Source organism: Macrosteles quadrilineatus, unplaced genomic scaffold (genome assembly GCF_028750875.1).
Source record: "Macrosteles quadrilineatus isolate MER2022 unplaced genomic scaffold, UCM_ALF_1.0 Scaffold_2__2_contigs__length_208266976, whole genome shotgun sequence".
In the NCBI taxonomy this organism is placed as follows: domain Eukaryota; kingdom Metazoa; phylum Arthropoda; class Insecta; order Hemiptera; family Cicadellidae; genus Macrosteles; species Macrosteles quadrilineatus.
In genome coordinates, this window is record NW_026542595.1 from 23,912,552 (window position 1) to 23,984,640 (window position 72,089).

A 72,089-nucleotide genomic window follows, 5' to 3' on the forward strand; every position below is an offset into this window, starting at 1 on the left:
AAAAATTCTTGAAATCATTGGCAACTCCTAGACATTGGGCTAGGAATATCCTCTGGTCTGCAGGAACAAAATTGGCAATTGGAAAGAAATCTTTTTACAGTTTCCGCCAGATATTTAAATAATTATGCCCCAAAACATTTTAGGATTGTTACCGGTTAAGTGTAGTTTATATCTAAAATAATTTATTTTAGTCAGCCACAAGGAAATACTTGAACTATTTTAATCTCTCGATATCGAATAGGCTAGTAAGTTCATTATTAAAGGGATAATCTCTGACTTGTTTACTTAATTTATCTCTTACTCTTATTTGATGTACTGTATTAGGTCTGACGTTATCCACGGTTTTAACATTTTGAAACAAGAATTCTTGTTAACGTGTTCGCTACAGAGCGTCGCATATATGCGACACCGCGATCATTGCCACGGACCAAGGTATACAATTAATTTAATCTTACACATAGACTGGCTGTCACTTGGTTAACAATACATGTAGACCACAGGCGAAAACCTGTTAAACAGTGATCATTTACTTTAAACTGCAATCGTGTTTGTAAATAATATACTCTTGTTTTTTTATATATTTGATAACCTTTTGTAATGTCGCATATTTGCGATGCCCAGTCTGTAGCGAAGACAATACTGAAAATAATTATATTTTTCTTGAAATAGCCCAAAACGCCGCATATATGAGACAGTTCATTTTTGCTTATGTTTTGAGGTGAAAGTAAGTAAAAAAAAAAACAGATCATTAAAGAACATTTTATAATTGAACAAATATAAAAGCAAAATAGGATAATGCAGCATACATACTGCATACATACATACAGTGATGCAGCAAAGTAAAGAACAGTTTTTCCAACTGTCTTGTTGTCACCAGTCATCATATTAAGCTACGCGCGCACTACGGCGGCACGGCACGGATGGTATTTTTAAGAGGGGGTGCGCGCACTAGGGCGGCACGGCACGGATGGACGGGACAGGACATCCGCAATTTAGGACAGTCGACAGTCTGCAAGCTAAAACTTGTCAGTAATGATGGATGTAGATTAAGTGGTGATAGTAGGTTTAGTTTTAGCAGAGGAAGAGGAGACAAGAAGGCGGAAGCAAAGATTTTGGATGCACCACATAAACAGGAAAAGACTAAGTTTTGGAGAGTTCCACACCTTGTTTCCTGGTCTTGTAGAGGGTGATGTGTAAAACTTACCTGATTGTTTCATAATAGATCCTATTTTTGCCCGTATATTTTCACGCCGGACGTTATTAAAATATTTCGGATGTCGCATGTTGTACAGTTTCAGATATTTCTCAACGAGAACAATCAAATAACTAACATCTATGTTTGTTTAGGAAACATAGTATACAACACACGAAAACATTGCAACTTTGACAGAGACCATTTGAGAATGGCGGAAGTTAAATGAAGCTGCCGAACGTCCGTTGCCGGCCGTCCCGCCGTAGTAGGTGCACTCATATTACATTCAATGTTATTAACTTTTAAAAATTGCCGTGCCGGCCGCCCGTCCGTGCCGTGCCGCCGTAGTGCGCGCGCAGCTTTATGCGACGCAGTTGTGCGTCAGTTTATGGGATCCCAGTTGGAATGTGTGAAGAAGTGAGTGAGTGTGTAGTCCATGCATGGTTATGTACAACTGTATTATTTCCACATTTATTAATTGTTTGAATACACAAACTTTTTTACCAAGTCAAAAACTGGTGGAAGGATTTGTTTTGAGGTATAGCAACTGTTATGACCCATTAACTATGTCAGCAACAAAAATTGGGAAGAAAAGAAGTTTAGACACTGTCTCATCTGTTACTAGCTCTTTTAACTATGTCCTTTATTAACAAAAGAATGGCAACAGCTAGTCAATTTAGATGAGATGTTTACTTCAGTATCCAATAGTGTATAGATGACAATGGCACTTGTACGCAGACGCACTGAATGTAAGGAATTATGTATTAAATGTTATGTAATGAACTTGGTTTGATGCAGTGCAAGAACAAATAGAAATCATAGATGACGCGTCAGATTACTCAGTGGAAAGAGATGAATTTGAAACTCAGTAAAACAACACCTACAACAGAAAATATTTAACTTGAGACTTGTAATATAAACTTGATTGTGATATGTAACAAATGAATGCAATTGAAATACTAAAAATGACAACCGACGCGGTGCCTTACTGACCTGTGCCACTCGCACCCCCGAAGCCCAAGGGTGGGGACAAAACTTGTCGTTTTGGGGCCAACATCCCGCTCCCCTTGAAAAGACCCCTTTCAAGAACGTTACATGAACTAACAAATTGTTATACTAAACTACGAAAACAAACATATTTATACAACGCTATTTAATTTGTTTTTAACTAATACAATATATCCTAACCTTATAAGGAAAAGGATGGGAGCAATATCAAAACTATCAATGTTTAACTCTTTTAATAGCTTACAAATATAACAGTAATAACAACAGATGAATAGTAATATTAAAGATGAAATCCACCTACGTAAAATTTAATGGCAGCAAAATAAATCTATGACATAAAGTCACTATGGAATGATCAACAAGCCACTGTCAACCAAATTTTAAAGATAACATAGTCCAATGTAGTACAAACAATTACTAAAAGACATAAAATCATTAGATTTTTCCCACATCTTGTTTTTGAGTTTAATTTGTCTGGCTACTTGGCTGGTATGCTGTGGCATAGATGGTTTCTGCCTTTGTTTTGGCCAGATGAGTTGCTTTCTTGGCTGCATCCATAAGTTTCTCTTTCCCTGTGACTGAGATTGATGGGTTTGATTGCTCCTGTGACAAAGCCAAATATGTTTTTGGAAACATATTTTGGAGCACATAATTAAATCCGTTTACTGCTTTCCGAGTATTTTTCCGGAAGCGATCAATTCCAAATGCTTCTATAGCTCTACTAAATCCATACAGGCTAGATTCAACCCATGCAGATCTCTCGGCAACAGTTAAGTTGGCATCTTCGTCATTCACCTTGTATACAACTTTCTCTATAACATTCTGAAATAGAAAAATAAATGGACGTAAATTTAACATAAAAAAAACTAATTAATGTAACAACTACACAAAACATTATTTATTCATTAAGGTATTTAATAACACAGAAACTTGAGAAAATTCCAAACATATACAGCTTACTCTAGCAAATCAGGCACTTAATATGAATTAGTAATAATGTTTCCTAAAATTACCTAGTTACTGAACACTTCAGGGTCATAATTCCTATTAGGTACCGGTACTATGGGTATATTTGCTAACACTTTAAAGGTGCGGTTTCCTCCAACTTCAGTAATCCCGCTGCGTGCTACGCAGAGTGCTTTTAGTATTCTTGAGTACAATGAGAGTACTTTTAGAATTCTTGAGTACAATGAGTGATTTTACTATTCTTATTGATAGGCACCTGACAGACATTAAAGTAGAATTTAATGAATACAGGATAACTTAACCCTTAAGCGTGCACGCTCGTTTTTTTAGCTGGAGCGTGCACGGGGGTCTTGTGGACCCCCAAATAAAGATGGGTATAAAAAACGTTTTTGATATTCAACTCTTTAAACTTTAGACGTAATATCTTTATTTATTTTCTGATATTGTTACATAAATTTTTTGATCCTACCATGTCCTTTTATTAATTTCAAAATAATAGTTTAAACCTTTAATTTTTTTCATGATGAAATGTAATATTGGTGTTAAAGAGGGGGAAATCGTAGTTAAACATGTTTTTCTTGCAAACAAGTATTATTTTTAACTAGCCACAGAGCCCGTTGTGGTTGAATACAACGATATCTGGGAAAATAACAGTTATGAAATCCATGCATCACTTTACTCACTAACAAGCTGCTATACCCGTGCTTTGCAACGGGAAGAAAATGTGACCTAGAGAGCTATTAAAGTGGTGCTGATGTACGTTTTAAAATACAGCAACTCTATGATTTAGTTTGAAAATATAAACTTATTTAAAAGAGTAAACCTACTTACTTTCAAACCCCTACTTTTGATGTTAATAGATCCATAAGAATATGACAACATACATTAGTGTAGCAATAGCAATAATAGCATCAATAGCATCAATTGCTTCATATTGATGATTCATGATTGACATGTTTTACAATAATTCTTCAATAGTCAAGCCTCTTCACATGGAGCTTACTATATAAATTAAAAAATAAAACTTTGAGCAATACTTTACAAAACGTATACAACCTCACTTAAAACTAGGGTTGCTTTCAGAGAGGTGAAAGCCAGTTGAGCGGAACAAACGTGATTTGATATTTGTATAAGTAGGCAACTAAATGTAAAAAAGTCAATAGATGTACTAATGCTTGTTTTATTGATTAAAATTATAATAATTCAAATTTGTTTTTACTACATCTTGTTATTCAGATACCTCTTCCAGAAGTGCATTATGGTAGTTTTGACCAGGAAAATATTACAGTACCGTAGTTGGAATCTGATATTAACATCCAAAAAGGGCATTAAAGTATAAAAAAGAGAAAGGAAATTTAACATTCAAATTCAACCTACAACAAAGACATTGGACTTCATTTTTCACCCTTACAATCGGTTAAAGTATTTAAGTATAAAAAAAAACAGTAAGTATTTAAAAAACGAGAATTAAATTAAAGTATAACATTAGGAGGGGAAATTTGACATTTAAATTCAACTGTGCAACAATAAACATTGGTCTTAATTTCAACCCTTGCAATCGGTTAAACTCATCTTTCTTTGCTGGAAATAATTTATGATTGTTAATATTCTTGATGGAGGATATGATTGTAATGTAACTGGAATGTAGGTCTTCTACCATTATTGGGACAATTTAGAGACGGAATTTTAATACTGGCCTTAATAAAACCATTGACCATTGCATACAGAAGATTTTGATGAAAAAGCTGGCTACAAATTTAACATGGGGATGGAATGTCTAGTTGTATTGATAGTCAAAGATCAAACATAGGCCTACAAAAAATGTAGGGCTATTTTAATGCAAGACTCAAATGTACACCTTTTAAAGACTAAAATGAACTGAATTATCAATAAGGCATTTCAATGTGTAAAAACTTAAAAACCATCAGTTTGTCTTGGTAAAAACCATCGTGTAATCGGCAGAAAACAGTAATTTAGATCAGCGCAATCTGTAGGTGGCAATGCTACAACTTTAACATGGGGATGGAATGTCAAAGCTATAACCTACACTTTTAGTACAGGTAAAATCCTACCAAAAGACTAGTAGAAAATATAAAAATTAGTCCGTTCATGAAACTTGCAGGGAACATAGTACTTACCATTAGTTTTTGAAATCTGATGAGTTCCTAGTTATGGGGGGGGGGGGTGGAAGTACCATTTTAGGGGTTAAAAATTGGGGGTAGTGATTTTTGGGAAAATGTTTATTTATGGGATCCAATCAAGTAGGGTGTCATTTTCTATGCTTCTTAGGATGTAGAATTGAAAAAAGCATAATAAAGTCAATACAGTACAACCAACATTTTATGAGAAATACAAATAACACTAGACACAACAAACCTGGCCGCAGCAAACCTGCCGACTAAGCGAATTTCCATATATCTGAATTGATTTTTAATTAAATCTATTAGGTTTAATGAGTAGGTACCTAGGTTTGCTGCTACAAGGAAACTAATAAAATGTATTTTTTGGTAAAATATTATAGCTTAGTATATTATAAATTTGCCAAGTTTGATCAAAATATATCCATAAACAAACAAACTACATCATTTAACATTATACTCCATAAGAATGACATGGGAATTTTACATTTACAGTTTTTTGAATTTGCTCCATTACCAATAACTCTACAAAGACAGAATGCAGGATAACCTTGTTTTTTAGGATGCAGAATCGAAAAAAGACATAATAAAATCATTACAACTTAATAAGACAGTTTATCGGATAAAGACAAATTTATTCATGAAAAACTAAATATTACAAATCAATTAAGGTAAAACAATCCAGTTAATATTAATTACTCGCCTTTGGCTCGCTGGGGGCTCCACCTCCACGCCCCCTAGCTGTTAGTCAACTAAAAATTTAGGAAGGGGTGATAGGCTGTCACCAAGAAGCCTGGGAAATGTCTAGTCTGTAGCACACCTAGAAGTGGTTTAGATAGCACTCACAGCATTTCTTAAGTTTCTGTCAGATTTGAAGCAGTTAACACAAGCAACAATGGCGGGTTTCTATATATCTGTGAGGGGGAGTTGACATTTAAGGATAATGTTAATTAATTATTGGGGGGTGGGTTTGAATCGTAAGTATCCATTGTTTATAACCAAAGGCTAATAACTGTGAAAGATTGTTCAAGTCCTTAGCACAACGAAAGTGATTTAAGAATTTTTTGTGAGGGGGTGTTCAATTATTTGTTGAGGAGGGGTCAATATTTGATAATGCAAATTTCTTAAATATTTAGGGTGTTGGTGTTAGTATAAGATGTCAAGTACCTAGCAAGTTTATGAATTATTGACAGTAGACCATTGCACAAGTAGTGCCCATTAAAAATATTTTGCAAATCCACCATTTCAAATATTTTGAAGTGAAGAGGTGAAAATTTTAAAATATCGCCTTTGTGAGTATTCCTTTAGAGTTAGAGTATTAAACATGCATACGGTATAACTTATATGTCCGAAAAAATAAAAATAGTTTACAACATGTCCCAAATACAAGCAATTTGAAAAAAAGTAAGAACTATGTAGTGTTTTGAGGGGTGAAGGGGGCAATTTTCGGTGGCGCCCAAGAGGGTTTTGTATAACATTTATTTGATGACTGTGAAAATTCCCTAAAATCTTCACTAATTCTTACCACTTTTAGATATCGCCGTTTAAAGAAAAATATGTTTTCTCAAAAATTAATATTTTTAGGTGTTAAAATTTGAAAATGTAACGTTTTTGATTTTGCTGGGTTGTTCAGGAATATTTTTTACTATTGTTCCAGGGAATTTTTCTAGCCTCTTGTTAAATGATGATTGTTCTGATGCCCAATTCCAAAGTCCCAAACTTTCAATGCTATTTCCCCAAAGAATAACATGGTGGGGGGAGATATTGTTAAATCGGATTATTTTTGGGTAATTTTTGGATAATGTTACTTTAGGAAATGGTCTAGGTTGTTTGGGACCAAGGCTAGCAATCCTACCAAATTTCACATATCCAGCTAATCTTAAAGTGGGTAATGTGATTTAGACCGATGCACCTGTGGGAATAACATTGGGAAAGTTGATATTTAACATTGGCGGGGGTCGATATTTGGCTGGGGGGGGGGGGGGGGGTGTTGTTCATTAAAGTTATGAAAACATGTAATGGGTGAAATTCAAAACACAGGAGAATACAAAGCAATAATATTTACCAAAAAAAAATCACTTATGTATGAAAAAATAGTAAAACCCGTAAAAAGTTTGAAAGAAATTGACCAAATTTTAAAAGTGGGTCGTTTTTTGAAAGTTGAAGGAGTGGGATTTTTGAAAATCACTCAAAAATATTTTGTAGAAAATTTAATTCCTATCCATGAAAATTCTTTCAAAACTTTTCTAGCTCTTGCCGTTTTCAAGCTTTAAGCGTTTGAAAAAAGTGTTTTGTGGTTTTTAGGTTTCCGCGCATTTTGGATTTTTGGGGGTTGAAATTTGAAAATGTGTCTTTTTGAATGTTTTACAATGGTGCTAAATTTCAGGTCTCTAGCACGTTTGTAGATGGTCATACCAAAGTCGGTAACATTAAATGTTAATCACCATATGAATAACATTGGGGGGGGGGGAGATTTGAAATTCAGAGGGGGTTAAAATTTGAAAATGTGACCTTTTGGAATTCCCCGGGGGCTTTGGGCCCAAGACCAAAAAGTGGGACAAATTTCAACTCCCTACCCCATATAGAGTGTGTGAAGTGTAAAACATACAAAAGTGCCTAAACATTTGTATACCTGATCAGTGAGTGAAATAATAATTGATATTAACTGAATTATTTTACCTTAATTATTTGTCATATTTATTTTTTCATTAATAAATTTGTCTTTTTCTCTTTAACTGTCGATTGTATTGATTTTGTTGTGCTTGTTTTCGATTCTGCATCCTAAGAAACATAGAAAATGACACCCCTTTTGTTTGGATCCTATAAATAAAAATGTTTTCAAAATCACTACCCCCATAAACTTTAACCCCTGTAAAATGGTACTTCCACCCCCACAATCACTAGGGACTCTTCAGATTTCAAAACCTAATGGTAAGTACTACGTTTCCTGAACGGACTAATTTTTATGTTTTCTTGGGAGAGTTTTACCTGTACTATTTACCTTCCTAATCTAACCTTACTTCAAAACACTTAATGTGGTCACGAATACTCATAAACCCCGACCTACCTACCTTCCCACATGCCTAAATTAGATCAGTGTTCAATCTGCGTTTTCAATCGATTTCGTTGCGGTTCGATATATCGCTTATTAAATCCTGATTTCTAACATTGGCTGTTTCTAATCAGCTGACAACACAAATAGGTGCCCAAGAGTAATTAGTCACTGCGATATGCTCCGCGCATTGAGAAAGTAGTTCCGTATATTTTCGCAATTTGCAGTAAATTCCGCGCCTTAAAAAAATGTTTTAACGGTATTTTCTTGTTTATTAAGATCATAGGAAGGGTTTAAAAAGTTTTAAAGAAAAGTCTAGAAAGTTCAGAAATACCTTATGATTCTCTTGTTTACATTTTTCTTGTAAACAAAAAAACTGTCATGGCTACTTTAGTCCCATAAGCCTAATGTTAAAAATTGAAAACTTTAAGTTTGTTTTAAATTGCATTATCATTATCTAATTGAAATTTGTTTGTTTAAAAACCATTTCACTATTAGTCTAAGTAATTTTGTTAACCCTTCAAAGACCAAGTTTTTTTTAAATTTTATTTTTTTGTTTTTCTTATAAAAAAGTTTTAGTTGGTTGCTTTTATGATGTTTACAACCAAAATAATGTATTTTTCTAAGTTAGAACACCATAATATGAAAAAACCAATGTTATCATATGGTTACGCTGGGCTCATGTGGTACCAATTGAGAATACAGTATATGGGATATAGTCTAGGCATATTAGGAAAGTTAGTGGAAAGTTTAGGTACAATCCTAATCATCACTTTTCTTTATATTTTTTGGGTCGCTGAACACGAATATGAGGTTTGCTGACAGATATTTTGCCCAGAACATTGTTTATTTTGTGAAAAACCTAAAAATTTGGGCACTTATTTAGGTTTTTGGGGTAAATCTCGGTTATTATGGGTTTTTGAGAAGACCCTGATTTGTAAAATTAAAGAAGACAAAATCTACTACAAGTTTCCTATATAACATTTGTTTCTACGACGAACTGTTACGCCACTAGAGCACGCTAAAAATGACCAGAAGTACCAAAAATGAAAAATAACCATAACCGTTTTACAAAGGTTTTACATTAGGTTTCCATGGAAACAACCCATGTTACGATAATTTGAACTATTTACTCATGATAATGAACTGAAACACGCTTGATAAATCTATGCCAAGATGTATGACTGACTGCTGGAACATTTCCCATTCCCACAAAACCCCCATTTATTTTCTCAGCACAGGGATGTTGCTGGCCACAAGGTTGACTGCTATAGTGATTGAGAAAAAAGGATGAAAGACATTAAAAGAGTTGTAGATAACTTTAACTTTGGTAACGTCAAATTCAGACGAGCAGACCGTGTCCAGCCACTTGTCATAATAAATAACAAAATAACGCGATGAAAGCAGAGAATTCTTACCCGTAAACCCCAACACATTGTTTCAACGTATCAGCATCGCTAAGAATTCTGATGAAAAACTAAAACCCTTCTTGTCCTACGAACTGGGTCCATACTCTTTCTTGTTGTTTGATAATAATGGTTTGCACAAGGAACCAAATCAAATCTTTATAGGCCTAAAGCCCCTGTCCCCATTGAAAACAAGCACTTCCATGGTCAAGTGCAGTATGTTATTGATCGTGGGTTCTCTGACCTAATACACAATAGTTATGGCCAGAGCATCAACCTTTCAACCATAAAAAACCAAGCATCAACCAAGAAAAACTTAATCGACAACATACTCACCACTCCTTGCCTTGCTATAAAGAAGAAAACTGTAGGTCGCTGAGATTATTCAAAGATAAACTTGGTCCTCAGTTTCTTACCCTTGAGGAAGCCTTAGAATCAACTGAGGATGTGGAAGAAGATGTTTTTTCTCTCCTCTTGGGCCCACCAAAAAAAAAAAAGGATGGATGGAATGCCAAACTTCAACCTGAAGAGAGTGAATTACATGATCTTACCAACCAACCTATTGCTATTCATGAGGTTATTAACATAAAAAAAAGATTGTCACCATTTTCCCCAATTTAATCTTAAAAGACGGGTATTTCTTTCAGGTGGAGGCTTGTGGTCAGAGGACACCCTAGTTTGTTTATTTTTAAGTGTGTTTCAGTTTATTATCATGGAAGAATAGTTAAAATTATCGTAACATGGGTTGTTTCCATGGAAACCTAATGTAAAACGGCAGCACTTGGCAATGTTTTTAATTTTGTGTACTTCTGGCCTTTTTTAGTGTGCTCTAATGGCGAAACGGTTCGTCGTAGAAACAAACATTATGTAGGAAACTTGTAGTAAATTTTGTCATCTTTAATTTTACAAAGTAGGGTTTTCTCAAAAACCCATACTTACCGAGATTTCCCCGAAAAACCTAAAAAAGTGCCCAAATTTTAAGGTTTTTCACAAAATAAACAATGTTCTGGGCAAAATATCTGTCAGCAAACCTCATATTCGTGTTCAACAACCCAAAAAACATAAAGAAAAGTGATGGTTAGGACTGTACCTAAACTTTCCGCTAACTGTCACTTATATTCCTAATATGCCTAGCCTAATATGGGAGTAATGTTACACATTTTTCTTTTACAATTTACTTGTATTTGTACATTATACATGTTGATACATGAACTAATGTTCAAAAACAGTTCTACGAACTGTTACAATCGATGGTGGTAAGGTACAAAACAAGGAATGCACAGTCCTACATTACACTTCTTACAGCCTGTGCGAACGTGGCTGTTGCAAGTAGATCCTGCTTATCTTCTTTTATTATTACCTTCATTCTGGACAACAAAATGGTCGAGCTTATCATAACGCAGGTCTTCAAAGGCTGGCACAGATTGAGGTCGTAAAGATGACCTTCCACCAACTTGAGGCTGCGTTCCATGTGTTTTGAGGTAGTTTACTGCAACTGCCCTTTTGAACTCCAGCTGTGACATTATTGGCTGGTGTGACATGTTGTACGGGTGCCATGCATTCTAGTAGCAGACATCAAGGGTCCAAGAAAAAATAGACCACCACCATTTTTTGCTTCTTACAGATACCCTTGATATTTTCATCCATAAGGTCAGTTCCTCCCATAAACTTGTTATATTCACCAACAAGTGCAGGCCGTTTTACAGACACAGTTTTCTTTTCAGACTTTGAGTATCTGTTGACACTTGATAGAGGATTTACAGCATGTATGGTTGAAGCCACAGTTACAGGGGCGTTATCTTGCCAGCGAGCAATCAATACGTTGTCATCACTAACTTTGTACTCAAAATATCCCCTTTCCTTAGACCTTATTTCTTTGGCAGATATGATATCACATTCATTAGGGATCCTATTAGCCCTAATTGTGCCAGTTCCATGGTAGTTCTGTTGCCTGAGATAAACCAGAAGGTTTATTCCTGTAAATAAGTTGTCGAAGTAGATATGGTAAGGTACTAGTTTTTTGTGGCCTAGTTCCCCTAGCATGCGTACCATTGGAGCAGCAGCTTTTCCAAAAGCTTTGTCGTTGGCATCTATATTTTTGGTTGACTTACCTTGATATACTTCAAAGTCTACAAGATACCCACTAAATGTGTTTAGGCACCATACCTTGTAGCCGAATCGTATTAGTTTACATAATATACATAATATACATAATATACATAATAAACTGTTTACAAGAGTGACGACCGTAGTAGGTAATCATGGATTCATCATAATCCAGTTGCTGAACTGGTACAAAATGTTCCCTAAAGTTTGATCTAAGCTTCTCAATGAGTGGGCGAAGTTTCCAAAGTTTATCCTTGCGGTCAATGTTATTGTTATCGGCAAAATGCAACAGACTCAATATTTGTATAAATCTGTTTCGCCTCATACTATTGTAAATAAGTTCATTTGTCACGTCATCACCTGTTTGCCAATAGAAACGAGCTCCTGGAAGTTTATTGTAACCTGAAACAGTGATAACTCCTAAGAAGCACTTTAGGTCACCAACTGACACATTGGGGTCTTGAATATTTTTGAAAGCTGCATAGTTTCAAATTTCTTGCACCATAACCAGAAAAAGTTCAGGGTCGAAAAAGAGTTCAAAAAGTTCAACTGGTGAAAAATCAGCATGTCTTGAAAAATCACTTTCTGGAAACACTTGTGGAACTGGAGCAGAGAGATCAGCATTTTTCCAAGAACGTTAAGCAGGAGCTTCCTTTGTCTGACTATTTTTTTTAGAACTTGGGTTATTATTTATAGGCTTTGAAAAGTTAGGTTGGGTTGTAACATTATGGTTTTTGGTAGCGGGACTTTTATTTTTTCGTTTTGAATTGTTAGCTTGTTGCTTATTACTTACATCAGATTTCTTAGTGACACTTTCGTTTGTTTTTGGTTTAGGTTTCGCTCTTGGCTTTTTACACAAATCAGGTATGTTTGTAACTCTTCCGTTTACCTTTTGTTTATGTTTGTTACGTTGTAGGTTTAGAAGAGAGTTTGATGGTGTACGGGAAGTATCAGGCTTTACTGTAATAGAGGGATTTACCGCTAGGCTTGATTGGTAAAATGTCGATTGGCTAATAGGTCGACCAGGCTGGAGTAATTGAGATGTAGGCTGATTATCAGAGACATTGCTTGAAGGTAATATCACATTATTGTCCCCCGTTGCATTGATTTTCTCTTCTCCAACATCTAGACACACATTATCACTAGCAGTATATCAAAAGCTAGGTCAGGTGCAGGCTGATTTTCAAAGGTTTTGTCTGAAACCAACACAACATTTTTGTCGCCCATAGGATTATTGTTTAGTTCTTCTCCAAGACCTACAGAACAATTGTCACTCGCAGTTGATGGAAGCATCTCTTAAGGTAAAACATCAAAAGGTAAGTCCATGTCCATATCAAATCCTATGCGATGTTCATTGTTGAAAATAACCACAGCATTGGCAGCTAGTTGTCTGCTACTAAGGTTGTCGATTGCCCCTCCTTCATCTTCATTTGCCGAGTCTTCATCAGAAAGGGCATTTGGATCTGGAGGCTCTATAAAAATGTCACGTACTTCTAAACCTTCTGATTCTTCTACTTGAAGTTCTTCAAGTATTTCTGCTAGATTCATGGACCTGAAACAAGTTCAATATATTTTGTAGCAAATAATAAAAGGACTAGCCTAAATGCTTGTGCTAAAAAAAATAGAATAGGCCTATATTGTGATTGTAAAAAATAAATAACTGTTCAAATTATGGTAGGTATACTTGTTTTCTGCTACAAAATATAAAATAGACCTAAATACTTGAATTGTAAACAAATACAACAACATTTTACAACCTGGGCATAACTACTTATAACGCCTTTATAGGCCTAATAGTAGCAAGAAACTACTTTACAAACTAAGAAACTAGTTTTAAAATGCAAATTGTTTACCCTAAAATACTATAAAAACAATCTAAAATAACTTGAAGCTTATATAAATTGCTGTGAAAAAAATACACATTTTCTGGATATATCATACTCCATTCATTTGATACTGAAAGTGCCCCGCGTTACCGCATGGTAACGCTTTACTTTGAGAGCTAACCTGTCCTGTGCAAATTGAGTAAATTGGAAATATATGTGATTAATATGTTTATAGTTACATATAAAAGTAAATTATTATAAACTATCAAAACAAATAAGCAATATACATACGGTATAAGCCAACTTACCGAAAGTGGTGAGCCATAACCTCAAAGTCAATATTTGGAGCACAGCAGGACTACCAACACAGCAAGAAGTGGCTGACTGATGGTTGCGGTGTTTCTTTTACTTCTTCCTCAATCCCCACCAATAGTTCTAGTGTTGCCACAACTCATAACTAGTGAGGAAAAAAATTCCCAACAAACCAATGTTTTGTGTTACCATATCCCTAGTGAAAAAAATTTTCTGGTCCAGGTTCTGGCCAGTACTGTCACAGAACTGACCAGTTCTGCCACAGTACTGACAATTACTGGCCAGGTTCTGGGCGATACTGGCCAGGTTCTGGATGATACTGGCCAGGTTCTGGGCGATACTGGCCAGGTACTGGACTGATACTGGCCAGGTACTGGACTGATACTGGCCAGGTTCTGGGCGATACTGGCCAGGTACTGGACTGATACTGGCCAGGTTCTGGGCGATACTGGTCAGGTTCTGGAGGGTACTGGCCAGGTTCTGGCGAGTACTGGGCTGATATTGAAGTTTGTATCTTTATTTTAATGGGTCTGGTTTTACTTGATAGTTTTAGTGACTTTAGCCCAGTACGTCTTTGTATTATTAATGGCAATAAAACTATATTCTGATTCTGATACTGGCCAGGTTCTGGGCTGATATCTGGCAGTGTTCTTGGCTGATTATGGCCTCTGGTCCATGTGTTTGTTGTTATTTACAAGTTATTAACATTGGTAAATTGGAGATTACTGATAACGATTAATTTATACATTTTGAAGGTATTTCCAGGACATAAAACATAATGTGTGGATCTGTACAGAGCTACAGACTGAAAGTGTTGTACGATTGTGATGAAATTCAGCAAGTAGGTAGGCTACCAAACCACGGGTTTTCAAAGTGTTTTTATTTTTTTTTTTATTTTTTTTTTAATGGCGATTTTTCCATAAAATAATAGCAAAATCTTATTTTCCAAAAAAAATAGCTCAATTTTTTTTAAAAAATAACTAGTAGGTATGTTATAGCCCTTTAAATTCTGAACAAAACGTTACAACTCCTTTTACTGTAAAATTACGGCTTAAAAGTTACTGTAACTTGTATGTTATTTTTTCCATAATATATTATAGAGGAAAACTGTTTTTTTTTATATATTTATCAAAATTGGTATATTTGGGTCCTTATAATTCAAATTAAAATGGTGCAACCTCTCAGTGTTGTGAAAATTAGGGTTTATATTTATTGCAACTTTTGTGATTTTTTCCTGTAAAATATTAAAGTTACTACTACCACATTTAAATAGTCAATGCACATACCCATACAAAGGACAAGTATGTGTCATTGGATACAGTTTATTTTTAAATAATTATCTCTAAAACCAAAATAAAAGATTGATTAAAATAACTAACTATTGTTTAGAAAAATTTAGCAAGATTTCAATTTAAAAAAAAAAAAGAATTTTTGCGCCAGAATGAGGTAATGACAGGCTCTATGCGCGTGTTGGCTGTGGAGGGGACTGGTTTTTCTGTTCCAACTGTCCAACTGTCAAACAAAAGATCGGCGTCGCCATCTTTGCTTGGCTGTTGTGTTGTGCCTAACCTCTCGACTTTGCAAAAGTATAACTTAGTCCTTTAAAATTAAAATGTATTAGTGTATAATCGTATCAATATTATATTAGTAGCCTAAGATTTATGTTGTTAGGTAGTTTACCTTCATTTTTTAGTTTTCTTTCACCAAAGAATATCGTTATTGAAGAGGCTGTCTCCCAAACCAAGGTAAGGAATTCAAAACAACATTGGGCCTAGGCCTACTTTAGATCATAAGTTTCATGTGAGTTACACATCAAAAATTAGGTTCAATACAAATTCTGCAACATCTAATCTTACTTTAAACTGATTAAAGTTAGGTTAAGTTATAAACCGGTAGTTAATAAGTAGGTATGGTAAAGTTAACTTACTTATAGAAAACTAACCTAAAATGAGTTAGTCAGGCTTTGGCTTACATTTATAAGTTTGTACACTAGGTACCTAACAAAGTTGCATTGGATTTAATCTTAGTGCATTTGTTAGTAGGCCTATAGCCTTGATGGGGCTTTCTTTGAAAGTTCGGTTTTTACTTGAACGGAGTCCTAACGTTTTACTGCATGTCCTAATGCGATATAACTTTTTAACCTTACTTAGGTGAATCATTGGCCACAGTTTCAAATCTGCAAATTTTAATAACCTAGGCTTTATAGGAATATACCTAACTTAAGTTACTACAATCATTTTCTTAAACCTATGCAGTCAGCCTTGGTCAAAGCCTAGATTAAAAGTTAGGTTACAAGTTAACTAATCTTAAATAGTCTACCGTAACTCAATTGTTAGGCCCTACCTAAATAATTCTTATGCCATTAAAGGATAGTTGATTTCATAAAATAAATTCCTTAGGCATAAGTTGGGCTACTGCTAGGTAGGATGAAAATAAAATCCAGCCAAGCGCAGTAAATCAAACTTAGGCTAGGGAGCATTAGCTTACCAAAAATAACTTCCAACAAACCGAAAATGTACTCCTATCTAACGTATTTGTTTGACCAATTCCTATCTAGGCTAGAATAACTTAATTTGTTACCGTATTTATTGTCACGCTATGGACGAGGCCTATTACATATTTTATACAAGTTATTGGTTACATTTTTCTCGACTGATAGGCCTAACTTACCAATAATTTATTCATTACGGTATGTTAAGTATACGGTAAGTTAATGTTAAGTTCTAGCTAACCAATTTGCGTCAAAATCCGTTACGTTTCTCCAGCGGTATGGATTTTTCTAGGCCTGTTTACTTCTTAACTGAAAGTACTTAGGCTAGAACAAATTTTATGTTGTTAATAAATTTATGTAGGCCCTACATAGCTTGGTTATTGTATTTATACTTTTGAAATTTGTGATAATTAAATGGGAATCGGAGGCAGACCCGCTGCGGCACATTTTATGTGCGTGGGTTATGCTTGTCGAAGCGCCTTATTGTACCATGCCGAGTTTTGTGTACTGTACGCTATTTAAGCATTGAGTAGATCTGGGAAAGCTTTATTATGGTTGATTTTTAGACCCTTTTACAGCATTGAGAAATATATTAAGCTGATTTTGATTCAATCAAATTTATTTATTCCCAACGTCAAATTGTCGTTACATGAGATTGCAAAAAGTTAAAGTTAAAAAAAATTTGCATGAAGTTCTTGTCAAAGGTTTAATTTCTTTTTGTCTGTCTTCCCCCATTTAAAGTTTTGAATCTAGAAACTTGCTGATAGAACCTTTTTTCAAGCTGAAACCTTTTTCAAAGTTTTGGTGGTTTTGAGATTAGATTTTGACACATTACTAGTGCTACATAGCCTACTTAATAATAGCAAACTTCTTGTTATTTCTTACAGAAGCTGTTTTTCAACCAGTTTCCAGAGGCCAAAGAAAAAGACATCGAGACGGTGATAAAAGATTGGCTAAGACCGTCAAGAAATCAAATTGTTAGCAAGTAGGAAGCAAGGTAATTTGATACCAAATGATTGATTAATAGATGATGTCAGTGACCATCAAACCAAAATGTAAAAACTTAGCCTAAATGTTTCATTTTGCCTTACAGAGTTGATGCCTGATTTATTTGCACATAGCCAATCCCTCTAAGATATCAAAACTAATATAGACAAACAAATTAAAACCAACACTTTTTTTGTTTTGGAAACTGCAACATTTTCTCAACCAAAGCAAAATGATATGTTTAAAGGAGTTAATGGCAAAAAAAGGCTCAGTAAATTGAAAGAAGCCAGGTGATTGTGCTTTAGAATAAGACATCTGTTTATGAGTGATCTCTTAAAAATTTACATCCAATACCAGTTGAATATATTCAATGTTAATAATATAATGTTACTTTTTTTCAGGAGAGAAACGACTGAGGAGGACGAAGACTGCATCCCATAAATGGCTCATGGACTCAATCTTTAGATAATCTTTATGTATTTAAAATTCATTATCATTTATAAGTGCAAAGATCTAATGTAATATTTTTAAATACATACATGTTGGAGTGTAATGCTGATTATTGATTAAGGCCTACACATTTGCTAGTGAGATAACTTTTCAAATATAGAAAAACATTAACAAAATTAAAGATTTCGTAATGGATGATCAATTTAACAGCAGTATTACCTTGCTGACTAAAATAGAAGAAAATTCACAAATAATAATTAATTCTTTTACCAACAAAGGAGCTAGCAGACCTAATAATCCTATGTTAAATCGTGCATTGTCTTTTGAATTGTCACTAAGGTAGGCCTAAAATGTATAGGCCTATATAAAAATCCCTAAAATGCTGGCCTAAAGCCATCTTTACCAACAGTTTCAATAGAAAATTGTTAATTTAACAATCAATATTGTTATATTTTAAAAAGTTAGTTAACCTTAATTACAAATTGTGTAACAATCCGTAAAATTGTCTGATAATAGGTATGATTGAGATTCTTGTTAATATTAAGACTAATATATATTTGGTTATTTTAATTTCGTTTGACGGTTTGAATAGCACGGAAATAACAAATAAGTTTTTTTTTATTATAACAGTGTCTATTGTAATTGAGTACCTAATCTTACATAAAATGCAGAATTATGGGGTCCTCAACCATTTCAGTAAGAAGTAAACATGCTCATATCAATAACCATGGTTTAGGCCTATATAAAGTTAATGAGTCTTACCATTGACTTCAGTAAGTAAAAAAGAGTGGAAATTGTGATAAGATAATGGCAGTATTTGTCTGATTGGAAAGTGTAAGGCAAGAGTGACCCTTTACAATCATTTTCTACAAAAGAGTTATATAAATGGAAATAACATAAACAACCGTCATGTACCCATAACGTAAAAATATCAGCATACAGATTTTATTTTTTGGAAAACCCATCGATAAATTCCTTTCCCTCATGTAAAAAGGTAAATTTATTTAAAGACTTATTCACGTAAAATACAAAAAACTATGGATACAAAAACGTTACTGTATTTTAATTTGAGAAAATGTGAAAGACGTGATAAAATACTAACACAATTATGTTTTTTTCACATCATTCTCATGTAAAAGTGTGTTGTCTTCGCAAGCTCAAACAACCAATACATTCTGGAACAGTACTAACCAGGCTCTAGATTGGTACTGGACCAGTACTGGCCAGGTTCTGGACCAGTACTGGCCAGGTTCTGGAACAGTACTGGCCAGGTTCTGGAACAGTACTGGCCAGGTTCTGGAACAGTACTGGCCAGGTTCTGGACCAGTACTAGCCAGGTTCTGGACCAGTACTGGCCAGGTTCTGGAACAGTACTGGCCAGGTTCTGGAACAGTACTAACCAGGCTCTAGATTGATACTGGTCAGGTTCTGGAACAGTACTGGCCAGGTTCTGGACTAGTACTGGCCAGGTTCTGGACCAGTACTGGCCAGGTTCTGGAACAGTACTGGCCAGGTTCTGAAACAGTACTGGCCAGGTTCTGGAACAGTACTGGCCAGGTTCTGGAACAGTACTGGCCAGGTTCTGGAACAGTACTGGCCAGGTTCTGGAACAGTACTGGCCAGGTTCTGGAACAGTACTGACCAGGTTCTGGAACAGTACTGGCCAGGTTCTGGTTCTGGCCCAGGTTCCTGCCAATTCTGGAACCTGGGCCAGAACCTGGCCAGTAACTGGATTTTTTTCACTAGGGATGGTAACGCGGGGTGTTGAAGGGGTTTGGCTGAAATGCGTTCAGCCATTATTGAGTGATGTTTCTTTATTTGTTGCATTGAAGTTGATCCCAAAGAGCTTCGCTCGCTCCCCTCAACCAAATATAACCCTTCTCAATCTACATAAAGCATCACAAACATCTTTTTCGAGTAAATAAACAAACACCAGTTCATTGTACTGACCAGCTGTTTCATTAACTAAATTAAATTAAATCATTTAAACATTGGAAGCATGCCAGGCGTAGCCTTTTGGAAATCAACCTGTGGGTTCGCCCATATCAATACTTATTCACGTAGATTATTGTGGGCTTCACTCACCTTTATTTTTGTCTGTGATGTCCGGGACTCGTCAAAACACACATAAACACACATATATAAAACACAAAATCGTACACGCATCATTTTGTGTTTTATATATGTGTGTTTATGTGTGTTTTGACGAGTCCCGGACATCAGACAAAAATAAAGGTGAGTGAAGCTTACAATAATCTACGTGATAATAATGTCGTTCAGAAACATATCAATACTTTTCCGCAAATCTACACTCTAAGCTTCATTTTGATGTGCCATGCCTATATTTTTATTTGGTAAATGACCTTATCCGTTTACACAAAATTTGATTGTATCACTTTAATAATATAATAGATATTAATGGTACAGATTAAGCACATAACCTTAAAAACACACACATTCATTACATATAGAACACACTTTAATAGTCCAGTAAATAGCAACAAAAATGGGGGGGGGGGGTTAACTTACAAACGGTCCGGAAGTTCTTAATTTTTATAATAATACTATACAAGCTCGTGCCGAATTGTACATTATCTACTAGGACAATACTTTGGACCACAAAGGCGACAATCGGGTATTTTAACCTGTTATTTATTTGTCAATCAGTTGGTCCGGAAACGCCACAACATAATATGAAATGTAGCAACACCTTATTTCACTGGGTTTACTCATACTTTTTAAGCATGAGAAATCTTAGTTGTAAGAAAACAGGTTTTTATTTTTTTTTATTGATGTAATACATAGTTTTGTATAATTAACTATAGAATTTAGGCCTTTTATCTCGGCAAATTGAAGCAATGTATTGTAAAATCTGATATGACAAATATTAGGAAATTATCAGATGAAATGTCTTTCAACTGTTAAATCATTTAAACATGATAATATAAACATATAATTTAAAACATACAAAATGAAATGTGGAAACTTAAATAAATTTACCTATATTAATTATACAATAAAAATTGTTGGACAAACCTAACAGTATTTGTCGGAACCATTTTTATTTTGCAATTATTTGGCTGAAATAAAAGTGTTCAAAAGTAATAATAAAAATAAAACAGTAACGTTATAAAATTCATTTTCAATTTAAATTTATATAAATAGGCCTATGTTAAGCTATTAATTATAAATACCTACATTGTAAGTAGTGGTGACCTGGTGGAAACGCGCGTAACAGCTGTCGGGCAGATGTTAGCAGATGTTACAAAGTTAATTAGTTTAAAGGGTATTCGGAGGAAATTACGTAAGAGCAGGTGGTTTTGATCGTACGTCACTTGTGACGTATGTGGGTACTGTTTTAATTGTTTAATGAGTAAAACACAGTTTATACAATTAAATGATGGATTTAGTTAAATTCATAGTCAACAGTACTGTGTAGTATTCTAGTAAGGTCAGCGGGGCGCGGCGCGGTGTGGCATGGGTGACTCACTGGTCGCCGCGGAATTGGGTTAGTTGGACGGAGGAAAGTTTGGTCAGGGTCGCGGCCATGTCCGACCTTGTTACTCAACCTTCGCGGAGCTGTACCCAGATTTGGATAGTATCCACACAGTTCGCGTTTGGACATAGCGGCGGAGTGTTGTACGGTCCTGGGTCTATCGTTTTGCAGTGATGCCATCGTAATACTACACCTCGATTGACTCAACAACACAAGGTATTGTAAAAACCAATTTTAATTTATATCTTATGTTAGATAGTCGCAGGTTAGCTGTTTGTGGTTAAAAAATGTTTATACAGAAATATGTTCCTAATAGTAGATATATTTTCCCCCTGTTAGAAAATATTTGTTGGTCTTAAAAAAACACATCAGTAGTGTTGTATTAGGGGTACTGGAGACCGTGACGTAAAAAATAAAGTAAAATTAAACATCGTTTATATTTTGTTAAATAGTTTGACAGATTAGACTTTGTGGTTCAAATATGTTTATATAATGGAGTCTTTAGAAAGACTGATTTTTTTAAGTGAATTATACCCAATTCCATGTGTCCTGACTTGTGTGAATCAAATAAATTAGTTTGCCATCTTCAACGTCAGGAGGCTTTGGCACATTTAATCGTGTCGGAAAGCAAACCTCTAAAAACTTGTTGTCATAAAAGAAAATAAATGTTTTACCATTTTCATTTTGTCTTTGTTCTACTAATTGATAATGTTTGTTTTGTAACAGATATTTAAATGTTACTTTTTCTGTTTCTATTGGACTTACTAGTTGAGGAAGCTTCATTTCTTGACATATGGCTTCAGGTGATAATTGATTAGAATAATTTGATCCTGATGCATTCCAATGTAGTGGTAATTTAATTTGCTTCTGAAACTTTAGACGTAGTGACATTGACTTGCGAAAATTGCTAGTTTTAGTAGTAGTAGATTTCTTTAAATCTTCTTTTATTCTCTTTAGTTTATCTTGTGTGATTGTACTTGGCTTATCCATAGTTAACATCAGAACAGAGCTAGCATATGTGAACAGTCTCCGTTGAAGGTTCAACACTGAATGATGTGATGTTGGAGACTTCCTTACTTAGTAGGTAGAATTACCCGACAGTAGGGAAATTTACCCGCGAAGCAGGGTAAACCTCCCAACCGACCCCCTCCCAACTGGCTCGCGGATAAAAGTAGCGGCAGCGAACGGACTGTAGTCAGTCTCACCCAACTGGCACAGCTGACTGGTTGAGTGTAGACTGACTGACTTTTGATTAAAACCTTTCGTTAGATTTGGCCAATCTAACTTAATGTTTTAGTCAATAGCATGTGCTGCATGTTGTTTTTTTAGCTTGTATCTTAGATGGTTTTACTTTATGGAGTGCATCGTGTCTTTAGTACTTGAATTGCGCAGAGTGTTGTATTTTTCTAATCATGTGATATTTCGGCTAACAAAGGATAAAGAAGTCCCCCATTAAAATGAACAATCTTTTGTGACTGTAAATATTCTATATTTAAAATTTAAGTTGACCATTTTGTAATTAGTTGAGAGGTCCAACGGCCTGCATACTATTCTGCATTTGGTTAAATTAAATTTTAAACTTTTGTTGTCATTGGTAGTTTACTTATGTCAGCTAACAATGAACACTTTCTTGTGACTGTAAATATTCTATATTTTAAAATTTAAGTTGACCATATTGTAATTAGTTGAGAGGTCCAACGGCCTGCATACTATTCTGCATTTGGTTAAATTAAATTTTAAACTTTTCGTTGTCATTGGTAGTTTACTTATGTCAGCTAACAATGAACACTTTCTTGTGACTGTAAATATTCTATATTTTAAAATTTAAGTTGACCATTTTGTAATTAGTTGAGAGGTCCAACGGCCTGCATACTATTCTGCATTTGGTTAAATTAAATTTTAAACTTTTCGTTGTCATTGGTAGTTTACTTATGTCAGCTAACAATGAACACTTTCTTGTGACTGTAAATATTCTATATTTTAAAATTTAAGTTGACCATTTTGTAATTAGTTGAGAGGTCCAACGGCCTGCATACTATTCTGCATTTGGTTAAATTAAATTTTAAACCTTTGTTGTCATTGGTAGTTTACTTATGTCAGCTAACAATGGACACTTTCTTGTGACTGTAAATATTCTATATTTTAAAATTTAAGTTGACCATTTTGTAATTAGTTGAGAGGTCCAACGGCCTGCATACTATTCTGCATTTGGTTAAATTAAATTTTAAACTTTTCGTTGTCATTGGTAGTTTACTTATGTCAGCTAACAATGAACACTTTCTTGTGACTGTAAATATTCTATATTTTAAAATTTATGTTGACCATTTTGTAATTAGTTGAGAGGTCCAACGGCCTGCATACTATTCTGCATTTGGTTAAATTAAATTTTAAACTTTTCGTTGTCATTGGTAGTTTACTTATGTCAGCTAACAATGAAAACTTTCTTGTGACAGTAAATATTCTATATTTAAAATTTAAGTTGACCACTTTGTAATTAGTTGAGAGGTCCAACGGCCTGCATACTATTCTGCATTTGGTTAAATTAAATTTTAAACTTTTCGTTGTCATTGGTAGTTTACTTATGTCAGCTAACAATGAAAACTTTCTTGTGACAGTAAATATTCTATATTTAAAATTTAAGTTGACCACTTTGTAATTAGTTGAGAGGTCCAACGGCCTGTATACTATTCTGCATTTGGTTAAATTAAATTTTAAACTTTTCGTTGTCATTGGTAGTTAACTTATGTCAGCTAACAATGAACACTTTCTTGTGACTGTAAATATTCTATATTTTAAAATTTAAGTTGACCATTTTGTAATTAGTTGAGAGGTCCAATGGCCTGCATACTATTCTGCATTTGGTTAAATTAAATTTTAAGCTTTTGTTGTTATACCTAAACACAGACTCTTTCCTCACTACAACAGAAGGAGAGATAGAGCATGTTTGCTCCATCTCTTCTTTTGGTATTATTTTAAATGACCTTGACCTACTTACAGGACTTTGAAAATATCTTGGAAAAAATATAAAAACGGTAGTAATGGATCTTTGAATGAAGCCTTGTATATGTTTGAATCCGACCGGGCACATATTCTAGCTAGGGACCTACTATCGCTAGTTAATTTACATAAGCAGGTGCAGCGTTGTTCTTCCCCCACCACTCAACCCGAGCGTATAAAAGGGCTGCGAGCAGACGGATGATTGTCAGTCTTGCACAACCGGTGAAGCTGACCGGATGGGCAAACTGGCTAAAGACGAGACCCTTAGTTTAGAGTTGGTACCACTCTAACCTAAGGTTCTTGTCACTTAGTAGTTATATTAGAAGCATGTTGATTGTAGTATTTGTTGGCTTGTAGTTAGAGGGTGTTTTGCGTATTTGTATCTTTGGTAAGGGTGTTGTATTTCTTAATTATGTGTTGTTCTATTTCAGGTATCAAAATAATAAAGTCCCTATTAGTAATTTTATTTTCAATTTGAGTTGATCATTGTATGTTACAAAGTTCTAAGTGACATTAGTAAGTTGAAAACGTTCACACAAAACAAAAACATGAAACCAATAGTAAATTCATGACATAGAGTTCTCTTTGACATACACACATTTTTATGGGGACAGTTCGTTGACTGCGCTGCTCCGGCTATTGCTAATGAGTCTTTGATCAATACCATGAGGACAGTCCTTTGGCTGCGCTGCCTCTGATCAAAAAGACTGATACATTGGTCTTTAGCCAATTCAGACTTACACACAAACATGAAAATAAAACAAACACTAAGTTCCCCCACTACAACAAAATGAGATAGATGACATTCACACATTTTTATGGGGACAGTTCGTTGACTGCGCTGCTCCGGCTATTGCTAATGAGTCTTTGATCAATACCATGAGGACAGTCCTTTGGCTGCGCTGCCTCTGATCAAAAAGACTGATACATTGGTCTTTAGCCAATTCAGACTTACACACAAACACGAAAATAAAACAAACACTAAGTTCCCCCACTACAACAAAAGGAGAGATGGAGCTTATTTTTGCTCCATCTCTCCTTTTGGCATTATTTTGAAATGACCTTGACCTACTTACAGGACTTAGAAAGCTTCCCTTAAAATACATAACAAACACTAAGTTCCCCTATTACAACAAAAGGAGAGATGGAGCCAATTTTTGCTCCATCTCTCCTTTTGGCAATATTTTTAAATGACCTTGACCTACTTACAGGACTTAGAAAGCTTCCTTACAGTACATTATTGGGAACCGAGAACAGTTCTTTTAAGTTAACACCAACGGACACAACATTTCCCCTCCAACCACAAGCTTCCCCCCTCCACCCACAAGCTTCCCCCCTCCACTTGAGTTTTGCTATAAAAGGAGGTTTGCTTCGCAGGCAATCATCATTCAATGGTCTGAAGTAGTCCTAGCTAGCTGAGTCAGCTCCAGTTACTATTCACTGTTTCATTTGCTATCATGGCTTACCTTAGAATTCCCACTAGACCCTCGAAAGTAGTTTCTTCATCTTCAAAGTCTCTTCCTCGATCTATTTTAATTTCATCACATGCGTCAGATCCAAAATCGGTTCTTCGAGAAATACTGCAGTCAGAAGGTGCAAGTCCTGGAGCAGAAGAACAATACACCTTCCGAGCCATTGGTGATCAATCTCCTCCACTGATTGAAATATTGTCTTCATCTTCATCTTCACAATCAAGTTCGTCTTGTTCATCTTCTTCGGAGTTAACCTCATCTGATTCGTCTACAAGCTCTTCCTCGTCCTCTGACTGCACTGTTGCTGATATTCTATCAACACCTACTGCTACTAGAACTGCATCTCCACCTCCAACTTCTACACCATGTATTTCTCCCTCGACAACTCCACCTTTACAATTCACTATTCCACCACCCATCATATCTCCTCTAAAAGACTCCCTACCAGCCACTTCCAAATCCTTTGACCACCTTCACACTTCTCCTTCAGATAAGTGTAAACAATTAATTGCTGACAGGAGAAGAAAATTTGCACACACCCTCTCTAAGTGTCGATATGTTTTTAAAAAGGGTGCTAGTAAAGGGGAACACTGTGAAAAGGTTTGTGTTTTGAATAGTGATATGTGCTCCATTCATTCAAAACACAATAAAACCACAGAGTCTTCCAATAAAATTAAAGAACTTCCCAAAGCAATCCGGGTAAGAAGGATGAAAAGGTGTACGAAATATTTCTTTGTCAGATGTGTATGGTTTAATAACATCATTATAAAACGTAACGATACAGGAGAGCATTTTTCAATTAGATTACCAAGAGATGTTGTAAACCCTGAACATCCGAAAAGAACTGACTACCTTATCCGGGATGCTAAAGGAAGATTGTCTTGGAAATCTTCAATTTCCAAGATCAAGAAGACACGGTAATTTTTTTTCTTTTAACATTTTACATTACCAAAGATAACACAGTAAATTCAATTTTTCCAAATTCTTAAAAAAAAAATGTGTGAGCAATTTGTTTAATTCTGATACATCATGTGTAAAAACATGCTGAAGAATTAAATGAATTGTTCACACATTTTTTTTATTATCTTGCAATGACCTTGACCCACTTCTTAAACTTATAAATTTCTGCAAAATTTTAAAATAATGATAATATCAATTTCTACCACTACTAAAATTAAGGTGGTTTGTTTAATTCCACCCCCTTTACCCCCACCAGTACATAAAGGTATAAAAGACGCTTGATATTGCACATGATTCATTCTTAGATTGGAGCTAGCAGAGGCAAGTTTAACTATGAATTCCCCAGCTACAATAATAATTAAAAGAAACTTAAAAAACCTTCAAGAAGCATTTGCATTCAGGGGAAGTTTAGAAAAATATTTAAATCATAGTGTGACATGTCATTTTACTTTGTGGAAGGAAGAGAGAAACATCTGGAACTCAGAAGCAAACGGGTTGAAACTAGAATTAACTGATGTACGATTTAATAAAATAATTCGAAGGCTAGTGGAAATGTTAGAAAAAGGGTATATTGTGACTGCCACATTCTACATAAAACCAGACCGCAATAACTAAAAACAAAATGGAGTAAAGGTTAAGGGTGGGGGTAAAGGTAAATGGTGGGGGTTTGTCTATATAACATGTTTGCTGAGGTACAATCAGTTACTTCAGATTTACCACTCTTGTACATTATGTCTCCTGTGGACAATATTTTCCCGACAACTTCTTTTTTAAAAACCTTATTGGAAAACATTGTTTTTGAAGCTGGTTCAGAGGAAGAAGACATAGACTTGGAGGAAGAATCTTTATCCGAAGAAGAGTTGGAATCGGATGGTGACGAAAATTTGGAAGTATTGACTGATGAAGAGTTAGATGAAGAAGATAGAAGTTTTCTACTTGTTGAAGATTCATCATCTACTGAAGAGATGGTATGCTCGGAGAAACTTGTTGAGCTAAGGGAAACACCTACAACAAGTCATATAATGTTTAGTGCAATGTTTAGAAGTAGAAGACGATTGTTTGACTCTGACTCTGACTCCGATAGTGATTAATGTACAAAAAATAAAATGAGTGGGAAAAATGGGTGGGATGGGGGTTTGTTTTGCAAATCATAAATTTCCACAACAATAACAGTAAATTTTCTATTTCTAAATTTTTAATCTCTGAAATATTTAATTTATTTTAAATCCTGATAATCATAAAATCATAAAATACACAGTAAATCGGCTTTTTCAAAATTTTGAAAAAAATGTCTGAGCAATTTGTTTAATTCTGGTATATCATGTTTAAGAAAACATGTTGCTGGGTTAAATAAATTGTTCACACATTTTTTTATTATTTTACAATGACCTTGACCTACTTAAAGGATTTAAATAAATTCCATGGTTCAACAATAAGGAAAAATGTTACCCATTTCCCCTACTACTATAAAGTAAAGTGGGGAGTGGTCTACCCCCACCACTATATGGAGGTATAAAAGAGATTTGACATCCTGCATTAAACATTCTTATTTCTGGAACTCGCAAACGCAAGTTTAGTCAAGATGGATAAAAAAAAGATTAGACATAATGAAAGAGAAAGAAGGAGGGTGATGAAGCTAAATGAAACATTTGAGGTATTGAGAACCATACTCAAAGCTAAAAAAGGAACGTCTAAACTCCAAATTATAAATTTATCAATTGAAAGAATAAGGTTTTTAGAAAAGGAAGTTGAAGAAGCAAGAATGAGGACTGTGGGAGAAATGAAAGAAGCTAGTGCTATAATTGATAACCACGTTGAAAAATTAAAAGAAGATGATGATGAAAAAATGCTGTCGGACATGATACAATTAATGAATGGTGAAATGGAAGAGCGAATTCTGTCGGAAATGATGGATTTATTGGATAGTGAAATTGATGAAGAGTACTAACAAATAAAAAAATGGGACGTGGGTAGGTTGGGTTTGTCTTGGAAATCTTCAATTTCCAAGACTATAACACAGTAAATTGGGGCTTTTCCAAGTTTTGAACAGTAAATAACTTTTTTCCAAATTTTGAATAAAAAAATGTCTGACCAATTTATTTAGTTCTGGTATAACATGTGTAAAAACGTGTTTCAGAACTAAACGAATTGTTCACACATTTTTTTATTATCCTGCAATGACCTTGACCTACTAAACCAGAATAGTTAGTAAAAAATAAAATACCTTGTTTTTCTATAAATATGTTTGAAAGTTGAAGAATAGCCTGTATTTACGTTAGATTATAAAGCAATTGGGAAATGGGGTGATGTCATTAATTTAATAGTAGTAGTAGAGGGGAGAGAGGGGAGGGAATGGTATAAATAGGGGTGGATGTTCACACCTTTCATCAGTATGTTGCTGCTTCTTGAATAGAGAACATCTACAACATGCTACGCTGCGCCATTTGTCAAGCCGAATTCGAGGATGAAATAGATCTTGTACTACATGAAATAGTCGATCATCCTACAAATGCAGAGGAATTGGAAGGATATCAAGACTTGATTCAAGAATTGTATAAAATAGGACAAAAAGAAGAAGAAGAACCCAAACCATCTACTTCAAGAGATCGAGGAGAAGAAGAACCAAAACCATCTACTTCCATGCTACGCTGCGCCATTTGTCAAGCCACATTCGAGGATGAAATAGATCTTCTACTTCATGAAATAGTCGATCATCCTACAAATGAAGAGGAATTGGAAGGATATCAAGACTTGATTGAAGAATTAAATCAAATAGGACAAGGAGAAGAGGAAGAACCCAAACCATCAACTTCAAGACCAAGTGTTATTCATTATGCACCCAAACGCCCAACTTCACCTTCAACTGATGCATCTCCAACAAACGTGGAACTACACGCTCATGCTCTACCGGGTAAAGTGGTAACACATTTTAAAATTGACAATGCTACATTAAAACTGGAAGAATTTATGTTTAGTGCAAAAGGACTAGTAATTGAAACGCTACAAAATGAATTACAAAGATTAAATTTTATAAAGTTTGGACTATTGCTGGACACTATGTTTACCAACATGCAAAATGAAACATCGCCTAGAGGGTTTTTAACAAAAAACAGAACTATCATGTTTGGCTCAGATATTGAATTAATTGTAGATGAATGTTTTGAAGAACTTTTGACAAAATTGCAAGAACATGAAGGCAGGGGATCAGGATGGACTGTATTGAGCATATCAGGTTTGGATATAAGAGTGCATAAACATGGATATGGAATGAGAGGAAGTAGCTATATTCCTCTACCCAAGAAAATTGCTAATACTCTATCTTGCATAAATGTACAAAATGATGATACAGAATGTTTTAAATATTCAATGTTAGTAAAACATATCAAAAACAATCACCCGGAAAAGGTAGGAAGAGAATATAAAGAAGTGCAGCACAATTATAATTTTCAAGGAATGAGCTACCCTGTAAAAATCAAAGACATCACCAAGTTTGAAAAACAGAACCCAACTGCTTCTGTAAATATATATGGTTTAGATTCATCAAACAATGTATATCCTCTACGTATAAGTGCACACGAACTAAATAATCACACTGACTTGTTATTAATTACGAAAGGTGAAATATCGCACTATGTATATATTAAGAACTTTAACAAACTCGTTACTTCCCAGATTTCAAAGCATGGGGGATGTAAAACAATTTGTAAAAGATGTTTCTGTCATGTGAACAAATCTATGAGAAATGGAGGGTCTGAATGGTTGTTAGAACATAAAAGGTTATGCAATGGAAATGAAGAAGTTAAGATTAACCTACCACCAGCTGATAGAGCATTTGTACAGTTTAATAATGTAGTTCATCAATATAGAATTCCTATTGTCGTGTATGCTGATTTTGAATCTACTCTACTACCATTAGAACATCAAGAGGAGGACACATCAAGAAGAAACAAGTACCAACTACATTCACCCAACAGTTTTTGTCTACTCATCAAGTCAACACTTTCCAAAGAATATTTACAAGATTATGGACTGACAGCTGAACCAAAAGTGTATCGTGGTGAAGATGCAGCTAAACACTTTGTCGACGAGCTGTACAATATAGCTGAAAAAGTAGAGGCAATTTATACACAGGTAAAACCTATGACACCTATGTCACCCGATGAAGTTCAAGAATACGATTTATCAACATCATGTTATTTGTGCAAGAAAACATTTACAGAAGATAATCATAAAGTGCATGACCACGACCATCTGACTGGAAGCTACAGAGGTGCTGCGTGTAACGCTTGCAACTTAAACTATAAAATTCCTAACTATATTCCAATTGTAATGCACAACTTAAGCGGCTATGATGGACATTTTATAATACCTGAATTAGGAAGGGACAATGGTAAAATTGATGTATTAGCCGTAACGATGGAAAGGTTTATTAGTTTTTCAAAAAAGGTTGGTAAAATGAAACTCAGATTTCTTGACTCCTACAGATTTATGCCTTCTAGTCTTATGAAACTATCAGAAAATTTGACAAGAGAAAATTTAATAGAAACAAGTAAAATAGTAGACAACAACAAATTGGATTTAGTTCTTCGAAAAGGAGTCTTCCCCTATGATTACATCGATGGATTGCACAGATTTGACGAGACATCACTTCCTCCACCAGAAGCCTTTACCAACAAGCTGAACAATTCAGAAATATCACCAGAAGATTACCAACATGCATGCAGAGTTTGGAACGAACTTGATATGGAAACATTAGGGGATTATTCAGATTTTTATGTTAAACTCGATGTAACTCTGCTTGGTGATGTGATGGAAGAATTCAGAAACACCTGTTTGGGAGCATACGGATTAGACCCTCTTCATTCTTACACCTCTCCAGGATTAGCTTGGCAGGCGATGTTAAAAGAAACCAATTGCAAACTTCAACTTTTAACAGATATTGATATGGTGCTGATGGTTGAGTCCGGTGTCAGAGGAGGATTGACTCAAAGCGTTGTAAGACATGTTAAAGCCAACAATAAAGATCTGCCAAACTACAACCAGCAAGAGCCATCAGTTTATCTTGGGTATTTTGATGCAAACAATTTGTATGGATGGGCAATGTCCAACCCCCTTCCATACGATAACTTTAAATGGATCGACCCAGAGTCAATTGGAGATATAGTTCAAATTCCAAAACATGGTGACACAGGATATATATTAGACTGCGATTTCGAATACCCAGAACATCTACACGACCTTCACTACGATCTTCCTCTTTTACCAAAAACAGAAATTTCACCAACTGGAAAACATCCTAAATTAATGATGAATTTAAATAACAAGCAAAGATATGTAGCGCACTTTTGGACTGTACAACAAGCACTTGAATTAGGACTTCGTCTAACCAAAGTACACAGAGTTTTGGAATTTTCTCAATCTTGCTGGCTGAAACCCTACATCGATTCCAACACTACAAGAAGAGCAGCAGCAACGACAGCCTTCCAGAAGGACTTTTTTAAATTAATGAACAATGCGATATTCGGTAAAACTCTGGAAAATAAAAGGAAACACAAAAATGTAAAACTTGTAACAGATGCTAGGAAATTGGAGAAACTTGTACAGACACCTAACTTTGGATCATCAGTAATCATTAATGAAAACCTTGTTGCCGTATCAATGAAGAAAACCAGTATAAAAATGGATCGACCTTTGTATATAGGAATGTCAATATTAGATATATCGAAAACGCACATGTATGATTTTCACTACAACAAGATGGTTGCACATTATGGAAGAGAGAACATAGTTATAACTTACATGGATACAGATGCATTTATTTACAAGATAATTACTCAAGATATGTATAAAGATCTTCGCACATTTGTATATAAAGATGAATTTGATTTTTCTGACTATCCTAAAGATCATCCGAACTACGATCAAGACAGAAACAAGAAAGTATTAGGGAAATTTAAAGATGAGGCTAACGGAGTGTTACTTGAAGAAATCGTAGCACTTATATCAAAATTGTATGCTGTGAAACTACATGATGACAACATTATAAAAAAGGCAAAAGGTGTAAAGAATTTGTATTTGAAGAAAAATGTACTTTTTGAAGACTACAAGCAAGTGTTGTATGAAGATAAAGTTATAACTGCACACTTCAACACAATCAGGAGTTATAATCATCAACTGTACAGCGTGACAGAAGTTAAGAAGGCGCTCTCCTGCAACGATGACAAACGACACATCCTACCAGACCGGATCCACACACTTCCATTTGGTCACTATTCCCTTAACCCTATCGACTAATTACCTTTTCATTGTCCTACACCACTTATCCTTTCTCCTTTCCGTAAAATTGGGGGAACACAGCATTGTCCGCTGTGTTCCCCCTTTTTTACACAAGGTTTGAATGACCTTGACCTATATAAGGAGATGCAAGAAAAAATGAAAATCATTACTTTGCCAACATTGACAGTGAAAACAACATAATGGCTTTTAAAGAAAACGTTGTAAATGAGCTACACAAACCTGCAAGAGTAAACTTTCCAAGAAGAAATACAACTGTAAAAGGAATAAATGATTTGTATCAAGCAGATTTGATTGAAATGCGGCCATATAGTAAAATAAATAAAGGACATAATTATATACTTACAGTGATTAACTGTTTTACCAAAGTTGCAGATGCATTACCATTAAAGGATAAAACTGGTAAAAGCGTAACACAAGCCATGGAAATCGCTATAAAGAGAGATAAAAACAAAATGAAACATTTACAAACTGATGATGGCAAAGAATACTTTAATAAAAGTTTTTCAGAGTTAATGGAAAAATACAACATAAACCACTACTCAACCAAATCTGAAAAAAAAGCGGCTATAATTGAAAGATTTAATAGAACGTTAAAAGGAGCGATGTATAAAATGTTTTCAAACAGAGGAACCTACTTATGGATTGATATTTTACCAATGTTAATAAGTGATTACAACAACAGGTTTCACAGAACTATTGGGATGACGCCAAATGAAGTAAACAAGAAAAATGCTAAACTTGTATTAAAAAGAATAAAGCACAATACAAAACCTAAAGTTGAAATAAAGAAGCCTAGAAAATTCAATGTAAATGATAAAGTTCGAATAAGTAAGTATAAAACGATATTTACTAAAAAATATCTACCTAATTGGACAAATGAAGTATTTACCATATACAAAGTGCAACCAACTATACCAGAAACATACATATTAAAGGATAATAAAGGCAATTTGTTACAAGGTGCGTTCTACGGACATGAATTATTGAAATCTACAGTAGGTGATGTATATCTTGTTGAAAAAGTGTTACAAAGGAAAAAAGACCAAGTTAAAGTACGATGGCTAGGTTTTAACAAAACAGAAGATTCTTGGATACCTATAAAAGACCTAATTTAACGGGAACAGCTCATTGTACCATTGGATTTCGAATAAGATGGAGATTGTTCATCATAAAGATCAATTCAACATTAGTAATATTGATGATTACACTGTTGATAACGACACAATCAACACTGGCAAACATGGTAGTTTACTTCCAAACACAGTCAGATGTATTATAAGTGGTCCTTCAAACTGTGGAAAAACTAATGTCGTATTTAATTTGATTACAAATCCTAAAGGATTGAGGTTTAATAACTTATACATATTTTCAAAGTCACTACATCAGCCAAAGTATCAATTGTTGGAGAAAATCATATCGAAGGTGTCAGGTGTTAACTTTTATAAATTTAACGCCAGTGATAAAGTTTTGCAACCAAACCAAGCTAAACCATATTCAGTATTTCTATTTGATGACGTTTCATGTGAAAATCATGATACTATTAGGAACTATTTCGCCATGGGAAGACATAATAATATCGACAGCATATATATAGGACAAACATACAGTAAAATTCCAAAGCAGCTTATCAGAGATAATGCAAATGTTATAATTTTGTTCAAACAAGATGAAACCAACCTGAAACACGTATATAACGATCATGTAAATGCTGATATGTCATTTGATAAGTTTAAACAAATTTGTGGAAAAGCATGGGCAGAAAAGTATGGATTTTTGGTCATTATGAAAGAACAAGCCATAAAAGACGGACGATATAGAATAGGGTTTGATAAATACGTTCTGCTTCACTAAATATCACTATTTCAAATCAACACTTCGTACTGTAAACATGGCAAGTCAAGAAAAGCTCTTAAAAGAAATAAAATCACTTAGTGATTCTATTAGACATAAAAACAGAGCTCTGAAGTTAGGTATAAGCGAAAGAGAAAAGTTTATAGAATCAACGTTTAAACCCGTTACTGATCCTTTAAACAGATTAGTTAAGAATATTGAAAAACCTTTCGAAGGAGATGCTATTCTACCGATTTCTAAGTATGAAAAAGAATCAAGAGATTATGAACAATACAAACAATTTCAATCAACTGAAGAAAGTGGTGAAAGCGAAGAAAGTGAAGAAACAGAAGAAACAGGAGAAACAGAAGAAACTGAAGATTCAAGAGAAAAGGAAGGATTTTCCGCAGGTCAAGAAGAAGGATCTACTAATCCTACAAATTTAAGTACATTAAGCACAAACATAGCATTCAAAGGGAATTTGGGCAGAAAATATTTATTAAACATGTTACATTCAACACAGGCTAATCGAAGATATCACATTTATGGAGCTAGACTAGAAGACAATGGTATTATGATTGGAGACAGTAATTTGGATATTGATGAAAACGATAACATCCTTATTGGTAACCAAAAATATAAAGGTACAACAGGACTGTTTGAACTTATTTTTAAAAACAAACCTGGTAAATATACCAAAAAAGACCTATCAGTGTTTAAAAATATACTAAATGATACAAATGCACATAAAAAGCAGTATTCCAAAGATTTGCCCATTTATCGAAATCGATCAATAAAATACACAAGTGTCATAGCTGATCTTTTTCCAACACAAGTGAAAAAATCTCAACTTAAAAGAAGAGCTATATCTACAGCTGAATTAAATGTGTTACACAAAAGACCAAGAACCAACGAACCTACATCTTCAGGGAAAGGATTATTAAAAAGTCTATACAATACCAACATAATATATTATAATGATGTCAATAAGCTGGTTGATCGAATGAGATTATTACATGAAGCCATGGAAGCCGGTCATACCGGATTGGACAATGAATGGGTAGCTTTAATCGATGAACTACGAAATCGAAGGATTATTGCTTAATCATCGCATATAAAAGGAGGACAAGAATCGAGGGAACTCAGTTGAATCATGAGCGTGGACAAGTTTGGAAGGTATTCCAATTTTGGAGAAAAACCAAAATCCAATGGTAAAAGATATAGTTTACCATTAACAGCTGAAGGAGATTATAACATAAGCAGCAAACGATTGAAGTTTGTAAAAGATCCAGAAGATGATAATGATGCAATAAATTTGAAAACTTTAAAAAGTGAAAAATTGTTGAACCTACAACTTCAAAACGACTCTTATGATGCTAAGTCTCATAGAATAACAAATGTTGGTGAACCAATAGAAAACACCGATTCCGTCACCAAAGATTATTTACTTTCAAAACTGTCAAATACTTTACAAGTTAATAATGAAGTTTACGATGTTAAAAACAGAAGAGTTACAAACTTAGCTGATCCTGTCGATAGTCAAGATTCAGTCAATAAAGGATATTTACATTCTATAATCCCTGAAAGAAAAGAAGATAGATTCTCTTTTTATAACTTTGTTATAAATGATATAGGATACCCTAAAGAAGATTCGGATGCAGTTAACCTCAAATATGTTAAAGATAATTGTATTATTCACGATAATGAACAAATTGATTGCAAAGGTAAAATATTACATAAGGTTAAAGAAGGATTAAAACCAACAGATGCTGCCACTGTAAGTCAAATCATGTTACAAAAGAATGGAAATTGGCATGCTGAGAACAAAAAGATAACTAATGTAAAAGGTGGAGTAAATCCTGAAGATGTGGTAGTTTTTAAACAAGTTCCTGTAATAACCGATGAATATAAACATAATAATATAAAGACTACCACTTTTGATTGTAAAAACTTACCATTAGCAAATGTTCATAATGCAGTTTTACCTCACGAAGCGGTAACTTTGGATCAGATGAAAGATCATATAAAAAGCCAGTGTATAATAAAAGATGAACAAAATGAAGAAATATACACATGTAATAATAAAAGAATTACAAATCTTGAAGATCCGCAACAAATGGATAATGCTGTCAATGTAAACTATCTTGCTAGACTTTTGGGTACTGTAATGTTTGATTTTCACAATATGATACCAGCACATCCAGGACATAACAAAGTGCATCCAGATAATAGAGATCAATGGATTGATAGGGTCATTATGAAGCAATATTTTATGTCTAGCAAAACAAAGATGCTTAGAACTAAACCTGTAGAAAGATTTCACCATTAGAAAAATGTTTACAATGCAGTTTTACCTCACGAAGCGGTGACTTTGGATTAGATGAAAGATAATATAAAAAAGCAAGTGTTAATAAAAGATGAACAAAATGAAGAAGTACACACATGTAATGATACAACATATTCAAAATATAACAAAGAAGATGAAAATACAAAAAATATAATATGGATGGATAAAGGTACATAATAAGAAATCAATTCGTAAATGAAACATTCATTGTCAAACACTTGAGGAGTGAAGCCGATGTGGGTACATTCCCCTATAAATAGAGATGTCAAAGGTTAAGCACATCAGTCGTGATATAGAGAGCTTGAAGAGAGGAAGAGGATTGACATCATCAGCAGTTTCTCTATTATCTAAACCAATTGGAGCAATTGTTAACAAAACAATAGATTTACTACCAGTAGAACTGCATTTGCCTGGAGGATATCAATACTGTGGACCTGGAACAAAATTGAAAAAACGTCTGGAAAGAGGAGATTCTGGAATAAATAAACTAGATCAAGCTTGCAAACAGCACGATATAGCATATTCAAAGTTTGCAGATACAAAAAATAGATCCATAGCGGATAGAGCGCTTGCTGAAAAGGCTTGGCAAAGAGTAAAATCTAGTGACGCAAGTTTTGGTGAAAAAGCAGCAGCTTTGGCAGTAACAGCAGCAATGAAGACAAAAACTACGTTTGGAGGAGGAAAGAGGAGGAAAGGCCGAAAACGAACGGTTAAAAAGCAAGGAGGTAGTATTAAAAAGAAAAGAAGGAATAATCAAAATAAAAAAAACAAGAAACCAACAATATGGTCAATGATAAAAAAAGGAGGAGGATTATACTTAAGACCATACCGTGTGTATTAAACAAGAAAAAACAAATACTAATTCCAAACAAAGAGTTGACAAATAAAGAATTAATTATATACGCTTCTTGTATGAAAATACCATTTTTTAGAGGAGTGTTTATGAAAGATGCATTGCCCGGTAAAATATGGAAAAATGAGACTGGAATAGTTAATTTAGAAAACAGTGAAGGTCCTGGCACTCATTGGATATGTTATAAAAAACTTGATCAAATTATTTATTATTTCGATAGTTACGGTAATATGCCACCACCTAAAGAGCTTCAACGTTACTTTCGCACAGCAAAAGAAGTATTTTACAACTATAACAGAGAACAACCTGACGATACAACAATTTGCGGACACTTATGTTTAGATTTTTTAGCTAGAAGCGTTAGTCAACTTTAAGATGTCTTCCTATACGGTCTCATTGACCGGCACTTCATCAACTCTGCGCAGTATTCTATTTCCAGCTCTACGATTGCAAAAAGGAAGATTATGGGAAGCTGCATTATTGGATTTAACAACATACAATTCTATTCCAAATATTTCTGAAGGAGTCAATAACAAATTACACTATTACAAAAGCAAAAATAATTTGGGAGAATTAACACCAATGAAAGAAATTAGTTTACCGACAGGATCTTACGAAATAGACCATATTAACGAATTTATACAAAAACAAATGAAAAACGAAGAACTTAACGAACTTGTTCAAAAGGAATCAGAAAAAGAATATATAACAATAAGAGGAAATAACAATACCATGAAAGCTGAAATAACTTCTTCCTATTATATTGATTTTACTCAAAAACATTCAATTGGAGGATTATTGGGATTTTCTGAAACAACTCCAATACTAGAACCTAAAAAGACCTATTCTGGTGATAAAACTGTAACAATACTGAAAGTTAATACGATAGACATTACATGTAACATTATACAAGGATCATACAGAGATGGAGAGAATAGTCATATATTGCACACATTCTATCCGACAGTCGCCCCAGGTTTTAAGATTGTGGAAAAGCCACAAAACTTGGTGTACCTTCCCTTAAACACCAGTGTGGTTTCAGACATCGTGTTGAACATACTAGATCAAGACGGAAACCTCATAGACTTCAGAGAAGAACGTATTACGATCAGGATTCACATAAAAGCATCAACCTAAACCATGGGATTGTCATTCAAGAAGAGAGAGTTGTCGGGTAAACACCTAACTAGCTCATCATCTGCAAAAGGATTAACTACTGAAAACATTCGGTTTTTACAGGATATTGGATTAAAACTCATTGAAAATGGAAATACTGGATATAGCACAAGGACCGACATTCGACGAGACTTTATGGGAAAAGGAGTATCACACGCACAACCCCTACGCTTCGTCAAAATTGAATAATAATGATGAAATTAGAATTCCTATACAACAACAGGATATTTACACTCTTCCGTGCGAAAGTTATCTATATATTGAAGGAAGAGTAACAAAAAAAGATGGAACAGCTGGAACCACCGTTCCTTTTATCAATAATCCAATGGCATTTTTATTTGATGAAATTAGATATGAAATATCTGGAGTAACTGTGGATTCTACAAAGAAAGTAGGTTTAACAAGCACATTAAAAGGATTAGCATCTTTGACACAAAACGAGAAGAATTTGTTAAGAATTGGAGGATGGGTTGCACCCGATAACGACACAATCACCCCTGATTCTGCAGGGAACTTTGATTTCTACATACCATTGAAATTATTTCTAGGCTTTGCTGAAGATTACAGAAGAGTAATAATAAATGTGAAACAGGAATTAGTGTTATTAAGATCATCAAATGATAAGGATACTATTTGCGCAGCAACTGGAACCACTGATGCAAATTTAGACTGGAATTTAACTTTGGACAAAATCGTTTGGAGAGTACCACATGTGCGATTAAATGACGAACATAGAATAACACTGTTGAGACAACTGAAATCAGATAGAGATATTGTAATACCATTCAGAAGTTGGGAATTTCATGAATATCCAGTTTTACCTAAAACACAAAGACATACATGGACTGTAAAAACATCTACTCATTTGGAAAAAGCAAGATATGTAATATTTGCACTACAAACAAAAAAAAGGAATAATATACTAGCTAATGCCGGTCATTTCGATCATTGCAAACTAACAAATTGTAAAGTGTTTCTTAATTCACAATTTTTCCCTTACGACAACTTTAATATTTCTTTCACTAAGAAGAGGTACACTGTTTTGTATGATATGTACGCTAGATTCCAAAGTTCATACTACGGGAAAACAAACACCCCGATACTGTCTCCCGAGCAGTACGAATCAAAAGCTCCAATAATTGTAATAGATTGTTCAAAACAAAACGAATCTGTAAAGTCATCAAGTGTGGATATAAAAATAGAAATGGAGTTTGAAGAGAACGTTCCTGATGCAACATCTGCATATTGTTTAATTTTGCATGATAAAATTGTAACGTACACACCATTGACGGGATTAGTCAAAACAGTGTTGTAAATGAGTTTCACCACAACCACCAGTCGGCTATAAAAGGAGGAGCTTCGCACACCACCAATCAGTCTTTGCTCGTTCGTTGAATGGGTAACATCCTACACTACATCATGAGTAAAATGAGTTCTCCATCAGTCGTACAAAAGGATGCAGAGGAAGCAGCATTATTGGATCAAGAAAACCATCAAGAAATCGTCAATGAAATAGAAGAGTTTTTAAAGTTTCGAAAACAAGAAGACAAGGAGGACAAGGAAGAAAAAGAAGAAAAAACTAAAAAAAATGGCACTAAAAGGAAGCGGAAAGATGAAGATACAATCCCAATTAATATTTTGAAAGAAGTTTTCCTACGCATTTACTATCCTATCTCACTATGTTTGGGTAAAAGTGTAACAGCTGGACTAATGAAATCTTCGGAATATACACCTACGGTAATCTTGCAGCATGGTACAAAAATGGTTATATTTTCTGAAACGGCATGGGAATCTTTTCTAAAACATTTAAATCTAATTGAATGTTACTTAAATACTAATGTTTGCGGAAGGAAAACTAATATTCGACTTTTGGATTCTGACAATGAAATTGACATAGTAAAGAATCGTGGAACACTACAAGTACGATTTAGAGATTTAACTCAACATGAAAGTAAAATTTTACTCTCACGTGAAGAATTCTACATTTTAATGCATGCAACGTCTCCTATCTCTAGATATATGAAACAACTTGTATTCTCAAGTTCAATCATCAAAGAGTATTTAATTGATACACTGGAAAAACAACCGGAAAGCACCATATTATACGGACACGTGGATACATCTATTTTTAATAGATTGCCTCATGAAGTTGGTATGTGGAGACAGTTAAGGAACTTCGAATCAATTGATGAAGAAGCGATAGAAGCGATAGAAGCTGTTGAAGAATATGAAACTATAAACCAAGAAGAACCAGCAACCCAAGAAGTGTAATTAAAGAAAAACAGTATAAAAGAGTGACCAAGGCGCGGTGTGAATTCAGTTGAACACTATACGTGGTGGTGTGTAGATAGGGTTAAACATTATGGATATAAAACCCTGTGTAATAGAATTTCAAGCATTTCGTGATAACAAAGATGAATTTGTGATAAAAGAATTAGTGATTTTAGATTTGATTACACATGTCGTATACCCGTTTATATTTGAAGCTCCATTTTCAGTAAACCAATTGAATGACAAAGCAAGAAGAACAAACAAATGGATAACCAAACATTTTCACCATATTCAGTGGAACGAAGGATTGATAAGCTATAAGCACTTGAACAATATCATGTATCATTTTTCTAACAAGTTTTCCCATATTTATACAAGAGGATCGGAAAAAAGACAATGGATACAACAATATACATATCACGATGTTTTCGACATAAGAATGGACAAGGATCATCAAATTAATTATGGACCTATTTGTACTTTAACAGATCACTCTTATCGCACAGTAACACAATGTGCACTACAAAACGCATACCGATTAGCTAATTTTCTAGTTCTTCACTATTGGGACAAAAATAAATTCAAACAGCAACAGTGGAAGTATTACGAAGGAAATAGCAGTGGAGGGGGGAACGTGTGCTATAAATACAGTGGACAGTCTCAGGATCCTCATCAGTATTACTCCAGACATCGCAGAGGCAACATCTCACAGGGTAGTCCTAATCAAGAAAATGGCTTCACAACAGTTTCTCCAGTCTTTGGTGGATCAGTTCAACACCCAGTCCAAATCCAGCATTCTAAGTACTAAGAAATGTCACGAATTGAAGGAACACAAACACTACATCGTTCACGAGCTGAAGAAGACAGAAACTTCACATGGAGACGCAATTTTAGCATCACTGAGCGAGGCACCGTTTTCACCAGGTGATGAACCGAAATTTCAAGTTTATCTTCCAAGACGATTTGTACAGCAACTACAAAACGAAGACCTGCGAGGTATTCAACCAGGATCCCTCTATTTGGTATCACACGGAGTTTGCGGAAACAATTCCACTGAACTATCTCTACACATCACCCATCAATGTTAGTTTTAAGTTTTTTTCTGTAAATAACCATCTATGTACATATGTTTGTTAAATGTTTTTGTCATTAAAAAAAATAAATAAAAAAATTAAAAGAGGAAACAACATATCAGCATATAATTAATTCTATATGCTGATATGTTGTTTCTTTTTTTAAAATTCAAACAAATGACCTTGAACTTTTTTACTATAAATAACAGGTCTTACACGCAGTTGCTCTCAGTCTTGTTTTAACAATTCACCGAGCATCATGTCACAGCGTAAATACAATTTACCTTTTGTTTACAAATCCAAATACGATTTGGATAACTATTGTTGTAATTTAAAATGTTTTAGAAAGCCTGAAAGTAAAGTTGATGGAAAAGCTTGTAAAAAATGTGAGTCTGTTGGCTATTGCAAATGTAGGTGTAAAACATATCAAGACAAGCATCAAAATTACATACACGATCTAACACAAATGGTTAACCTACTATGGAAAAATGTAGACTAACTTGTGAGAGCTGCTGACTCTTGCACTATAAATAGAAGCTCACAACACATTGCTTCTCATTCTTGTTTTAGAATTCAGTCGAGCAACATGTCACAGTGTAATTCCAATTCATCTTTTGATCACAAATCGGAATACGATTTAAAATACTATTGTTGTAATCTTAAGTGTTTCAAAACACCTGAATGTCAAGTAGATGGAATGGCTTGTAAAAAATGTGAATCTTTCTCCTATTGTCAATGTAATTGTAAAACGTATCAAGAAAAACTGAAACATCACTCACAAGACAAGGGACGTAGAATCAAAATACTTTTAAAACGGATGGAATGATGCCCTCATGTTGCTCTCCCCCACCTCTACTACTTTCCCCCACCCCTACTGCTTTAGCTCCGCCCACTTCGTCAGGGACCTGCACTTCTTTACTCGCAACAGTCACTTCGCATCCAGCTCTTCACCAGTCAACTCAACCTCTCTCGTTTACTTTGCACAAGATGGCCAACCAACAACAACGACAACAACAACAGTGGAAAAGCGATATTGAAGACTCTGACCTACACCAAGCATGCATCGAGGCAGAAGAGCAGGAGCGAAAACGAAAGGAAGAAAAACTACTTCAACTGCTAGAGGAGGAGAAAGAGATTCGACGCAAATTTGATCGTGTTTGGTGCGCTCAGCCTCGAGACGACATCGAATGGGCCGAGCACAATGCAGACATGGCAAGATGGAAAGAGCTCCATAATACAATAGAGGAGTTGAAGAAGTAAACATCCAAATACACAAGCGTCGCCGAGCTACACAAAACGGCCTTTATAAAGGCCACCAATAAACTCATTCGTTTTACACTTTAGCAGACGCTCACTCTAGATACGTACGTTCGCACATGTTTTCCTTATTAATTGTAATAGTATGTAAGTTATTGTCATTCCTCATGTTTTATACAAATAAACAATAAACAAAACAAGGAAGCTATCCTACACTATAAGTGTTGTAGGGTAGCTTCCTTTTTTAAAACACAAACAAATGACCTTGAACATCATATGATCATCCATCGTGACGTCAGCTCAAATCGAACGCCATTTCCGGATTTTTACGTCATTTCCGCCTTATGCCCTTTAAACTAATTAACTTTGTAACATCTGCTAACATCTGCCCGACAGCTGTTACGCGCGTTTCCACCAGGTCACCACTACTATTGTATGGTCGCCATTTCATAAGAAAGTAAAGTAAAGTAAAGTATAAAGTATTTAGTAATTGATTAAAATTAAAAACACCAACTTTTTACAATTTTTCGTATGTTTTCGACAGTCAGTAGTAAAAAATTGAAAAAAAATAATTATCATGTTGAGGGTAATGAAATTGTTCAGAATTTAATGGCGAATTCAAATAGAACATTCTTTTTACTAACAAAAAAACAATAAATGAGCAAATGAGATAATCCTGACATGATGTTTTCTCTAATTGAACCCGTGAAGCCGACTTTTTGCGCTCAGGTTTATCCCTGTCATAATTGGATGAAGTTTAACTGACTGCGCCCGAGCGCGGGTAACCTCGTACTCGTAAACCCGATTTCTAAGCCGCGGCGCAAAAAACTGGTTATAACTGGATTTTGCGCTCAAACTAAGGATAGCCCGTGACTTGTGAACCGCCCCTTAATTGTCTACAACATTGACTACCTATATCTGAACATTTCTAATCCCACAGTTAACTAGATATTTAAATTACCATCACTTTGGTGTTTGAAAAAATATTTTTGGACGATAAATAACTCTTCAACAGCTGTTTGAAATTATTCAAGATGGCCAGCCTCCAAAAGGACTCTGAAGCCGTACTGACGAGGGGAAAGGTCTCCCGCAGCAACCACAGAATTCAATTGGGAACTGATCAACTTTTCAAAGACTTTCCCAGCCGTGACCAACATACAGAGAGGTCTGTAAGAGGATGGTAGGCTGGGCCAGATTTCTAAATAGGCTGCAGCCTAAAGCGGAAAAATTTAAGGGGCGGCACTTTGGCAATTTACTAAAAATTGAAAATATACATTTTGATTAGGTATTTTAATAACAGAAATTTAATTAGACATGTTTTTGGTATGTAGCGTATTAATTTACGGAAATGGAATTTAATTAGCAAGTAAACATTGAAATGGGGAATAAATGGCCTTCGAATGATTTAAGATCATGCCCTCCTCAAGGCAGCCTTGTTCACTTATATAAACATGTTAGTGTAATATTTACTAGCTACAATTTCTAGCCATTTCATACAAGGCCCATATCCAAACTTGTCTTATGGAAAGATTAATGCTACTCACCATTACTTTGATGTAACCAATATTTCTTGTATATGTCGTCAGGGTTTTTTCTTTTGGATCAACAACAGATTCTTCTAAAATATTAACAATTCTTGCTTTTATCAGTCTCTCAGCCCATTTTGGTGGAACATTTGTTTTGCTAAGGAGCCTTTTGGTATACAGCTTCCCATCTCTAACTTCCCTGCTCAAAGTGTCTTCTGATAAAACATGCAAGCTGAAACAGTATATAACAATCAATTTTTACCTTTACTAGTATCTTAAAATGAAATTTATAAGAAAAGTAGCTGATACCCATCGGCTTTCCCCAACATATTTTTGAGTTTTATTATGAACTGGCTGAAGTTGGGAGTTCATTAAGGGCTAACATGACCTTAAAACTTACAATATTATTTTTCCGTATTGTAACAGTTATTAAGGATAAAATCCATTCTTATGGCCAAATCACCTATGCTCAAGGCCACACTAAATAATCAGGCCGTAATGCTCGTCAAGCATGACGTCACGATAGAAGACAGCAATGACGTAATGTTTGCCATTTGTGATAAGCTGCTTGTTTTAATCTTTCCTAGGAAAATAATTTTGTTTTTTTTGTTTTTTATGTTCTTTTACAATTTTTCCCATTTACTATAAGCATACGTATATTTTATTATAACTTATAAGAAATGTGACACTATTCATGTATATATTTCTAATGTACTTGATGAATAAAGATAATTTGATTTGATTTGATTTGAAATAAATAAATACCTACGTCATTGCCTTCTTTTATCGTGACGTCATGCTTGACAAGCATTACGGCCTGTTTTTTTTAGTGTGGCCTTGCTATGCTACAGCAATTAGACATATGGGACAACTGAAGTCAAACTAAGGGAGAACTTCTTCATTTTGAAAAATTACCCCCTTTCTACCAAGAGCTTCAAACTGCTCTCTCTGGAATAAACTATAATTTTTTTTATCAAAATACTAATCTTGTTCCACCGGTCTCCTATTCTCGTTCTATCTCATTTCACTTATAGATATACCCTTAAACTAAATTCGCCAATAGGCCTAATACAGTTTATTAGTCTTTTTTTCTTCCTTTATTTTGGCAAAAATGGCCGGCTTTGCTCGGTAAAAACAATGCTGCCGCGTGGTTCAATATTTTAAATATAACTTTTTCATTTTGGTTGCTTCCTTCGGGTTAGTAGGCTATTGTCATCTGAAATGAACAGTTTGTTAGTTTCATGGTTGTACAATTGTCAATTTTTGTTGGAATGGTTACCATTTACATGGTTAAATTATAACTTTTTAGACTATTACAAAACAATAGATCATCGGCAGATATGTAGTCATTGCAGTAGGCTAAATAGTTACATTACCAGATCTTTGTACTGAGCTGATTTTATTATTTGTTTTCAGTAAATTTCCTATTGTGAAAGGACTGATTTTGGTTTTGTCCTCTTTCGTAATGATGACTTCAAAGGGTCCTTTATTGAGGGGGCAGCTGTATCTGGCTTCTTCTGAGTGATTTTTTTTTTGTATTTTGGGGTGATAATGAACCTGAATCACTGTGTTCATTTGACATATTTTATTGTGTAATAATATAGAAGATACCACTAAGTCTGTTTCAAGTTTATTTTTGTTCAAATTTAATTGAAGATAACTTGAATCCATGTGATTATGTGTCATGGCTATACCTGTAACAGGTCCCGATATATATATGGTAGAATGAAGAATGTGATTTGGTTTTGAATGAAAATTAGTTAGCCTAATAAAGAGATTTGATTGAGAGGAAATTTGAAATGGAAAAGGTAGATTAATTATAGATATTATTAGAATTATGTTACCTGTATAGAACACACAAAGTTAGACAGGAAGCAACCGGGTAAATTTTAATTGCAAGATAACCTTTAAAGATTCAACTATTCACTTTGAAAGATCACGCGGGAATGAACAGTTAAGTTTTCTCATAACTTTATTGAACATTTTTGGATAGGCTATCTTAGGCACGTCGCACACTGGGTTCGCTCAGTTCAGTCCGCTCAGCTCAGCTCAGGTCAGTCAGCTCAGTTCCGGCATTTTCCCCACACACTGCGTCAGTTCGGTCCTCTCAGTTAAGCCGTTTTTGAGCGCCAACGCCAGTGAATCACAGACACTGTCATTATTGTTGCAAGTAAATTATAAATTTGTGCCGGGGTTTCCGTTAGCGCGATTATGAGTTCTAGCAGTAGTTACGAAGAAATTGCTGTTATAGCATTGGCACTAGCTGCAGAAGAGGATGATCACCTCCTTCATTGTAATATTGTAGTAATCCTTGTGTGACAGGTCGTACAACAATGGATGGATACGTTTGTACAACAGAAATAAATCGTTCATCGGAACTCATCTTTAATAAATAATCACAGTAGGCCTACTACGAACATGTGTCAGACCACCTGAATACAGTTGCACATCACTGCCTGATTTACAGTGTCACATCATGTTGAGGATTTTATAGCCTAGTATTGTTTTGCTTGTGCTATATAATCAAATATCTTTTTAATGTATCTTTTTATATCAGCTGCTTGATTATATTATGTAGTTGTAATATGTTCATAGTTTGAAGTGTTAATGTTTTAATATCTTTCCTTTTTACACCAATTAGGTTATTAAATAAAGTATTTTATGTATTTTATTCCCTCGTTTCATCAGGTTACGGGCCCAGAAGACGTTTTTGATATAATTCATTTTGGATATGTATAAAACTACCTACATTAAAATGAAGAATTAAAATGGAAAGGTTTCATTTTTCCGTTTCATCTCCGTTTCATCACCTCACTGGCTGATTTACTGCTGCACATGCACAGTGCCTCCAGTCCTTCTGTCCAAATCGCTCGCTAACCGAAAAGTGGCTGAGACTGACGGAGCGGACTGGACTGAACTGACGGAACGGACCCAGTGTGCGGCCCTACACTTGCATACATGGTTTTAGAAATTTGCGGAACCGACTGAACGTAGCGGACTGAACTGAGAGGACTCAGTGTGCGACCTGCCTAAAAGTAGGATTAAGTAACTTAAAAACCTTAATTTTGTGACATAATATTCTCTGATATTGCCTACAGTAGACTCCCTCTTATCCGGACTCCTCGGGACCGAGGCCAGTCTGGATAGCGGGTTTTCCGGTTAAACCGACGTCCCCAAAAACTTGTTTAAACGGATCGTTTCAATGCATAATGTATACAGTATTTGACTTAAATTTAGGAGAGCATTGTATTTATACACGTGATTGATGGTCTCAAATCTTCCCACGAGAACAGTCGTTTCAGTACCGACCACTTCCTGCCGATCTGGTACGGTTAAACCGATGTGCTGATAAAAATTGTCCGGTTAAAGAGATGTCATTTCTGCCGAGTGTAGTCCGGTTAAAAGGTGTCCGGATAAGAGGGAGTCTACTGTATTTTAATAAGTTAAATTTAGACTGCCAGAGAATAGCCTATTAAGAACCTGGAGCCGAAACTGTTAAAAAATAAGTTAAAGATGTGGTGTTGCCAACAGACCTTCTATTCCTTGGAGGATTATTTTGATGTCCAGTTGATTTTTTTAAATTACTTTTAGCCTATGCCGCCTGACACTCAAGTTAACCCTTTGGCCGCCGCGGTCCGATATAGCGTTAAGTTAAATGCGTTTTTAGTTAGTAAATATGACTAAACTTGGTCAAAATAAGTTTACAGTAAAAGACACAATATTTCATAGCTTGACAGGGATTGGTGTGCAATTGGTGAGGTGAGTGACGATTTCATAAATTCTTTAGACCTAGATAATATCTTCATGTCCATACCTTTGGCAGATTATCTGTATGAAAGGATGACTTACATTACAGGCACTATGAGGAAAAACAGGAAAGGTATACTTGATGCTCTCAAAAAATTTTGAAGTAAGGTCAAGAGGAGTAAGTGTACGCCTCAAATCACATAGGCTAGTACAACTTTGACCACGGATTAAAAAACGCATATAGGTGCTTTACAAATCAAATTTGCTGAGCTTATTCTTTAGAATGTTTTGTACACTATATGTGAGCATATGCCCAGGGGCGCCGGTTGTTTTGGGGTGCCCGCTGGGTGCCCCCAAACCACCACTAGGAAAAAAGGTGGGCGCTGCTCTTGGGTTTGCCCAGGGCTCCACTGACCCTTAACGCGGCCCTGATCGGTACCTACTGATATCGATAGTAACGCAACATACCTAAAAGTAGTTTTTCTAGGGTTGCCATATGGTATTGTACAAAAAAGAAAAGAGATTTTAGCTAGCAGTGATTTTAGTGATTTTTTAATTTTCCAAGCGGCACTTGCGTTTTGAGTAGATGTGAGAGGTTCTTTAACACGTCTAAACTCATAGAAACCAACTTAGGCCTTGCAAGAGAATATTTTAGTGATTATAATTTAAAAGAGCATAAGTTAGGTTTGAAATAGCCTACCTTTGGCCAAATTTCATAGAATCCTAGAAACCATAATTTAAGTACTCCATAAACTTAACACCAGTCCGCAGACAAGAACTCCATACACTTGATACAAGACACAAAAGGAAATATAGATCCACCCCAACATAGACTCTCTAAATTCCAGCAATATAGGCTACTTACAGGCTCCAATTCTACTATCTGCTACCACAACAATTTAAACGTAGGTATGTTAGCTAGGCCTACTCAAAAACAATACTTGTCCAACACATGAAAAAATACCTCACCAATAGACCATCCCTAGTGAAAAAATCCAGTTACTGGCCAGGTTCTGGCCCAGGTTCCAGAACCTGGCCAGTACTGTACCAGAACCTGGCCAGTACTGTTCCAGAACCTGGCCAGTACTGGTTCAGAACCTGGCCACTGTTCCAGAATGTATTGGTTGTTTGAGCTTGCGAAGACGACCCACTTTTACATGAGAATGATGTGAAAAAACATAATTGTATTAGGCCTAGTATTTTATCACGTCTTTCACATTTTCTCAAATTAAAATAAAGTTAGCCTAACGTTTTTGTATTCATAGTTTTTTGTATTTTACGTGAATAACTGGTTAAAAATATTTACCTTTTTACATCAGGGAAAGGAATTTATCGATGGGTTTTCCAAAAAATAAAATTTGTATGCTGATATTTTTACATTATTGGTACATGACGATTGTTTGTTATTTCCATTTATATAGCTCTTTTGTAGAAAATGATTGTAAAGGGCCACTCTTGACTGGCACTTTCCAATCAGACAAATACTGCCATTATCTTATCACAATTTCCACTCTTTTCTACTTATCAATGGTAAGACTCATTAAGTTAATTTTCATGGTTATTGATGAGCATGATTATTTCTTACTGAAATGGTTGAGGACCCTATAATTCTGCAGTTTATGTAAGATTATGTACTCAATTACAATAGACACTGTTATAATAAAAAAAACTTATTTGTTATTTCCGAGCTATACAAACCGTCAAACAAAATGAAAATAACCAAATACATATTAGTCTAATATTAACACGAATCTCAATCATACCTATTATCAGACAATTTTACGGATTGTTACACAATTTGTAATTGAGGTTAATTCACTTTTTAAAATATAACAATAGCCTATTGATTGTTAAATTAACCAATTTCTATTGAAACTGTTTGTAAAGATGGGTTTAGGCCAGCATTTTAGGGATTTTTTATGTAGGCCTATAAATCTTAGGCCTACCTTAGTGACAAAATTAACACAGGATTATTAGGTCTACTAGCTCCTTTGTTGGTAAAAGAAGGTATTATTTGTGAATTTTCTTCTATTATAGTCAGCAAAGTAATACTGCTGTTAAATTGATCATCCATTTACAAAATATTTAATTTTGTGGTAATTATATCGACCTCCGGACCTCACGCGAAATTATTTTTTTTTTTTTCAAAATGGTCGAAATTTCACGCTGATTTCAAAAATGATTGTCGTTTTTTTCGGAAACGTCCCGTTTTCCCGGAAAGTGGGAAAAACGGGAAAATTTTTGTTTGCTCAAAACCCATGTTGTGGGTACTCAAATTGTGCGGAATTTCCTCCTGAACAAGAATTATTATGATCGGACCACTATTAAGTAAAATAACACCGGAAAAGCGGGCCGCTGGCTATTCTTATTCTACCACATAGCGCTAGCGTTGCGGGAGACTCTAAGCCATAGTGGAATGCGGGCTTTATTTTAGGTTAGGATTGGTTAGGTTAGGTTAGGTTAGTTTATCAATAACATGAGTATTGTAAATATGTAAACTAACCCAACCAAACCTAACCAACTTAACCTAACCAAACTTAACCTAACCTAATCTAACCCAACCTAACCTAACCACTTAGGTTAGGTCACTTTAGGTTAGGTTAGTTTATCAATAACATGAGTATTGTAACGATGTAAACTAACCCAACCGAACCTAACCTAACTTAACCTAACCTAACCAAACTTAACCTAACCTAAACTAACCTAACAACTTAGGTTAGGTTACTTTAGGTTAGGTAAGTTAGGTTAGGTTAGTTTATCAATAACATGAGTATTGTAACTATGTAAACTAACCCAACCGAACCTAACCTAACTTAACCTAACCTAACCAAACTTAACCTAACCTAAACTAACCTAACAACTTAGGTTAGGTTACTTTAGGTTAGGTAAGTTAGGTTAGGTTAGTTTATCAATAACATGAGTATTTTAACTATGTAAACTAACCCAACCGAACCTAACCTAACCAAACTTAACCTAACCTAAACCAACCTAACCTAAATTCCTAAGTTAGGTTAGTTTAGGTTAGAAGTTTGGTTAGGTTAGGTTAAGTAACCCTACCTAAATTCCTAAATTAAGGTTAGTTTAGGTTAGGTTAAGTTTGGTTAGGTTAGGTTAGGTTCGGTTCGGTTGGGTTAGTTTACATAGTTAAAATACTCATGTTATTGATAAACTAACCTAACCTAACGTAACCTAACCAAACCTTACCAATCCTAATTTAAAATAAAGCCCGCATTCCACAATGGCTTAGAGTCTCCCGCAACGCTAGCGCTATGTGGTAGTATAAGGATTAATTATACCGGAGGTCGATATAATTACCAATTTTGTTAATGTTTATCTATAGGTAGGCCTATTTGAAAAATTACCTTATTAACTTATAGGCTATATAGGCCTAGCCTAGGCCTATTACAATATTATTCAAACACACACACAGGGTACAGTTTCTTAAGTGGGTTACCTAGGCCTATGCTAATATCGATTGAAGCTATCGATTCGATTAGTAAACCTACGGCTGCACTTTACTTGACGTCCTACCTACACTCATTCGATTGTTTTTTCGATTCGATATTTTCATTCGAATGTTTCATTCGATATATTGTTCGCAGAGGATACGCGTCCGGTAACCGGACGTGGATTAGGCGTCCGGCAGTTACTGTCATAACCTAACCTAACCAACCAAACTTGCTGATAGTGAAAAAAATCAAATGAAGGTTCAATTCTCATCATAACATAAAATTATAAATGCCAAAAATTCTAACAAAAGATGTACAGTTAAGAAGAAATTACATTCAAAGAAAAATCTGTGACAAAAAGTTAAAGCTACCGATAGGTTTCGAACCGGGGACCTCTCGTATATCAGTCGAGCTCTCTATCCACAACACCACGAACACTGATGGCTGAACATCGTATCATTGTGGTAATGGCGTTCCGGGACCCCCTACCGGACGCCTAATCCACGTCTGGTTACCGGACGCCTAATCCACGTCCGGTTACCGGACGCGTATCCTCTGTGTATATTGTTTGGTTAGTTAGGTTAGGTTAACCTTACCTAACTAATCAAACGATATATCGAATGAAGCGATCGATATTTTCATTCGAATGAGTGTAGGACGTCAAGTAAAGTGCAGCCAAACCTACATGCAATTTTTTCACCATCAGCAAGTTACGTTGGTTAAGTTAGGTTATGACAGTTTAATTTCATTATAGGCCTATATTTAAAAATATCGATTATTAATCAATATTTTCAATTCGATAGTTACAATCGATATTAGGCTGCCTAGAATAGCCCAGTTAAGAAACTGACCCTCCCTGAACATCTAAACAGAAAACCTAAATCAATAAAAATTAAATAGATTTAGGTAGGTATACCGTAAGCTAAGCCTACCTAAGTTATTTCCAAAATTTACCTGTCAGGATTGGGATATCTTTTCCAAAATGCTTGGGCAACTTGATTCCAACTATAATCCAATACATCTCTCCATTCTGAATATTTCACCATTTTTATAACTTCTTGCACAAATTTACTGGGTAGGTAGTGGTAGTATTAAGATTTATACAATTCCCTTCACATATCTCGGGACAAATTTAATAATAATAAAATATTAGGCCTATTGTTTTAGTTAAAAACATCAATCAAATATGATTGAACCAGAAACCACAATTAATTACAATAGGACTGGAGATAACCTAAGCTTAGCTTAACTTAGCTGATTTTTTTCACATTCCACATTATTTTAAAATCACAAAATAAATAATATATGAATATTTTTTATGACCTCGGCAGTGTTACCACCTGTGACAATTCCCCATCTGACTAAGAAAAAAATCCCCACTTTATCCCCAGCTAAAGCAAAAGTCCTCCAATAATCCGCCAAGTCATAAAAATCTATAGAAAGTCCCCAATTTTCCTCCATCCATCATCCAAATTCTACAAAAATCCCATTTAACTACCAAATATCCCGAATTCATTCCTATCTATGCCATAGTGTGTGGGTAAAAATTCACTCTCCGTGATTATATTACACTATGACATACATACATTATTTATTCACTCCTTATTATATGTGCTGACGAGGAAAAACCCCCATTTTGTCCCCAGGACCCCAGCAGAAGCAAAAATCCTCCAATTTTCCACCAAGCCATAAAAATCTAAAGCAAATCCCCCAACTCTCCTCCATCCAACCGGCAAATTCTATCAAAATCCCCTTTTAACTACCAATGATTATAATATATTATTTAAACGTACATAGATTTATTCGTGGGGTCCCAGTTTATCGACATCCCAAAAGATCGACACTGAAATAGTCCCACTTTGTCGACAACTCAAAATGTCGACAGTGTCGGTAATATGGGATGTCTGTAAAGTGGGATGTCGGTTATGTGGGATGTCTGTTATGTGGGACGGTTGTGTAAATTTTCCCACTTTATCGACACGCAAAATGTCGACAAGCAAAACAGATCGACAAAGAGCGGGAGATTCAAATTGAAGGTGAACAGCTCTTGCTGAACAGATCGGTTGAGTATAATGAGAGTCGTTCTTTTTTAAACTCCGAACGACTTCTATTCACGGCGCTTGCAGTCTCCTTCAAATTTGTGAATGCTATCTTAACTATCTTGTGTATATAATATGTGTTCTTCCGTTTGAAGGCTTAAAATAATTTGACATTTGTCGCACTTGATTTATTGACTGTTTTTTTTCGTGTAAGAAGGTAGTTAAAACGTGCTACCTAGGCCAAACTTTGATAGAGGATGATTATGGTATCCATCCAAGTTTTTTCAATCATACATTTATTTGAAATTATAATGATATAGTACATAGTTTTTTTCATTTAACTTGCTAGCTTAGTGTTAAAACAGATTAACCCAAATAACAATTTTACGTTGTTCATTGTTACACTTTGAAATATTAAATGAGTTGTAGTACATTTGTATCAGCAACTTACACCGGAAATGAGAAAATGAAAAAACTGCGTTAATTTGCCTCTGCAGATGCTTTGATTCTTTTGTTAACCTTTCCATTGCCAATATGGCGATCCAAGCAATGACAACATAAAATTTTGCAATAATTTCTTTCCAAACTATTTTGTAGAGCTTAAAAACAAATTATTTAGTATACTGAAGCATTATTATGCGCCTATGGTTACGGAGAAAACTCAAACAGTTTTAAATTTAAAATCCCTATGTTATTCTTATGGAGAATAAGTAGGTAAACTGTTGTAGTTAGCTTGTTTATGAACATCTTTTGATCAAAATTTGAAAATGCATTTATTTCATACTAAACTACCTACATGTAATAATAAAAAAAAAAAAAAAAAAAAAAACTTTAAAACCCTCCCTGTTACAACATAGGTACCTAACTCCTAAGTACTTGTTAAACTAATGCAATATTGAAATAGGGAATAATTTTGTGATATTTTAAGGAGATAGTGTAAATCCAATCAAGCAAATGGAAATTCGTTTAGTCTGCAGGTTTTCTGCGGGGGGGGGGGGTATTTAAAATAAATCATAGAGTTGTTGCAGTATTTAGAAACACACATCAGAACCACCTGTAAACTGTAATGGCTGCTTAAGAAACTTAAACACCTTATCTAAATGCAGTAGGTATAAAGAAAATAATAGTATATGCCTACTGTATTACGTTACTAGCCCGGTAAGCGGTAAGGTGTTTTATCGAAGGCGTAGCCGAGTACGGGATTTTCGTGCGACACAATTTATTTAGGACAGAACATAAATTAGATTTTTTTTCTGAAAATAAAATAGGCCGCTGAAATTAGCTGTTTATTTCAACAGCTGACTAAGTACACGGTAATACGATATTACGTTACTAGTCCTGAAAATAAGTGTGTTTACCGGACGAGTGTGGTCGTTCCCGTGCGAGACGAAGTCGAGTACGGGATTACCATACGAGTCCGGTACACACATTTTGGACGAGTTACGTACGATAGTTTACGTGATATTTTAAAGGAGACACTTTAGTGTAAATCCAGTTAGGCAAATGGAAATTCGCTTAGTATGCAGGTTTGCTGCGGCGGGGGTATTTTACTCTAAAGTCATAAGTGATTTATTCAACCAGATTTACATAAGTTATGCATTGGTTACGTCAATTACAGAAATACATAAAATATATACAAAATTCCCTCTGCATGCCATACATAAGCTATTTACAATTGGTTAAAATTTTAAATTTTGTTTGGAAATTCAATCATTATGCCCATGTAAAAATCTTTACCTTATTCTTATTACCCTCATAAACTCATTTTCGCGTATTCCAATTGTGTTGGTTCGCGGACTCATTCGTTGTAGGTTTACACGACACGTTTGTACAAATTTCATCAGGATCGTATTATTTTTGCCATGAGAGATTTTTTCGCTAATGGTAATAGCACAGACTATATAATACTTTGTCTTTGTTTCCATTGTCTGTGGTGTAAGTTTGATTTTTCCTTTGTCACGTCGCGTCAGTTCATATCGTACTTCTGTGCCGATGAATAACCCTCTAGCACAGTTTTGAGAAATTGGTTTTGAGGTTACTGTTAAAGCTGGAATTCCTTGACATGGGGGATGTCATAGTTAGTTGTCTCAGCCTTATCAGTTACATAAAGTTGTCAATATAATCTCTCTACGGATTGTTAGGAGCCTCCACATTTATATGGTCGTGCAGCTTCATTGGAAACAAATAATGCGAATGACACAGTAATGTGGCATTTCCAAAAAGCAAAAAATAATGTTAATTGGCTGTTACGTAAATATTTACGTTTACATGCATTGTTAATCAACGTATCTTATAAAGAATTATGTGATCTAGTTTAAAAGGAATATGACCTTTCTGTCATGACAGTAGCTGCTTGAATAGTATTTACTCAATGGGCCATTTTACAGCCAAAATCGTCGTGTTATTTTCAATAATGTTACCAACCCAGTGGGCCACGGTCCGTAATATAGGCCACTGAAAATAATTTGTCAAGACAGGTACCATTTTAGGCAGGGTTTCTGTGTTTGGATGTTATTAGAAACGGTAAGAGTACAATAAAATTCTTCTGCTGATGAATTTTCTGTTGGAGAATTATAAGCCGAATTATAAATGTCACAATGCGAGTATGAGCATTTTGTAACTACTGTATATTATAAGGGCAAGTTACATCGAATTTTTAGGCTGCTGCTCAGTGCACCTTAAGAATATATATTTTAGAGATAAATTAAATGGTTTTTGTTGCTGAGTAGCGCTAGTAAACATGCATAACCCTTTTTGTTAGTATAATAACATTCAAAGGCTCTCTAAGAGTTGAAGTTCTTATTTGTATACACAGGGCCGCGTTAAGGGTCAGTGGAGCCCTGGGCAAACCCAAAGCAGTGCCCCCTTTTTTACTATTAATAGTGCGGACAGGCGATGGTTGAGGGGCACCCGGTGAGCGCCCCCAAACCTCCGGCGCCCCTGGGCATATGCCCAGTCTGCCCGTTTATAAAAGTGGGCCTGTAGTATACAGAGTTATTGTGATAAAAGGATTTTCCACTGATTTCGTAATGGAACTTTATATTGCAACCAATTGCAACACATGACATGATACAGAAGAAAATCAATTTTAAAATCAGAAAATAACATTGCAAATAATTCTTTTAGACAATTCAGTGTGTGTTGTTTAAAATACAATTTTTAAATGAACAGCTGTTTTTATTAAAAATTATTATCCACATGACCGAAATGTAAACAAATCTGTGGAGGGATCTTTAAAGGCTTCTGGGGCAGAGTCCTAAGCGAATTTATTTCGTTTTTCTTTTGATAATGATAACTCATCTACAGACCAAAACCTTTCTTTGGACACCTCCTACCAAGTTTCTACGCCCAGCCGTTCTCTCAAATTAGTGGAAACAAAGTTTCCAATTAAATATTTAGATTCCCCCATGTTAATCTTATGGGAGAGAAACCAACTTTGATGGAAGATCCTGCCCAAACTAATAAAGATATCAAAAAACGAAAAACACTTTGCACAACTACAGATCAGGGCAATTTTCTTTTACCCTAATCATCAAAATCGGTCCTAAAATGAGGGAGGAGTTCTGGGCTGAAATTTGGCACAATGATAGCTTTACATTTCCGATTAACATAAATGTATAGGCATATTCTTATCTCAAAAATCTTTTCGGGCTCCGCCCCAGTGGCTCTGTAGTTCCCCATGTTAATCTTATGAGTATTAATATTTAAAGGGAATAAAATAAGAATTTAGTCGGCTGTTTCAAATAAAAAGGTTTGTTCTATGATATGCAAAAGCCTTAAAAAGTTATTAGATTTACCAACAGGGTGCTGCACTATTTCTTTTGCATTTATAAAACTGTGATACGCAATGAGAACTGTCAAAGAAGGATTGATTACAGTTATGTTTCTGTTTTTAATTTCATGAATAATTTGTGATATTTTGAGAATTTGTAATAATATTTTTTTAGTGGTAGAACATTATGGCTATGGTAGATGTGTAATACTATAGTATACCTTAAATTTAGAGAAGCAAATGTTATCAAACTGTGTCCTTCCCCATTGCAATCAGAAAGCTTATGAGCATAACTGCAATAAACATTTTATACTTATGCCAACCCCGTACGAAGGACGGGTACTCTGCTAGTGTTTTCATAAAAGTCAAGGGATTTTAAAAGAATGTGACTACATCCAAGAAACTTTAATACAACTTTTATTGAAGGATTCGCATTATTCCCATTTAAGGGAAACAAAAAAACCATCTGGACGACATTAGGCCTTTCAATTCTGCATTTTTGTTTCAGGTAAATATAATTTACGATATAACAGTAACTAGCCAATGAATGCCAATTCATGCAAATAAAATTGCGACAGAGAGGTTAAGCAGAAAATCAGGTAGTAGGGTAGTTCTTAGTCATGTAAACAAAATATTATCGCTATAAAGAATTGACTGAAATTTGTAAACGTACTGGCGACAATGGGTGGTACCATGCAGCCATACATTATCATTGACGATGATCAACACGGACAACCTATTACGGCTATAGTGGGAAACATAAAAAAACCAGATCAGCTTTTGAAAAATGATAAAATATTTACAAGAAATGTTGTTTATATGGAACTGTTAGGTACGTAATCTATGAGTTGAGTCTTTTAAACTCATGGGAAATTATGATGACTTTTATTTTTTTTAAATAACTACTTTACTTCTTTGCAATTGCTCGATTTCGAGCGACGTGTTTAGTAGTTTAAACAAATTTGCATATGAGCCATATATGGGTTGCCATGCTGGTGACGAAATGACAACGAAACATTAACAGAAAATCAAAACAAATGGAAGAAATTCCAATAATGTTTTATTTACAGTGCGGGGTGGAAGTAGAGAACTCTGTACCTTATAGCAGATTATTTTGGTCGAGTTTTTGGCCACTGGATGACCTCTCTCGTATATGGTATACATAATAAATGGTAGATACTTGTAAAGTTGAATTAACGTAACCCCATCGACTATTTAACACTTTAGTTTTACTCAAATTTTATTAATGTATTACGCGTTTTTCACAAAGGCCATTCAACTTACAGTTTTTGGACCAGAATAAAAATTAGAAAGAAGCTCTCTGTGTACGCACGCCTCTAATTTGGAGTCTATGACTTATCCAAAATTTCTTGAAGGCCTTATTCAACCAAAAGTACTAGTGACCATTATGAGGACAATTTTCGGGTAGCCATAGTAAGAACTAATAATATACTAATTTTAATATTAGTTCATCTATGGCTACCTATAGTTCACTAACGCAGATTTTCCAGACTTGTTAATGGACTTTGTGTATTCGGCGATAAGCAATTTTTATGTTTTACGTATTATTTCGTGCAATGTATAATCAACCTGATAATGTTTGTTATTTAATAAACAAATCAGTTTTACCGCGTTAGAACATTTTAATACTCTACTGAAAGATTAAAAGTATGCAAACATTAGTACTAACGGGTACCCCTAAAAAGGGCTGTCGGTGCAATCGTAGGGTGGACCTAATCCCTGGCCATAGGTGCAATCGGGCAACTACAGGAGGAATAGTACACTTTGTTAATGAAAGCAATAAAGATTACGTTAACGACATGTTTTATTGATTTAGCGAATAACAGTCATATATAGACTTGGACTTGGATGTAGTTTTTATTCTCACTATTCACTAGTCCCGTCTCATGTCAAGTTAAGACGTCGTCGTCACATATACAATACATGCTCATATCCTGCGTACAGGATTTAATCCTGCGTAGCCCATTTCATAATAAACTACAAATTACAAGTTACAACAACTTGTAATTTCTATTAGATTTGCATTGGGCGATCAGCTGATTTACTAGTAATATTATGTACTTCATTATCAAATGGGCCCCAGTTAGTATATGTTTTCTGTGTACAGTCGGGAAACGGTCCTTATCATACGAACTGCGCCTCGCAGTTAAAACGCACCCTCGAAAGGGGGGGGGGGTCAACGTCCTAAGGTTGTTTAGGCCTAAATTAATATTTCGGTTGAAAACCAATAATTAATTACGTTATTAATATATGTCTCTGTTTGAAGTAAAGTAAACTATCAAATAATTTTTGATTTGTAATTTATACATATTTGAAATGATTATTACAGTACAAGTATTATTTTAATAACGTGCCAAAGTTCCGCATTGACCTACCTAGACAATTTGAATCATAAAAGTACAGTACTAGGTTGACCGCAACTGTAGCCGTTGGGAGGCTCACTCACATCGTTGGAGGGGCCTTTATGATATCAATGGCATTTCCGGCATTTCCGCTCGGGCATTGTATCATAGATTAAACATACAGTATGTTTAATCTATGATTGTATACTGCTGGAGAGATAGACAGCAATTGAGATAAGACTTGTTTGAGTTGTTTCGGCTTCTTTAATGTATGAAATGTAAAAATACACAAATTTTCAATTACCTTCACCTATTGAACTAATGTATTATTATCAATTGCATGCACCCAACGTTTTTCGTTCTAAATCTTAAGCATTTATACTCTCCACATATTTATAATTTATTTTGGTTCCAGTTTTTAATGGGTTTGGATGTTAAATCTATTTCAAGCGTCTATATCAGATTAAGACAGAGGCATGTAGAAAATCTAAGGTTTATTTGAGTGTCTTTTCATATAATTATGTATTAGATTGAATGTATGGCCTACCTAGTAACTAACTATAAATATACCAATCTACTAGCAGAGTACCCGTCCTTATGGGGTTGGCATATAAGTATAAAATGCTTATTGTAGTTATACCATGCATGGATAAAAGGAGTATAGACATATATACTCAAGAGTTATACTCAAGCTTTGTGTATGCAATGGGGAAGGACACAGTTTGATACAATTTGCTTCTTTAAATTTACAGTTTACATAAACATAGCCATTATGTTCTACCACTTCACCTAAACAATAGAGAAAAAAATTATAAAAATTCACAAAATAACACAAATTATTCATGAAATTAGAAACGTAAAGATAACACAATCCTACTTTGACATTTCTCATTGCGTATCACAGTTTTTTTTGCTGCTTAGTTCAAATTAGCTGTTTACATAAATGCAAAATAAACGGTATCGGCAATCTGACACATACTTTCTTCCATTAGCTTGTCAACAACCTTTATCATAGGTAAGCGATGATAGTGGTAGGCCGGTAGGCCTATTTAATAGGTAAAATCTCAAAAGTTTCATTAACTTTTGAACAGTATTTCAACAGGAACTAGTGTACCTGTTGCTCGAAATCGAGCAATTGTCAAGTACCGGTATTATGCAGGAGTTATTTTAAAACTACAGTAATAACAGTCATAATTTTCGATGAGTTTAAAAGACCCGACTAAATGCTATGGTAACTATCCTAATTGAAATACTCACGCTATTTAATACTGCTTTGAAATTATAAATAAACGTTTCTTGTAAAAATATTTTAGCATTTTTAGGACTCAGCCTTATTTTTTTAGCGTTTTCTACAAATGTTTCCCGACTTAAAGCTGATACCAGTAAACATTTCTTGCATGTATTTCTTTGATCTGACTTTAGGTAGGTTTACTGTGACACTGTGACAACACGATGTGTATATTCTTCATGGTTTTTTTATTTACTTCCAAAATAAGTTGCTTAGCATAACTGGCAAAAATGATTCAACTCCCTAAGTGATTGCGTACCTGGATTCCTTACTGTGAGAACAGGCCTCTCCTCTACTCTTCTCATAAGTATAAGATTTCCTATTAATTGTCTCCTCCTCCTGTCTTCAATATTTCTCCTTTAAATTCAAGACATTTTCTGTTCTTCCAACAAAACTGATTAACTGTTTGGATTTGTTTATAACCTCACATATTACAAACATAAATACTTACTCCAAAAAAGCTGGTGAGTTTATTTTTATGTACAGCTGTTTTTGTTTTTAAATTTGTTTTCAATGTAATTCTTATGGGGGAAATGCGACCTTTGAGAGCGTCTCGTGCCCTTAAGAGCAATGGCAGAACGCCTAACAGAAAAATGGAAGAAACCTTTTTGTGCGACGTTAAGGGCCAGCAGCATGTGTCTAAGGAGGACAAGGAAGAAGTGGAGGACCCTTTTAGAGAGTTTGAAGATGGGGCTGGAGTACCAGTTATTTATTATTTAAATAGCAAATGTTTTATTATTTTTCCATATCAAAATTGTGAATTATATTATTTAGTATTAAAAAAATTTACAAATGACTTAAATGAATTGATATATTTACATTCTTTCAAAATGTAAACATGGAAAATTTGGAAGGCCATGGGGCGTAGCCGAGGGAAATGTGAAAATTAAATGATATAATATTGCATTGTCTTCCATTTGGGAGCTATATGTTTCAAATTTCAAGTCTCTAGCTCATCGGGAACTTTGTTTAAAATTGATATCAAAATTTGTAGGAAAGCGACTAGCGAGCTAATAAAAACAAGCCCATTGGGGCGTAGCACAAGGGAAATATGAAAATTAAATGATATAATATTGCATTGTCATCCATTTGTGAGCTATGTTTCAAGTTTCAAGTCTCTAGCTCATCGGGAACTTAGTATAAAATTGATTGCAAAATTTGTACCAGACAAGAAATAAGCGAGCTAATAAAAAACTTTTTAATATATAATTCTGAGCAATTTGCAGACAAAACTCTAATTTTATTTATGAAGATTTATTGTTTGTTTGTTTACTCTATTACTGAATTATTAATTATAATTATGAATCTTTGATTCTCAATTCTCATTTTTACTGTATAGATGATGTTTGCATTACATTACCACAAAGTTATTGGTTTTTGTTCTGTCATACTGTTCAATGCAAACACAAGGTTGCCTGCATATTCCAACCATGGTAAAAGTGTGTAACTTATTCAGTTATATGCTAGTTTGACTAGCCAGAAAACCGGGCTGACACTAACAATGACAGTTTTTTACTTTCCTAACCCTATTTTCACAAGGTCAGTTTGTGTGGTATATTTTCCAGGGTGGCTATTTCAGTGACATCCATATCCATGTTAATCAGACACAAGAACAAACACTGAAAATCTTCAAAAATATTGTTCAAAATGGTTCTTTGTGCTGGAAATATGTAAACACCTTACCTACCCTATGTTAAAAAAATCTAAAATCGTATAACTCATTGAGCGAAGCTCTTATACGTCGACTCTTATGCATTTCGTAATACGCAATCTCCTCCAAGATGGCTGAAGTAATCATTTTCAAATTTTGCATGGTGATAAAGACCATCGGTGAGTGCTAACAACTATATGGCGTTAAAAAAACTCTCTAAGGAATCCCCCCCACTGGCTCTAAAAATTTTTATGTAATCTTTATGGAGCAGTATTTGACACAAAAACAAAGACACAAGATCAGCTGTTGACATATTAAAGGACTTAACTGAAACGGCTACTTTAAAAAAGGTCGTAGGTAAAAGGAATTACTGTAAATGTTATCACCGATATTAGAACAGAAACGGTATGGTTCATAAACATAAAAAATGATGTCACTAGCTTTTTATTATAATAATAGTTGTTTTATTACAAATCCAGTTATTTTATTATAATAAACCTTTTAATTGGAAGTCAACTATACTTTTTATACTAAATAAATTGTTTTTAATTTAATTCCCTCATCAGTAGATTGAAATATAAAAATAGTCACACAATGTCCACAAAATGTCAATATCAAGCAGCTGATTCGAATCCTACGTGGTGTTTTCTAGTTATGTTTAATTTTTTTACTCGTATTATGGATACTATAATAAAAAGTGTTCCAATAGTTACATGAATAACGAAACCCGGTTCTTATAAAAAAAAGTTGACCCATAAATTGAACTAGGTATATGTTGCTCGAAATCGAGCAATCGCAAAGAAGTACATAAAGGAGCTATTTAAAAACAAATAACTTGTTTAAGAACAAATATAGGTTATAAATTCCGATGAGTTTAAAAGAGTCAACTCAAAGATTACGTAACTTATGATAATACTCACAATGTACTTACCAGTTCAACATAATCAACATTTCTTGTAAATATTTTATCATGTTTCAAAAGCTGATCTGGCTTTTAGCATGGTGGAAGGAAAAAACATAGGTGTGCTATTCCCGTCATATTCTGACGTCACTTGGATTGCAAACAAAAGATCACCTGATTATAACTGTCAAATTAGTATATGTATTTGTTTTGATTTGGTTGTTATTGTTTTTATAATGTGTGTTTTTATAAAAAAAAACATTAACAATCAAATCAAAACAAATACATACTAATTTGACAGTTACAATCAGGTGATCTTTTGTTTGCAATACAAGTGACGTTAGAATATGACGGGAATAGCACACCTATGTTTTTCCATCCACCATGGGCTTTTAGTGTGTTGTAGAAATGTTTCCCACTTATAGTCACAATAGGTTCTCCATGTTGGTCTTTGTCAATGATAATGTAGTTTGCGTTGTATCACCCATTGTCGCCAGTACATTTACAAATTTCAGTCTTTATTTTAATAGCACCAAATAACCATTAACTACCTGATTTTCTGCATAACCTCTCTGTCACAATTTTACAATTAACATATGTCCTTCTTCTCACTTTAAATTTCTGACAACATTTGGAGTTTCACAATAATGTTTGTTTCCCATGTTAATCTTATGGAGAAATACGAAACTTTAAAGGGCCCCAGGTTCTCACTCTCTAATTATTTCCCTAAAGAGAAAGTTTCTTGAACAACTTCACGTTATGCTCTTTCCAATGACACCAAAAACATGTCAATCGGTTCAGTAATTTTGGAGAAGTAATTGTCACAAAAAACCTGCTTGTGTATTTAATAAGTATAGATTTAAAAAAATTTGGTACATCAATCTCCTTAAAACCAAATCACAAATCCTTCAATCACTCAAAAGTCACAATAAATCATTAATAAAAACACAAAAATTAGCTGTTATAAACTTTAGAATATTGTTATGCCTTTTTAATAGTGTGTCATCAAAATATATAAAAAAACAACATTTCATTTCATATAATTTTATTCATTTCAGTACATCAATACAGGAATAGCGATCTATACTATATAAAGTTGGAAATGATTAATTTACCAAGTATCGAAATATAAGAAGGTTTCTACTGACTTATACAACCCCATAGAACAGGCACCCTGTTAGTTAAGTATCAAGATATCTCTTGTTACCCAAGACAAGGTCAGTTAGTGAAAGTAATCATTTTAACAAACATAATAAACGGTTTTTTTTTTACCAGGCAGAAGAACAAACAAATATTAAAAATGTAAGAAAACATCTTCATAAAAACAATAAAATTATCTTAATTTAATAATCTAAATGAAAATAGTTATTTGTGCAACTAGTGAGAAAAGTGAGCAATTGACTCACTCGAGAGAAATCCTTACTCACGAGCCGTAGGCGAGTGAGGAATGGTTTCTCGAGTGAGGCAATTGTACTTTGAACTCGAGTTGCACATTATACTTTTCCTACAGTTACCATAAAACAAATAAATTGGTGAAGAAACATAACCTATTTTTACACAGAAGTGAACTTTTAATATAACATTAATTTAATGTGAAGTGACAAATACAACAGTACAACAGCTGACCAGCTGATTTACAGCCAGTGCTGCCAACGTATTTCGCGCGCATACGGCGTTGCCTGCATGTTACGCGCTCACTATTTCGTGCCTTCACGTTGAAAATCTGGAGTGAGACAAAGTAATTAGAGTGAGACAATGTTAACATTGTCTCACTGATGAGCGAATTGGCCACTTTGCTTTCTCAAATCAGTGAGAGAACATGTACATTGTTAGGTAACTGTAGGAAAAAAAATTTAAATACTGATGTTCAAAATAAATGTTAAACTAATCAACATAATGGATCCAAACTGATTTGTCTCCACTTCTTCAGCCTCCTCTCCCCCAACCTCCATGCCTCCATCGCCATCCACCCTGTCATCAGGCCTGGATATAACAGAACAAAAATTAATATTAAAAACAGTATTCTGAACAAAGAGTCTTTTTATGCATACTTCTATCATTATTTAATGTAGGCTACTCAGTGGCGTACTGAGGGGGGGGGGGGACGGTTTGCACCAGGCCCCACACCAACATAGACCTCCAAATCAGGGCCGTATTCCCCTAACAGTGGACACTGCGATTGCCAAGGGCTTCAGCCTGGGAAGGGGACTCACTTGGGGCCTCAAAAGAATGCTTTTTCTCTTGGAAAATTAATTTTCCCACAATCTGTTAGAATTAGGGGGTACAATAATCCAACTTTGTCTTGTATTCTCATGATAGCCGAAAGCGTCTGCAATGATTGTGTGATCGAAATTTACGACTACCAGCGATCGTGGGTGACGATAATCAGGCCTCGCAACCGCGAAAGATGTTCACGATTGCTCCGAGGATGCCCACAATTTTAACCACTGGCGACCTTGGGAGATGAAGATGATGACCCTGCAATCACGATTTGGTCATAACCGAGGACAATATTGTTTAATTTTGCCACAATTGCAGTAAACGTTTGGATCAATATATAAGAGCCGACCCATATAACCCATTTTGTATAGGACAAAATATAATGTACAGAGTGTGGCAAAATTATCTGACAGTTTTCTTTGCTGCCCTGTCAGGCGAGTGACTGGCGAAAGGTGGTGGGGATAGGGGCGCTTCAAGGCCTACGTGCGGACATTTTTAGTTGCCATTGAGCTGGTCATCACTGAAACAGAAGAGTATTTTGAAGGCTTTTCAAGTTTGTAGGGTACTATTTATTTGGACATAATTTGAACGAGGTTGGAGAAACTTTAAGATAAGTGTATAGAGCTAAATAAAATTAAATGAAATAAAATGAAATGAAAAATCCTTTATTTTTTCAGGCAAAGTTAGGGCCACATGGCCCTTTCTTACACTTAACCTGACATTAAAAATATAACATAAATAATGTGACATAGGGATAACTTAATCTAATTAAACATAAAATATTTAACAATTCAAGTACCTACATATCTAAAAAAAACAAAAATTTAACAAATAGAAAAACACATTCACACACTCTCGCATACACGCATCAGCAAACGCGCAAGGTAACAGTAGCCCTAGGACACGCCAGCCGAGACCATCTTCTCAAAATAGAGCTTTTTCAGTGCCGCCACAAACTGGGAACGTTTTTCAATGGTCTTAATGTGTTGGGGTAGGCCGTTCCACAGACAACAAGCGGTAACAACAAAAGCCCTGCCATAAGCTGTGGTCACATGATGAGGTATACGCAATGTGATCGAAGAATAACGAGACATTCGTGAACTACCCTGAGACACAAATTTAAAATCGGATTTGAAATATTTTGGGGAGCCTGTTTTCAAAATTGAAAAAACCAATGACAAAATTTTAATGAATCTTTGATCATTTAATTTCAGGATGTGTGCCTCAAGGTAGTATGGCGTGATATGCTCCATACGTCGCAGACCATAGACAAATCTCAAACAATAATTCTGTGACCGCTGGAGCATACCCGCCTGAGTCGCAGTCAAGTCATTGATCAATGAGTTGCAGTAACTGAAGTGGGGTAGTACAAGTGATTTGATCAAATGAGGCGTCGAGAGGCCAAGGGAGATATGTGACTTTTAAAAAAATATTGTCATGGTAACGGGTTTTGTTAAAAAAGGGTGGAATTTCAACAAATAATTCACTTATATCCCTTGGCCTCCAAACTAAACACCTAAGAGCTGGAAGCCAAGGGGTATAAGTGAATTTATTTTTATTTTTTTTTATTTTTTATGACTATGAAAAAAATACAATGACATTTTTTAAAAAGTCACATATCTCCCTTGGCCTCTCGACGCCTCAAATGTAGTTTAGTGTGTTGTGGTAAAAAATTCTGTAATCTTTTCAATGAATGTATGGAGGCAAAAACCTTTTTTCGTGTGTCCGTAACTGCTATGTCCCAAGTAAGTGAAGAGTTGAAAGATATACCAAGATTCTTGACATTGTCGTAGTATGGAAGTGCTTTGCCATTAACTGTGATTGGGTTTATGGAGTCTAAGTCAATTGAAGGTCGAAGTCGAGAATGGCTAATGACAATCGGTTTCGTCTTTTCGTGATTTAGTCTCAGTCCATGATTCTCAGTCCAAGTAACAATTCGGTTGACATCTTCATTGATCCTTCTGACACAGTCGTTTTCGTTGTTTGCAGTAAAATGGTCATAGATTTGTAAGTCGTTAGCGTACATGTGGTGTTTACAGTTGACCAAGGTCAAGTTTATGTCACTGACGTACAGTACGAAGAGCAGAGGCCCAAGGATTGACCCTTGAGGCACACCGCATGTAACAGTCACCCAGTCTGATCTCGTGTCACCAATCTCCACACATTGCTGCCTATCTGACAGATAAGATCTCAGCCATTTAAGAGAATTATGGGAAAACCCTATGGCCCGTAATTTCTGAACCAGCAGGTCATGATTAACACAGTCAAATGCTTTAGAAAAATCAAATAGAGTTAGAATCGTTCCTTGTCGACGCTCCATAGCAAGTTTTATGTCTTCAGTCACTCGAAGGAGTGCTGTCTCTGTACTGTGTGCTGTCCTAAAACCAGATTGATAGTCAGATAAAATGTTGTTTTCTGTGATGAATTCAGTGATTTGACAGTGAACGATTCTTTCTAGGCCTTTAGATAGAGCGGGCAAAATACTTATCGGCCTGAAATCCCCAACCAAGGTTGGGGCTGAGATCTTTTTTAGGGGACGGATAATGGCAGACTTCCAAGAAGAAGGGAAAGAATGGTGCCTTAATGATGCATTAAAAATGAACGTGATAGTTGGAAGGATGGCATAGAGGATGTCTTTGATAAAACGAATAGGGATACCATCAGAACCGACAGCATTGCTTCGGATTCTGCGGATAGCCATCAAAACATCGGACTGAATAACTGGTTTAAAATTAAACTCAGGATATCTCAGGTGTGGGGTTGGAGAGTTAACTAGTTCATTTAAGTAACTGTCAACTTGATGCTGGTTGGTATTTTGACTGCAAGAAGAAAAGTAAACGTTTAACTCATTTAGAGGAATGTGTACCGGTTGAGAATCAAATTGTTTCCCTAGCCCAAGACTTTTAACCTTGCGCCATAAAACATTTGATGGTTGCTTTTGATTTTCAAAAAGTTTCTGAATGTATCTGAGTTTTGAATTTCGTAGAAGCTGTTTAACTCGGTTACGATGATTCCGATATTGTTGTTTTAGTTCTAAATTGCTGGAGCGTCTAGCCTTTCTAAGTAAGCTATCACGTTGAGCCATCAAACTTTTAATTTCAGGGGTCATCCACGGAACAGGTCTTCGTTTTGTCACACGTTTTGAAACGATGGGAGCATGCTTGTCAAAGAGATTCAATATGGATGAATTTAGCTCATGAACCATTTCATCGACAGAATTTAAATTTTCAATGAAGTGCCACGGAGTTTGTTAAACATCTAACATGAACTGAGCGACATTCATATTTTTAAAATCCCGATATTTAATAAACTTTGCTTTGGGCTTGGGAGATTTGATTGAGTACACACAGAAAATGAGGTCATGTTTAGATATTGCAGGGATTGGAAGCTGCCCATGATGAATGATATCGTGGTCATTGGACACAACTATTAAATCTAAGAGGGTGTCAGAATTGGCAACATGATGTGTGGGATCGAGTGGTAGTACAGTTAAGTTGCACGATTCAAACATGGTGGTCAGCTGTCTGTGTTCAAAGTTATGAGTCAACGATAGTAAGTCAGTGTTAAAATCACCCATGATCAAAACATGACTGTATTTGAACATCTCGTTAAGCAGAGCATTTTCAAAATCAAGCAGATGCCCTGATCTTGGTGGGCGGTAGCACACTCCTAGTAACAGCGCATCTGCTCCAGGCAAACTGATCTCAATAAATAGGAATTCTGGCCCAGCCGAGTACTCCGATGGTGAAGAAAAGACTGTTTTAAACTTTAAATCCTCCCTGATATACACCGCAACGCCACCGCCCTGTTTACCAATCCTGTCATTACGTTGCAGCACATATCCAGGGAGGGACACCTCATTTGAATGAATAGCCTACTCGGCTTCAGCCAGGATTCAGAAATGCAAATTAAATCAAAATTACCGGGACAAAATATTTCTCTAACCTCATCAATGTGAGCACGCAAAGACTGGGCATTGATGTTCGCCGCTTTCAGGTGTTTGGGATAGGGAGATAAGGAGCGAGAAAGACAATCAGCGGTGGACAGTGTAGGGTGATGGGTGGGGGAGGGGGGAGAGATAAGCGGGTCGTTGTGGCGAGCACTGTGCGGCTGTGGACTCGCTATCACAGGTCGCGACGTCACGACAGGCGCACCCAAGACCACTGCACAAGCTGCGATCACTGATTCACACTCACACACATACATACATACATACCTACTTAAATTATTAAAGTAAATCAAAATCACTGTAAAGAATAAAACAACACGCTTGTCTGGCTCCGCTAACAATTCACAAATGAACAAAAAATAAAAGTTTTTTTTCCCCTATTTTAGAATAAAATACATCCAAAGAAACTAAACTCAATGACATTAAATTCAACAATAAAACCTCATATTCATTATACATTTGTAAACAAACTGATTTTTTTTTATATTTATTATTTGAACGTGAACTTTTCCATGCAAAGAATATAAAAACAAATGTTAATAAATAAATTAATTTACTGTTTGCAATACCATATTACACACTAAGATAATAAATATAAATAAATTGAGAACATAAACTTAACTTTCAAACTTTAAGATCATAAAATATATTTTATAATTTAATTTAAAACAAAATAACAAAATCTATTTCAGTTTAATAGTAATATTCATTACTATTCTTTAAAAGTGTAAATATAAAAATAAACAAAATATTAAAAAATATATTAAATGTAAATGTATAATAACATAATAAAATTTAAAATGATAGAAAAGTAGCTGGTGATAAAAATTAAACAGAATCTTAACTGTTAACTGAAGCAGTGTTTTGGGCCAAAGCTGGTAGGTCGGTCAGACTCGTCGCCACCTTCTTCTCCCCGCTCTTGTCAACCCAGAGCACTCTGCCATCCTGGGTCCAGACGTTTCCCACGCCGAACCTTGCCACCGCCTGCTTATACAGTTGCTGGCGAAGGTGCGTCAGGTCCTCCTTGATGGTTACGCCTGTCCCCTTTAGCCGCTTCTTCACATCAAATACAGTCCGTCGGGCCCGGTATGTGCTGAATCGGACGATGATGGGCCGATGCCGCTCCCTGCCGTCGTCTCCCGGTGTCTGCAGCTTGCCGACTCGATGCGAACGGGAGATTGCGTCTTTTGACAGTTCCACACCAAGTTTTTCCCGACATAG

At 35.0% G+C, this 72,089-nt stretch overlaps 1 protein-coding gene and 1 long non-coding RNA gene across 2 annotated transcripts; one reads left to right on the plus strand and one right to left on the minus strand.

The window, feature by feature from the left end:
- Window positions 1-2,418: 2,418 nt before the first annotated feature.
- On the minus strand, window positions 2,419-53,968 carry LOC128987879 (protein preli-like). Its single transcript, XM_054408952.1, has 3 exons — window positions 53,640-53,968; window positions 45,508-45,721; window positions 2,419-3,022 (listed from the first exon to the last, which is right to left on the minus strand). The coding sequence occupies exons 1-3, from the start codon at window positions 53,729-53,731 to the stop codon at window positions 2,666-2,668; spliced, it is 663 nt and encodes a 220-aa protein (XP_054264927.1). The 5' UTR covers window positions 53,732-53,968; the 3' UTR covers window positions 2,419-2,665.
- LOC128987881 (uncharacterized) lies at window positions 15,554-18,035 on the plus strand. Its single transcript, XR_008490291.1, has 3 exons — window positions 15,554-15,751; window positions 17,385-17,494; window positions 17,886-18,035. It is a non-coding gene; the product is annotated as an uncharacterized LOC128987881 (long non-coding RNA).
- Window positions 53,969-72,089: the final 18,121 nt, after the last annotated feature.

What these genes read in the sequence shown, in the direction of transcription:
- LOC128987879 (XM_054408952.1), bottom strand. Translation starts at nt 53,731, where the DNA reads ATGGTGAAATATTCAGAATGGAGAGATGTATTGGATTATAGTTGGAAT. An exon ending in AGATATCCCAATCCTGACAG is followed by an intron (nt 45,722 to 53,639) that starts GTAAATTTTGGA and finishes ATACTGTTTCAG; the next exon opens with CTTGCATGTTTTATCAGAAG. An exon ending in TTGGTTACATCAAAGTAATG is followed by an intron (nt 3,023 to 45,507) that starts GTGAGTAGCATT and finishes TTTCTATTTCAG; the next exon opens with AATGTTATAGAGAAAGTTGT.